Source organism: Macrobrachium rosenbergii, chromosome 8, assembly GCF_040412425.1.
Source record: "Macrobrachium rosenbergii isolate ZJJX-2024 chromosome 8, ASM4041242v1, whole genome shotgun sequence".
Classification (NCBI taxonomy): Eukaryota; Metazoa; Arthropoda; class Malacostraca; order Decapoda; family Palaemonidae; genus Macrobrachium; species Macrobrachium rosenbergii.
This window is the reverse complement of record NC_089748.1, coordinates 62581186-62648188: the sequence shown is the minus strand read 5'-3', so window position 1 is coordinate 62648188 and position 67003 is coordinate 62581186. Positions and strand designations below refer to the sequence as shown.

Below are 67003 nucleotides of genomic sequence, written 5' to 3'. Positions count from 1 at the left end.
GATGTGTTAGTACGAAAAGATTGAATAATATATTTGATATCCTAAGACAGCTGAAGTTGCATTCCACAGTGCCGGAAAAATGATTAGTGAAAATTGAAAAATCATGAAATTGGTGGATAGAAAACATGGATAGAAAAGGCGTTAGAAAACACTGAGTGCATGTGATGATTTTAGCAATGGATCAGTAGAATGAGTACCACCAAAGCATTGGTTGGAAGTGAAAGACAACAGCTGCATAGGAATAGGCTTGAATGAAAAATTTGGCAATTACAAAATATGCATTTGCCACTGCTGAGAAAAGATACTCACTGGCCCAAGTACTAAATGGAGATGAAACTAGATTTCTCTGGATAATGATGTCTAACGGAACATACCTCAACAAAAGTGCCAAGCAAGGTAAAGGGTTTAAGATGTGGCATCGCTGGGGGCCTTTGATCAAGCTAGACCATAAAGACACTCGAGCAAATGAATAACTGGATAAATTTGTTAAGTCATCAGCAGAGGAAGATGGAAGTGCCATGAGAAGGACCAACGTAAATGTATATAACAGAAACCTAACGAAGGGTTCAACATTGCACACAATGTATAGAGCAAAATTATGGAGCACGACTCTGAATGCAGTGGTACAAAGCTGTTACCTGTGATTATCGAGGGCTTAAAACAACTGTAATAACATTTTGATTGTGTAAAGCATGAGAGAGTAAACTAATATCACAGTGCTTTTAAGCAGTTATCAACTGCGTTTGGTATTTTGTGGTCGTCCAGAACAGAAGACTCTTCTGACGTATTCCCATAAGGTCCATAGGTTTTCACTGTCTGTCACGACTGCATTACACTTGCCGTAATCTCATGTTGCAAAAGTTTTTACTTCTGCATTCCACCATCATCACCACCGATTTTTATCACGAGCAAAACAGAAACATGGAAAGTAAGAAAAGTTAACTCAGGTTTCTCTTTTTGAGAGAGAGAGAGAGAGAGAGAGAGAGAGAGAGAGAGAGAGAGAGAGAGAGAGAGAGAGAGGTACGTTAAACCACTTACCCACATCTGTTCTGTGAAAACAATTAATCTTTGTACTTCACGTTCCAGCTAAGATATCTTCGTTTCCTATGGCTTTCCAAACCTCTCATTTATCGCCCCCACCTCACCATATACTCTTTTTCCTTTGCTCTTTATTTTCCCATTTGTTTCTGGCCGTAACTAGGTAAGGACACTAAGTTGCCATTCCTGTTGTCCTTGGAATTACGAAAAATGAATCATATAGCCGCCTGATGGCTACTTACGAAACACAGAGAGGTTTCCGAACTTCACCTCAACTGATCCATCAATTATTCTTAACATTTCATGATTCAGTTTACTCTTTTATCTGTCCAAACTGAGACGTCTCTGGTAGCTTTCGTTCCATTATTGAATGGATAACTTCCTGCAGATGAATTCATTCCACTTTTTTTTTCTTATTTGGGGGGAGGTGCTTAAAAAATCTGGCCTAGCTCACTGTAAATTTGGTCCTTTCGATACAAATTTTCACCATTTGACGCTTGGTCGTATTGTAAATTTCGTTTCCTATAGATTTCGAAAGGTTGATCTTTGATACATATTTATCACCTTTTAATTACTGTATTTCCTCTGTTTAGCAGTATTTTCAAGATGCAACTGGACGATAATTGATTAGCATGGTTGGGTTCCTGAAGCTGAGCATCATTTAAAAGGATCACATCATTTATTCTCACCATATTTTGTACCACCTTCATTCTTTCTGTAGGTCTGTGTTCCTTTACTTTGTTCTTTCACAACTGATTCGTTCCAAATTCCTTAAAAATTTGTACTTTACTCATATTATTTTAATGTAAAATTTTGTCCGCAATTTCAGGAATCTGAACTTCATTTTCAGTTTATTTAAAAATCAAACATTGTTTCATCTACCTAAACTTACCACCCAAGCCACCAATCTTGGCCCAACAACTTTTCCTTTCTTACGTAGCTTCAGGTCTGCCCCACGTCCCACTATAAACTCATGTCATTAATAACACTTTTCTTCCCAACAATTTTTACAGTTGTCATTTTTGCAGGTTCATTTATACTTCATCTCTGCTTTTACCTTGGCCAATAGTAAGCAGAAAGTAACATTAGGATTTATTTTAACACTGTCTCCCTTGAAATTAGTATCCAAGTATATTTGGAGGATATTGTTGTAGTTTTGGTTCAATGTGTTTCACGGAAACGTTATGAACCCTGCTCGAACCCAGTTAGAGAGAGAGATAGAGAAACAAATCTACGTCTGGGTGTGTCAAAGGATCATATAATCACTATTTTTGCCTTTCGTCCAATTTAGGAAAGATTTCAAGTTTTTATTATGGTATTAGTGGTTGCTTACACACTGAATGTAAATTTTGGCCTTATATTGTACCTTTGGGTCTGTAATATCCTCTAAACTCTCATTCATTTAATTTATAAGATGAAAATGCAGCAGACAACTATTACATTCTCTGTTAACTTGTGGACATCTTCGTTTTCACTTGTATAAAAGAAGCAAAATCATATACACAGTATATTACTGTAAGATGTCACGATGTCAATACTCTCCGTGTCAGCTTCTCATTATCACTGTGTACGCATTTATTTCGTATGTTCAATCATTTTTTTTTTTGTGTTGTTGTTTTCCAATGAGAATCAGGGTTGTTTTATTTCCTATCATTATTAGATGTGTTTCCACTTTAGTTCTTTTATGACACTGCTATTGATATAGGAGCTTCCTATACAATAATCAGATACAAGTATACAATATTGAATTTTCAGTGAATTTTCACAAGCAAGTAAGCCTAGACGAGGATTCAATGATTAGGAGCACTTACAACGTCACGGACAAATGGTATTGACACCTATTGAAAGGCGAATAATCACTCCATAAGGCGGAAAGATTGAGTTTTGTGTATGTGATTTCCTTAGTTGTATGTGCATCATAGACTTTTCAAACGGTAAGCGAGGGGAAGGTAAACCTTACAAGAAGATAAAACACATTTTCCAATAAACATATTTATTATTCTTAGAATTTCTATTCTACTTTTATTTCCATAATGTTTGCATCCGAGAAACATAATTAGATTATATTTCAAAATGAATTTATGTAGTCTCACCTGAAAAAGAAAAATACACTTCAAAATTATCCTATTCAGCCATCCTAGAGCCTGCTGATAAACTTTTTCTTATTAATTTAGAAGAGAGGAAATTAGACTGCCTCTGTGTGGGATTTTAATTGGAAACCTGATAAATCCAATTATTCTATAATTATTCCGTAGATTGTTATTATAATGGCTATTTATTATAATGGCTATCTGCTTGACGCAATGAATATTATAATGAGTTGATCAGTTAATAATTAAAATACAATCAGCTGTATTGGTAATGAAGCAGTCAGTCAGTTCCCATGCGATATAGTCGTAAATCATATTTTAAATTAGTTGATTATCAAGATAATGATTGTACTTTTTTAAATATGTTTAATATTTTATGGTATTAAACCCACCATTACTGTCCTTCCCCATTTGCATGTCACTAAATCTTTACTATTAGTACTGTCATTATTCGTGAAAAGAGAGTTAATAACAGGCTTTATTGTAATAATTTATTGTGAAGTTTCAAGAATTCTGCACATAAAGGTAGCACCCTGTACCGGAATAATGTACGTCTTCCTTTTGTAATAGAAGTTCAAAGCATTAACAAATGTATATTGACTACATGTTTCAGCTCTCATTATGTATATTTGAAGGAATTTGGCTAGAATATACCTTGCACGCTAATACGAACATTTAAAAAGTCTCAGAAAAAACATACTTTACTTATTCGGATAGAATCAAACTCTAGAAAACTTATAACAAAAGCGATTTGTTGTGATTTCACAATGCCATTCAATTATGAGAGAGAGAGAGAGAGAGAGAGAGAGAGAGAGAGAGAGAGAGAGAGAGAGAGAGAGAGAGAGAATCAACAACTCAGGGACAGATCCTTTTCTTTACTTCGGGCAGAATGTACTGTACATGCAGTTTTTCACAGCTTGGCCTTGGGAAAACGACAGTTTCCGTAATAGCGCCAACCTGTTAATCCACCCTTGGGCTATACACCTGCAAATGGCAACCCCGTTCGCCGTGCCAATAAGGGATACAGTTTTCGTCGAGAGCTATTACCGAGCTCCAAGTAACGAGTTGGGAGTGGGGTGCGGTTGGGATGGTCTTGGGAGGAGAGGGAGCCACTATTCAGAAAAAGTGTGCTCGTGAGTGAAAAATGAACTTGATAATTATAAGATCTCGTATACTGTCATTAGAGTGGCATCATTGGATGAGGAAGTAAAATATTTTTTTTTTTTTTTTTTTAGAAAATGAATGATTTTGAAGGTAGACAGACTTTAGAACACAGCGAAAAAGGGGAAAGTAGATTATTTATAAAGAAGTTAATTATTATTATTGTTCAGGAGGCTATCATAGATAATATTTGTTATTTAATAAAATCAGCTTGATATGAAGACTTTGGGAGGTTTTCGTAGATAATAAAAAATCAACTGCAAATGAGATGAATTAGGGAAAAAACCGATGACCACAAATATGTGAAATTAAATGATACGGGAAGAATCCAAAGAATGATCAAAAGGGTATATTAATCGAAAATAATTTTGAATGTTCAAGAGCAGAGTTTATGCCCTTCGGGAAAAATTTCGAATTGTGGTTGGTGCTTCTAAAATTGATTTATGGATATGTTGGAAATAAAGGAAACATAGATCTGGTGGAAGCTTACGGAAGGGAAGTTAGGATTTCATGATATGCTATGTAAATCATGCAAAAACATCATTAGGCTTTCACTCTTTGCGATGTAAAAATATATTGAAAACTGTTTTATCTGTTAATTAATTCTTGCTAAGACTCATTGAGGAGAGGATGGCGAGGATTCTAGTGCCATTTTTAAATTAGTTTCAGAGGTAAGCGTTTTGTATAAAATTTGTTTATATTTGTCCATCCTTAGGAATTTGTTATTATTCATCTTTAAACTTTCCTTAAGATACCTTTAATGTATTCTAGAAATGTGACTGTCGATATTGTAATGCAAGATAGCCCTAATCTAATTAAATTAATATTTCATTAATATTGCGTGTGATAACCAGTATACCAGGTCATATTTTATTAAGTCATCCACGATGTTTTAGTGGGAAATTTTGTGATATTGAAATATATAATATATCATGATTTCGAGAATTTGGTTTGATATTTGCACTATCTGCATTGCAAGAGATCTTGGTAGTAGTCTTGGCAGAGGTCTTTCTGAACTTCGCCTGCCACCTGCCTGATCACTCAAACAGCTCTGAAGTAAATAGGTTCTTGAACGAGCACCTAGGGGTTCAGGGCTCATTTCGAAATGAAATGACGCTTGATTCTTGGGTTTATTGCAGTTTAGTGTGAGGGGTAAATGATGTAGGACACTAAATACGATTGTTATTCCTTCAGGTTTTGTCTCTAAGTAATTTCACACAACAAATTCTCTTCCATTACATTTTCTTTAAATTTTCTTTAAACGGTTAAGAATGCATAATTTAACTTGTTCGCTACGGTTTATTTCTAAAAGAAAGAACGCAGTACACTTGTGTGAAATGGCCAATGAAAGTTAGACCGCCAGACTGACCTGAAAAACTTGAAATAAGGCATATAAGCGTTATTGAGGAGGGTCTCCAGTGGGACAAAGTTCCGTTATCTGTTTATGTTGGATCCTGTGCTTACGGTGGGTTTTATTAGGGAAGGTCAAGACATGTCATTTCTATTGCTGTCGTCGGTTACTGAGTATGTTGTCTGAAGATGATGTTGGGCATCAAGCTACTGCCTTCTTTATCGCACTCTCATGCACTTATACTTATTTATTATTTGAGATGGCAATCGAGCAACATTAATTTTGAACTTTTAAATATTGTGAATAAATTGCCGAAACTTCCATGTTGAAAAAAAAAAAACACTACTAAGCAATTTTGTGCCGAATATTAAGAATGCTGAAGACTGCAGGCTTTCAAACAGGATAACAAAATCCAAGCAAAGGGGAACCCAAAGTAACTAAACATATGTCCACTCTGTACATATTGTATATGTGGACTTGTGAAGAACACCATATTTTGTAGGTACGGTAGATTTTTTAACTGGCGAAATTTAAAGTTTAAGTCAGTGCATTGCAGATCATTGAATAGGAGCATAGTATGAGACTGGATGATTGTTAAGGCCCTAAATTTACTGAAGTTCTGACCTATCCATGCTGGGTCCACACTAAATTTCTTTTAAGGGTAGCATCTACTTCCGTTTGCATACGGAATGAGAGAATAACTACGACAGGAGTTGCGTCATCTTCATATTGTACGAATCTCATTTTCAAGATCAACCTCATGTCGCCAGCAAAGAATAGCATCCACGAAGTTCCCAGAACACTACCCAATGGAATACATGGCATGTCAGCTTTTGTTTCAGTATTGACAATTGGCAATAACTATGCTGCAGTTCTTTTGAAAATGTGATTTAAGTCATGTATATGGCCTTCGTGGCCTAAGTTACAATGTAATAGAAGGACATCACAGTCAACCAAGTCTATAAAACAAGTGAACATGTACGGAATTACATTCATTGTGATAAAAGTGGCTATACCACACGGCACAAGAGCCAAGGAAAAGCAAAGAAAAGATAGAAAATTACCATTATCAAAACGTGACAATAAGGAGACAAGCGAGCTGAAGCGGAAGTGGCACCTAGCGTCCTGGGAGAACTAGAGGTTATTCTAAAGGATCTCAGGAGAAACTTGGAGATAATTGGATGCACGAGCCTTGAAAAGTATACTGTTGGTCAATAAGAAAATCAGTAATAAGAGAAACCATCAGCGAATATGATGTTACTCCTGTGAATATGAAAGCCACGGGACTGAAAAGTAACTGAAAGAATGTGATGCTTCTACTCAACACACCTTGACTGAAAAGTAGTAATATCAGCTGGTAAGGAAGACATTACAAGAAATGCAATTAAATTTACATCAAAAGAAATGTGTCATAATGCTTCTCCCTTTATGAATTTGAAAAGAAACTTTATGAAAGTCAGTTAGTATGAATGCTGATTTTTTAAAGAAATAATCAAATTGTAAAATCCTTTATTAATAAGCAAGAAATTAAACGAGTAATTGAAGAGAAAACTTACTGAAACTCATTAGTAAGCAAAATCAGAAATACAGATGATGCTGTTGGAAGGGGCTGGTATAAGTTTCAAAGAAGTTTAGAGAGAGAGAGAGAGAGAGAGAGAGAGAGAGAGAGAGAGAGAGAGAGAGAGAGAGAGAGAGAGAGAGCGCTCTTACAAACATCTACTCCAACGCGTACCGTCTGGATGTGCTGATGTGCATAATTAGACCTTATCTACAAGTTTCTCATACAATTAATGCATATTTTTGTGATATTTGAAAGGAAGGGCCTTACTGCCCAGAATTTGAATGATGCAATATAAAAAGCATTTTTTATTATCAGTTGTATATATGAAATTTGTTTATACTTCAAAGTTAAAGGTTGATGCTGAAGCATTCATTAGATGCTTTGCATTACAGATGACAATCATTCAAGAAAAATAGTTAAATTGAAGTAATTTAAAAATTCAATATGATCGTAAATATCTAACAAGCAACTTCAGTTCCACTAACGTAAAACCCTAAAAATTTCATTATTGCCTTATTGTACTCCACATACCTCGCCTATTTCACATTTTGTTAGTGTTTAAAGAGAAATTCGAAGATAAGTTTGCCATTGGGACTTGGCTATCAGACAGAAATCGAATCAACCTCGGTGTCGATGCCAGTTCCATTTCAAGGCTGCGGCTCTGTATAGCGAGATATAATCGATGACTGATGATCGGGACTGGTTTTCAGTGCTAAGTTCGGTACTGAGTGAAATGAGGAAGCGGGAAATGTCTGTTTCACTCTTTTGGCTCTTTTGGTAGTTGTAATGTGAGTTCACCTTTTTCTGTCTGTCTGTCTGTCGTATATATATATATATATATATATATATATATATATATATATATATATATATATATATATATATATATATATATATATATATATATATATATGTGTGTGTGTGTGTGTGTGTGTGTATATATATATATATATATATACAGGCGGTCCCCGGCTTACGACGGTTCCGGCTTACGACGTTCCGAGTTTACGACGGTTTTTCAGATATATTCATTAAAAAATCCAGGCCGGCTTACGACGTTTGTTTCGAGTTTACGACGCAGCCCGTTTACGACGCAGCCTGTTTACGACGCTTTTCAATTACGTATATTTATAAAAAAATCCGTTTCTGGTTTAACAGTAATCATCAAAAATCAGTTTCTGGTTACAATTATTAAAATACATTGCAAGGTTATGACTTTTTTTCGGCGCTTTTTACGCCGCTTTGTAAGCAGAACTAGTTTCGTGAGCGTAGCTGCGCTCTGTATGTAACTGCATTGGTACTGTACAGTAGTTGACCGGACAACGACCTTCCTGGGTCGATCACGCAGGCGCGCGTAACAATACCAAACAACCCTTTCCTCACTCACGTGTTTGCCTCCGCAGAGTTAGGTACGTTGCCTCATTGTTGCTTTTCTTTAGCTGCAGTTTTTTCGTGAATTGTGCCTTCACTATGGCTCCAAAACGGCAGAATTTATCATCTGATGCTAGTGCATCCAAGAAGCCGAGGAAGAGCATCACCATGGAAGTCAAGTACGACGTAATTAAGCGTTCGGAGAAGGGTGAAAGTAACACCGAGATAGGCCGTGCCTTGGGCCTTAGCAGAACGACGGTTGTTACCATAGTGAAGGACAAGCAGCGTATTCTGAAACATGTGCAAGACGCTGCACCAATGAAGGCAACGGTGATTAACGTGAAGCAACGTAGCCAGAACGTAGTGGAGATGGAGAAGTTATTGTTGATCTGGCTGGAAGACCAGAACCAACGGCGTGTTCCAGTGAGCCTGAGTGTGATTCAAGAGAAGGCTAGGAGCTGCATGCGGCAGTGGTGAAGAAAAATGGGAAGGCAGTGCTAGTGAAGAATTTTCCGCCAGTAGGGGTTGGTTTAACCGCTTCAAGGCTCGTGCAAATTTGCACAATGTGAAGTTGCAGGTGAAGCTGCTAGCGCTGATGACGAGCAGCAGAAAGTTTCCCTAGTGGTTTGGCTGAGATAATTAGGAAGGTGGTTACACTGCTGACCAGGTATTTAATGTAGATGAGACAGGGTTATTTTGGAAAAGAATGCCAAATCGTACATACATTTCCAAGGAGGAGAGGTCAGCACCAGGCCATAAAGCTGGTAAGGAGAGGCTGACTTTACTCTTTGGGGCCAATGCTAGTGGCGATTTGAAGCTTAAGCCCTTGCTAGTGTACTTGGCAGAAAATCCCAGGGCTTTTAAGGGCATTTTCAAGAGTCAACTCCCCGTCATTTGGAAGTCCAATAAGAAAGCTTGGGTTACCTTGATGGTCTTTGAGGACTGGTTCAATGACCACTTTGTGCCCGCAGTGGAAAGGTATTGTGCCTCGAAGGGTCTGCCTTTTAAGGTCCTGCTTGTCTTAGACAATGCCCTGGTCACCCGGCTAATCTTAGTAATATGAACCCTAATGTGAAGGTGGTGTATCTACCACCAAATACTACATCCCTCATACAGCCGATGGACCAGGGAGTCATTGCTAACTTCAAGGCATACTACCTGAGGAGGACAATACGCGCTGCTTTACGGGCCGTTGAAGGTAACAAGGAGTTGACTCTGAAAGATTTTTGGAAGGGCTACAACATTGCAGATGCTGTGACGAACATCGCACGTGCTTGGGACGAAGTAAAGGTGTCGACTCTGAATGGTGCGTGGAAGAAACTGTGTCCGCAGTTTGTGAATAGTTTTAAGGGGTTTGAGCAGGCAGAAGATGTTGAGGCTGTGACAAGGAAAATTGTTGGGCTAAGCAAGAGGCTGAAACTGGACTTGGAAGCTGAGGATGTCACCGAGCTGCTGGCATCCCACGGAGAGGAATTGTCATCGGAGGACCTCATTGAGCTGGAGAAGCAGATGATCGAGGAGGAGGAAGAGGCACCACAACCAAAGGTCAAGGAATTAACAATCAAGGGCTTGACAGAGGGTTTTGCTCACCTGGAGAAATGTTTGGCAGCATTTGAGGGTGAGGACCCTAACATTGCCAGGTTTGAGAGGATTCGCAGAGGAATGCTGGATCTTACTACGTGCTACAGGGAGGCGCTGAAGGAGAAGCAGCTGAAGAAGAAAGTGCAGTCTAGGCTAGACTCTTTCTTCGTGAAGAAGTCTTCAGCACCACCTGCCACTCCTAGTCTAGGTAAGGATTTCTCAACTTTATTTTTATTAACTGCTGTAATATAAATTGTTATAACTTGTAATAATATTTATAAAAAATGTTACTGCAATTTATATTTACATACTGTAGATACACAGCATAACCCAATAAATTTTATCATTTGTATCATTGCAGAAGTGACTCCTAATCCAGATTCCCAGAACCTCTACCTGGCTATGAATCAGAACCTGAGCCTGAACCTGTACCTGCAGTAACCTCCCAGCAGCTTCTCCAGCTCTATCAGGTAAGGAATTCCTAAGTGTTTAATTTTTATAATTTTCATACATGAAATCATTTGTATATACAGTACTGTACATATGGTACAAATTTTATATTTACTATCGCATAACCTAATTTATTTCATTATGTGCCATTCCAGATCTCTTTGGTAGTGATGACAGTCCTGACCCCTGAAGAATTCCAGGGTTTTGAAGTTACTGGACCTCCTGTCTCCTCTCCAACTTCACCAGGTAAGGAATTCTTAATGTTTTTTTTAATGTTTTATAAATTTTTATAAATGTTACAAAAAGTGTACTGCACTTCACCCACTGTACAGTACACTATTGCTTTAGTATTTGCTGTAACTTTACATAATCATTATCATTCCAGATCCACATGTTACAGCCTCCTCCCGGCCCAACTCAGCTGACCTTATCCCCTCTCCAGCCCCATCAGGTAAGGATTTCATGACTTTTTTTTCTTTCAAATCACTTTATAAAACTGTATACAGTACAGTAGCTTATTGCATACATACCCCTGTGTGGTAATTTCTATCTTTTATCATTCCACAAATGACAGGTGTCCCCTGCTCAACTCCAAATTCACCTGCACCAGTAGCACCTGCACCCATTTCATGTCCACCAGGTAAGGAATTCTTCACTTTTTAGAAATTTCTATTAGCCTACATTGTTTTAAATTGTGTTATTATACTTATACAGTACAGTACAGTACTGCTGTGTACAGTATCATTTCTATCTTTTCATTGCAGACTCCCAAGCACCTGCAGATGCCACACCATAGCCCCCCTGTTCTCATCTACCATATGCCCATCCCAGTAAGCAAGCCAACCACTAGAATTTGGTAAGAACACTTTCTGTTTTATAAATTGTTATACATTTTATAAAATTAGTGTACTGTTTATGAAATCCACAGAAGTACTTTATTCTAATCTTTATCATGTACATTATCATTCCAGACTGACATGCACCTTTAACCTGACCTCTACTGGAACTGTACAAAACCTTCCTCATGTAGCCTACATCTTTCAAATCACTCAAGGTATTGAATTCTTCACTGTTTTTAATGTTATAAATGGTCATATGTACAGTACATTTGATAAATATAAAGTAACGTCTTCATTCTAATATTCCAGACTGCCCAGCACCTTTACTAGAGCTCCCTCATCCTCGCCTCCATCTTCTAAAATCACTGAAATTAGGTAAGGCATTCATATTTTTATTTTGTACTGTTGAACATAGGTTTGTGAAATACCTGAACTGATACAGAACAGTGTAACACATACAGTACAAACTCTGCAGCAATTTTATCCTTATCATTGCAGGCTCCCCACGCATACAATCTCCATCTCCCCCAACCTAGCCTGCGGTTGTAACAGCTTTGACAATCACTGAATGAGGTAAGGAATTCCTAACTCTTTATAATTTTTATATATTTATTATTCTACTGTAAAATACTGACTGTTCTGTATTTATACAGTACAGTACTGTACTTTGTTGCATGCAGGACTACTGTACAGTATTATACGTACACTAATACTAAATTTTTACATTCCAGAATCCCCCTGAATCATGAGGCCACACCATTTTTCCAGGGTTAAGAAGCACGGGGTTTCCAAAATAAAAGTAAGGAATTCACTTTTTTTTTCTTTTATAAACTCTTTGGTATAAATTACAGTACAGTACAGTGTACTGTACACCTGTGTTACTGTATAACATGTTGTATTTTACTTTTGTGCAGTATATGTACAGTACTCTATACTTTACTGCATACAGGATTTACTGTACAGTACTGTACTTTGTAGTAAATTGTAAATTTTACATTCCAGAACCACCAGTTTTGGATACACACCACATCAAAATGTAGGTAAAACATCAAGAAACAACATGCAGTATACCCAAAGGATTAAAAGTAAGGCTTTCATAACTTTTGTTTCAAATTTTTATACAATTTTCTGGCGTCGTATGCCATCGTTCCGCTTTTTGACGATTTTCGGGTTACTGACGCGGCGCAAGAACGGAACCACCGTCGTAAACCGGGACTGCCTGTATATATATATATATATATATATATATATATATATATATATATATATATATATATATATATATATATATATATATATATATATATATATATATATATATATATATAAAGTTAATTAAAAAGGCCCCTAAACATGTTTGCTTAGCAAAAACCAAACATTTCGAATAACACATATCTGTATTGCTGGTCACTGGTGAATGTGGACAGTTGGTACACGACATGATACTGTGGTACATAAAAGGTGGTTGACCTGGGATGAGTGTCTTGTGTTTGGGTCCCCGTTAGCTCCATCCTTTGTCGAGTCTGGTGGGCGTTTCTGCTGGAACACTTGCTCGAAAATAGGCCTTAAGATTAACTCGTCAGGAAATTCGATTTCCACTGCTCTCCTGACAGATTCATATTTTCAGTTTGACTGATGGTGGAGGATTACCGAAATTTCCTGTTGTAGTGGCACCTACTTGTGTAAAAGAACTCAACCCCACTCTAATTTATAGTATGACCTTTATCCCTAATATGTACGAAAATCCCTGAACTCTTTGAAGCGTTTCGCACAGATCTTTTGTGCTCTATTAAACTTTGTGGTATGGATATACCCATCTACCCTACGTAGACTTAATTATAGTTACTGCATGGAATCTTATAAACATTGGCGTCTACTTGTTTTTTAATTTAATTGTACATTAATTAGTGACCTTCTGGCCGATTTGGGAGATTGACAAAGATATTTGCGGTGTTAGACTACTTTTTTATTTTCGCAATGTGAGGAAGTTTATCGTTAAAATCTATTTTTTGCTATTTGTATGACCTCTAAAATATATTTCGTTTGTTTTCCTGGAAACCTTCTTGATAATGTAGGCTGGATAAAATAACTGGGCCAGTTGTTGACAAATCGTATCATATGTTTTTATGGCTATGCCCCCACAAAAAGAAATACTCGTCTTGTTTTTTTGTCTTGCCACTTCACTTTATACAGCATCATTATCATCGCCTTCATCGCCGAGTGACCCAAAGGCCTTCTGAAATTTCGCCAGTTATGTCTTTCCTGTGCTTTTATCTTCCATAAATCTTCACTCATCTCCAGCTTCCCGTTTCATAGTTTTCACTCAATTAGGCCTGAGTATACCAACTTTTCCTGTGCTCACTCGAACCTTGCTAATACTATCACGTACTGTTCTTCCTTTCATCATTATGTCATTTACATATGGAACTGCGGTAATTTTCCTTACGGTATCATTTCTATCTATTCTGTCATCTGACTCTGTGCTACTGCCTCTTTCATTAGTCCATCATACACGTATTGTATTTCTCTTTAGTGTGTGACTATAACGACATCCACTTCGCTTGAGCAGTGAACCTATAGCCTTGAATTTTACATCTTATTAACGTGTATCATAGTTCGTTATTTCCAACCACTGGTAATTTTTCTGCTAATTTCCCATGTAAACATTATATATATATATATATATATATATATATATATATATATATATATATATATATATATATATATATATATATATATATATATATATATATATATATATATGTGTGTGTGTGTGTGTGTGTGTGTGTATTTTAACTATTTTTTGCTGCTGGCGACTTCTTTGGAAACAAGAATTAGTTCCTGTTTGTTACAACAAACCAGGAGCAGTTTTTAAAAAATGAAATTACGGTCTAGTTCCTTGATATACGTTTCATTCAGCGAAGGTCTCCCTACCAAAGTTAGGTATTGTGAGAGGTGAAACATCATGCTAGAATAGATTTACGGATTTAGTTTTCCCCTTTTAGTCCTTCGTCCTCATTCACCGTCAGCAACCTTTGATTGGCTTTCAGAGGCTTAAAGAGAATCCGTCGACTGTTAACATTCCGGTCGAAAATCAGGAAACCAGGTGATAGGTTTGGAACGAATGAGAAAAGTACATTAATGCTGGGAATTGTCGTTTCCGTTTTTATTCGACTGCCGGAATAATTTTTAAGGCTCATGTTTTCCCCTGCGACGATCTCGTTTTACGCCACTTTGTATGTATGATTTCGTTGACACTGTGGGCGTTTGCTAACTTATAATTTTTTTTATATATATATTTACATTTGCTGGTATAATTTTTTTCGCTTCCCTGTTCGAGATCTTATGAAATGAATATATAAAACATTTGTAAATTGATCATATACAATCACAACGTTCTTATGATAGGATATGGGATTTTTATGTTTTATTTTTGTTTTTAATCGCAGAACTACAGTTGAATTATATGACGGTATACCCGATAATTCATAGATCATAGTTCCATAGAGTATAACTTTGAACTCTTTGGATAAGAACGACAAGAATACTTAGATAATGCTGGATAGATATGATAGAAAAAGTACTGAAACAGAAACTAAACAGTGTGCACAATTTGAAGTGAATAGCCCAGTGTGCGTAGTGAGCTTTGACGCTCTGCCGATTATTTTTTCTAGATTGGTATATCTAGTGGCTAACGGTGTGGAATTTTCTTCACAAGGGGTGCATCCATGGCTCAGTAATGAAAAGTGTAACTGTGGCAGGACAACTGCCTTCATTTTACCCGAGAACCATTCCATATTAGAGGAATGGTTCAACGATATTACTATTTTATTTCAGTATATGAAACCTATTCACATGGAACAAGCACACAGGGGCCATTGACTTGAAATTCATGCTTCCGAAGAATGTTGGTTTCAACCTCCCACCGCCGACCCCACCCTGCAGCTGTAACTGATCATGAAACAGAGCCAGTGATTTTTTCATCGTCCTGGGGAGACGCTAGCCCGCGACATCTGAGTGGCGTGCTGCGACACGAACCACTGTACCAGCGGACAAGATTTCAGGATACATTCATATAGATTCAAATGATTAACAACTTTGTAGATTCCAACCAGTAACAAGAAAGCACTAGATTCTAGATCATGCGGTGAGGTAATAAAGGTCAGATTATTTAGTTGCCATATTAACAAACTCTCTCTCTCTCTCTCTCTCTCTCTCTCTCTCTCTCTCTCTCTCTCTCGTTTGGTAATTGAGTTTTCTGATGAAAAGTCTTAACTGTCGAAGTTAGTTTTACGGAGACCGTTCACTAAATTTTAGATCTCGTATTCATTATAGTGATAATTCGTTTTGTCTCTATTTTTCTCATGCGCTGTTGCACTTCTTGTTCCTGATATAAATTTTGTGGACTGCCCATCCATAAAGGTATCCTGAATTTCGTTTCTTCTTACAGTCAGATAAAACTTCAAGCAGAAGTTCTCAGATATGCTTCCTGTTATTAATTTTCTGTTCTACTCTTTTAGCATATTTATCACGTTATTTCCAGATGTAAATTCTTCCGTAAGAGTTTCTCTTTATTGTATTTGTGTGTCTCTAACACACTCCGTATTTTGTAGAAGAATAAAAAAAGTTTATTCAAAATGATTTGCGATATTGGAAACGTATCTGTACATTACTTGTTTTATAAACACATTCACATTTCATGATGGTTACAAGCAAGCTATATGTTGTTTCATTTTTAAGGTAATAACACCTCACCTAAGCTGAAATCCGTAAAAAACATAATTCTCCCTGAAAGAACAACCCGAGGACTAGGACATGCCAAGGACATTCAGATAAAAGAACTGGTTCTTTTCGTTACGCATCTCTGTCATTTAAGAGAGGTTTGTCACTCATCTCTGTCATTTAAGAGAGGTTTGTCACTCATCTCTGTCATTTAAGAGAGGTTTGTCACTCATCTCTGTCATTTAAGAGAGCTTTGTCACTCATCTCTGTCATTTAAGAGAGGTTTGTCACTCATCTCTGTCATTTAAGAGAGCTTTGTCACTCATCTCTGTCATTTAAGAGAGGTTTGTCACTCATCTCTGTCATTTAAGAGAGGTTTGTCACTCATCTCTGTCATTTAAGAGAGGTTTGTCACTCATCTCTGTCATTTAAGAGAGTTTGTCACTCATCTCTGTCATTTAAGAGAGGTTTGTCACTCATCTCTGTCATTTAAGAGAGGTTTGTCACTCATCTCTGTCATTTAAGAGAGGTTTGTCACTCATCTCTGTCATTTAAGAGAGGTTTGTCACTCATCTCTGTCATTTAAGAGAGGTTTGTCACTCATCTCTGTCATTTAAGAGAGGTTTGTCACTCATCTCTGTCATTTAAGAGAGGTCTGTCACTCATCTCTGTCATTTAAGAGGTTTGTCACTCATCTCTGTCATTTAAGAGAGGTTTGTCACTCATCTCTGTCATTTAAGAGAGGTTTGTCACTTATCTCTGTCATTTAAGAGCGGTTTGTCACTCATCTCTGTCATTTAAGAGAGGTTTGTCACTCATCTCTGTCATTTAAGAGAGGTTTGTCACTCATCTCTGTCATTTAAGAGAGCTTTGTCACTCATCTCTGTCATTTAAGAGAGCTTTGTCACTCATCTCTGTCATTTAAGAGAGCTTTGTCACTCATGTCTGTCATTTAAGAGAGCTTTGTCACTCATCTCTGTCATTTAAGAGAGCTTTGTCACTCATCTATGTCATTTAAGAGAGGTTTGTCATTGTGTAAGTCAAAGTGTTCGTGAAAGCAATGGACTCTTTTTTTAGTTTTCTGTCAAAGAAAACTATTGAGATGGCTATTTGTCTGTCCGCACTTTTTCTGTCCTCCCTCAGACCTTAAAAACTACTGAGGCTGGAGGGCTGCAAATTGATATGCTGATCATCCACCCTTCAGTCATCAAACATACCAAATTGCAGCCCTCTAACCTCAATAGTTTTATTTTATTCAAGGTTAAAGCTGCCCATGATCGTGCGTCTGGCACCTCTGTAGGTGCCAACAATACAGGCCACCACCGGGCAGTGGCTGAAAGGTTCATGGGCCGCGGCTGAGAGTTTCATGGGCCGTGGCAGAGAATTTCATACTGCATTATACGCAGTACAGGAAACTCGATTGCGCCGAAGAAATTTCGGCGCATTTTTTGCCGTTTTTCTTTGGAAGCTCAAGCTATTGGCCTTGGTCGTTTTCGCATTTCTTGCTTTTTTTTGAAGATCAAGCTATTGGCTTTGGTCGTTTTCGCATTTTTTTTTTTAATCAAGCTGTTGGCTTCGGTCGTTTTCCGTGTGCCTGTAAATTAAACAGGATATTAAATAGGAAAAACATTATTCCTAAGTGATTCTAAGTGTCACTCTTAAGTCTTTAATTACACTATATGCCATTTAATTGCATTTTACTGAGAGCATGAGACCTACATATGAAAATGATAAAGATAGGTAAAACGTTAGGGTAAAGTAACATTACCCCTTGGGAACAGAGAGGTTACATAGCCCCAGTTTGGAAATTCGCACATGAGGCAGTAGGTTAATGGATGTAATAGCAAGCTGCGGTGGGTGGTGGGGGGGGGGGCGGGGGGGAGCCACAGGAAATATTTGGCCAGTCTCCATTATCGAAGAACTATATTCAAGCTGAGCCTCGGCTAACGAGTAGTGAATGTACCGACCCTTGTCAGTTTTGCGTCTCTATACTAAATCATGTCTATAGATCATCGATTGTCCTTGAAGAATTGCCAAGTTTTTCAATTTACGTGCTTTTATCGTCAGTAACACGGTTTATTTTTATTTTATGATGCTGAATCTCATACGATTCCATGAATGCATATCTGTATGACAGTCTGTCTGTTAGACGATCCCCATCACTATGAATCCATATTTATTTTAGATTGTATGACGACCCTCCGAGTCTTTTTCAAACCTTTAGAGTCCACTGGAAAATATACGATTCCATAGATACCTCCCTTTATCGAGAGATCGAGTGGCGAAATGGATTTATTCAGAATATCAAGCGGTAGGGCAATCCCTTCATCCGATCTTTCACTCTAATAGTGTTTTTATTCAAGTTAATAGGAAATGGCGACCAGTCTTGATGGCTGGGAGAGCCGGTGTTTATCTCTCCCTTATCGGTATCGAGGAGTGTGGATTCATTTCGCGCTTCACGTTTATTCTAATTCCACAATTATTCTTATGACCACCTCTCATGGACACATGATTTGTCAAAATCATAAAAGGTAGGTAGTTTCCATTTACAAGTTAGCCCCTCAACATGAAGTTTTCCATGAGGTTTATTTAATCTATTTGTTCCTTTATCATAATTGCAGTGCTTTGCGATGTTCATTGCATCAAAAGATATTGCGGCTATCCTCTCTTCTACAGTAAAAGTTTCAGCTGCGCTTTTTCATTAATGGCAAAACTGATGTCTATAAACATGGCTCACAAGGAAAACTTCTGGTGGGCTTTCGCTTGACGTCATTCCCCTTACTGCGGGCCAGGTAGCCTGCACGTTGTTAGACCCAAGGTTAGACCTATGTACCGAGACCCACAGCCTAGACCATGGTCGCTCCCAAATGACTTGCCTGAGCAGTGTTTCGTAAAGAAGTGGTTATTTGGAAAAATGCTACAACGGAAAAAATTTTACGGTTTATGTTTTATTTTCAGCGGGATGCTTTTCCAGTTGTTTTCGTGGATATGCTTCTCTGGGAAAATGTTTTTTATTGATTAAACGTAAAGGGAATTTTTTTGTGGTAATGCTTTTGAGGTGAACGTGCTCTTCTATATTAATATTTTCGGGAAAAGCTGTTTTATGTTCATTTACAAAAATGCCATTTTGCCGTGTAACATATTGCAAAGTGGAAAAGCATCTTTCTTGCGCATGTCGGAGCATCTGTTGTTTAATACTTAGATGTGTTCTGTTCCTTATCAAATGGTTTCTATTAATTTTATAGTAATGTGATTAGAATCAGTCTGTGCTTATTTGATAAATATAGCTTTCCAAATGTCTGTTCTCGATGAGTTTGTTAATTAAGCGAATATTTGTTCCTGACGCTTCCCAAAGTCTTGAACTTGCGTTGTTCTTACAAATATCGTTCAGGGACTATTATCCTTTTTTTTTTTTCTGTAAAAGAAAACTATTGAGATGGCTATGCCTGTCCGTCCGCAATTTTTCTGTCCGCCCTCAGATCTTAAAAACTACTGAGGCTAGAGGGCTGCAAATTGGAATGTTAATCATCCACCCTCCAATCATCAAACATGGCAAATTGCAGTCTTCTCCCCCCAGTAGCTTTTATTTTATTTAAGGTTAAAGTTAGCCACGGTCGTGCGTCCGGCACCGCTATTGGTGCCAACAACGCAAGCCACCACCGGGCTGTAACTGAAAGTTTCATGGGGCTCGGCTGAGAGTTTCATACGGCATTATACGCTGTACAGAAAACTCGATTGCGCAGAAGAAACTTCGGCGCAGTTTTTACTTGTTATCTTTTCCCAACAGTTAGTAGTTCCCCCGTGGAAAGTAGGGAGCTTAGGGTTTGAGAAGCGCAAAAACAATTTGTTTAACAGAGAAATAAAAGTCTGAAATCGTTCGAGACTCAATGAAAACGACTGGAGAAAATGTTTCTCCAATAATGTCTCGGATACCTTCTTCAAAACAAAATTATACCGACTTGAACCTAACCTAAGAAACCCGGCCTTACCTGGGACCCCTTTACAACACCCTAAATTCCTTCACTTGATAACTCAGTTCTGTTTAGCTTCAACGGCTCGATTTGCGTTTTAACTGTCGACCACCATCCAGTAATCTCCACTTTTTTTATACATTTTTGCCATTGCTCACTCATTACTGTCTCTTAAAAAAAAAAAAAACAATAAGGCGTACACTTTTGAACCATGGCTAATGATGTCCAGTAGGCTCTACTGTTAGACATCTTTTTCAAAGTTTTGGATGTAGAAGTTTAGGTCCTAATTATGGTTAAGTTGCTTAAGGCTGATCGGACTTAAAAGTACGTTTTACAAATATTGCTTATTTTCAAACCCTCCAGCCTGAAATGTATATAATTTAGTGTCAGGTTAAAGCTCTAAAACCCATAAAAATTATTATCAAAACCACTTTGCTATTTCAGCACACCTACGAATACTCGCATATAAAGTGCTTGATGCGAAAACATCGTTAGTAGCTCTTTCAGTCGCTTTTGAAAGTTCCATGACTGCCGCTGTTGGACACCACCTCAGGTATGTATTGTATATAAAATATATATATATATATATATATATATATATATATATATATATATATATATATATATATATATATATATATATATATATATATATATATATATATATATATATATATATATATATATATATATATATAATATATATATATATATATATATATATATATATATATATATATATATATATATATATATATATATATATATAAGTATTCCAAAACAACTTTATACTCCCTATCCATTCATCAAACCAGACAAACCGCGGTAACGCAAACGTTGCTTGACCATTGAAAGAAATTGAGCGAAATATAAATTCCCAACAGCGGGAAAGTTCTTCTGGCAAAAATATCCACTTTTGCTTTTCTTATCTCTTTACCATTTGAGTGACATCCATTCATGGAAAGTCAATCTCGGATGAGTGACACTGCGAGGGCAGAAGGGAAAAATCATCCATACGGATGAAATGTCCGAATTCTCCTCCAAATTATTATTTGAATGTCGAAAGTGACTGTGTAATAATTTACTTTGCTTACAAAATGCATGTAATTTAAGAATATGAGCTGTAGAGACGATAATTGCAAGATCGCTTAAGAAGACACGGCAATGCCAAAGTATGTATGATTAAAAAAAAAAAAAAAAAAGGGGGGAAATATTTCCTGACTTAAATGATCAGCAAGGAGCATGTCCTTGACAGAATTACAGTTGTGCCCTCAGTCATGCGGCGGTGCACTGTAGGCATTACTTAAGGTTCTTTGCAGCGTGCCTTAGGACCCTAGCTGCAACCGCTTTTGTTCCTTTTACTGTACCTCCTTTCATTTTCTCTTTCTTCCGTCTTACTTTCCACCCTCTCCTAACAATTGATTCATAGTGCAACTGTGAGGTTTTCCCCCTGTTACACCTGTCAGACCGTTTACTGTCAATTTCCGTTTCAGCGCTGAATGAGCTCATAGGTCCCAGTGCTTGGCCTTTGGCATAAACTCTATACTCATTTCAATTCAGTTGACAGAATTACATCCGGCGGAAAACTGTAATCTGTAGAGACGATTAAACTTGTTAAGGAAGATTCCTGGTTGAAGTCAAAAGACTCATGGAAAGACAGGACAAATTTTTTTTATCAGGTTTTAAGCTACGATTAAGGAGTACCTCATGAGAATGAGAATGTGCGTCAAAGAGATGGTTCCTCGCAAGTAATATCAAATATCAAAGAAATGGAAGAATGTAAGAAATGAAATATATATATATATATATATATATATATATATATATATATATATATATATATATATATATATATATATATATATTTATATATATATATATATATATATATATATTGTATATATATATATATATATATATATATATATATATATATATATATATATATATATATATATATATATATATAATATATATAAATATATTTTCTCGAATGATTTTTTCTAATATAGAATCATCGTTTGAATTCGAGAAATGAGTGTCTTATTTTAAGTGCAAGAAACATTTTATTCATTCACACACAAACACACACACACACACACACATATACATATACACACACACACACACATACATATATATATATATATATATATATATATATATATATATATATATATATATATATATATATATATATATATATATATACATACATATACATATACACTGTATACACGTGAGTGACTGTAATGCTTTTTGCACTTAAAATAAGAGTTTATTTTTCTCGAATTTAAATGATGATCCTGTATTAAAGAAAATTATTCGAGAATATACGAGTACGAAACGACAAGACATAACAAAAGAGAAACCCCTTCTTAATGAAATACCCGGAACACGTTGTCCACCGCTTGACGGAAAGGCACAGAGAACGTCGCGCAAAGTAAGTAATGTTTTTGCAGTCCCTGACGGATGTGTCAGGGTTGTCAGCCCACCAGTCGAGTTGTACACAGCGACTGAATGCCTGCCGAGTGGTCGGATCGTGTCCTGCATAGACCTTGTCAACCTTAGTTACTGCAATATAAGCATTGCTGCAGAACGTGTCGACAGCTGATACAGGCAATTTTTCTTTTGTATCGGGGAATTTTGTTGGTGAAATTCTCACGGTATTTGCAAATACATTGATATTATTGATCATGTCATCAAATTCTCTCTAATTAACGTATGGGTTTTTATCACGTTTCCCTTTTTTCAGAATATTTATTGCCACATTGTCAACACTTCGTTTCCAACTGAAATTTCTATTTTTACTTCTGTTTCAGTGATTTAGCCAGAGATATTGCCATCTGCTCTTTGCACCATTTTACCTATCTACTCTGTTATTACTGCACTTGGCACTTTCATCTACCCTGTTACTGCCTAATTTTAACACATTTTTCTTACTATTTTCTCCTCCCAAGGGTACTTACAAAGGTTCTTCTTTTAAAAATCTTGTATTTCCAACAATGTATCCTCTTGTATTTAAGTCACGTAGAACAACCACCCTCTCTCGCTCTCTAAATTCCGCCACCCCACAGAGTCAAATATCCCAAAAATTATACATTCCAGTTCTTTCTTCTCTATTACTTGGCTATACAATTTCCAATCATACACAAGTTGTTTTTGGAACAGTAAGTGCAGAGAAAATAGTAGGTTAATTGATGAAATTCAAAAGACACATTGCACTAAGATAATGTACTGCTGTACCAAGCGAGTGTTTTAAATTTTTTTGAATGTGTAGGATGGAACAGGCAAACCTAAACTATGGTGATGTCATTTTCAATTCTTGTTAGTAAATTAAGCCAACTAGTTGGGATTGGTTTTTGCTCCCAGAGGGGCTCTTAAATTTTCCGTCTAGTGACCGTCTTTGTATGTGTTTCCTAGAACCTCCGTGCGGTCGTCTCTAATTCTTTGCCTTGTTTCGATGTAAGGATTTGTAGTAGTCTCTGTCACTGTCATTAAGATATAATGCTAGGGCTTTAAAACAAATTTGCTGTTTTGTTATCTAGGCTGCTGAATGCTGTTTCCTATTGTTGAGTTCTGCATTTTTTCTGTATTTAAAAGAGGGAAAATGTCGTCTATGTATCTCTTCTGTCAGCCAGTTTTCCATCATTGCATGCTCATAGTAGGTAGTAACATTGCTTTGCATAATTCCGCACATATGTTTAAAGATAATGAATGACCCCATAGTTACCCGGAATGTCCGCTACATGTAACTTGGTTAACTTTATTATTATTATTATTATTATTATTATTATTATTATTATTATTATTATTATTATTATTATTATTATTATTATTACTTCTCTTATATGCATTCCTTCTCACCCTCTTCAACTTCCTCTTTCCCCAGAGATGGACGTTGCCTACAGCATCCTTTTTGCGAGGAACGGTTTGCAGTCCTAGGGATACTTGTAATGTACATCCTATTACCTACCTACTATGATTTCTTTCCTTTTATTTTCATCCGTTCCTTTTGCCTCTTTCCATCTAATGTCTAACTTCTTAAGCTCTTCCATGCTCCCATATTTACTTCCTATTTAGGTACATAATATATCCTTCGACCCATCTTTTAGGGACTCGAGAAATTTGACTGACATCATCAAATTATCAATTACTTTCTACTCTTCGGCAATCATATTATTATTATATTATTATTATTATTATTATTATTATTATTATTATTATTATTATTATTATTAGTCTTCAAAGTTTAATTTCATTCCAGTATGCAAAAGTGGGAGCACATTTTTTCGTTCTTTTTAAATTATCTGGCGCGAAATACTGATAATTATACTCATAAAATAGCACCAAGTTTCTTCTTGCATTTCAAATTCTAAAGGATTATACAAATACATATTCTTTTGAGAGTTCAGTACTATATCTGTCACTCGTCTTATTTTACTAATAATATTATATTGAGGGAAAAAACATACCGAGGGTCATGAACTCCTTGGAGTACTTATTATTACACTAAGATTTGCATATGCATGCTGTACTGAATATTAATATTGAACTACTGATACACGCGTAGAAGAGTCCTTTAACAAGTTCCTGTTATTCAGATGACGAAAAAAAAAATACTCCTGCTCGCTAATGCCAACAACTTTTGGATGCCTTCTTATGGATCCATTAATGCCCTAAAATTGGACCGTAGTAGTGAACATTATTAAGAGACTCTCGTCGGTTATCAGAGGTCACAAATTATCGGGTCATTTCCTGGGATGCGATAAGATGGTTCAAATATAGACTCTGAAATGTTTATAGTTTCCTTGTTGATGGCGACGTTTCATCTTGTATATACTTTCTCGTTGTCTGCTACAGTTGATTGTCCTTTGTCTCTCCGTCCACTTTTTCTCTCCGCCCTCAGATCTTACAAACTGCTGAGGCTAGAGGACTGCAAATTGGTGTGTTGATCATCCACCCTCTAATCATCAAACATACCAAATTGCAGCCCTCTAGCCTCAGTAGATTTTATTTTATCTAAGGATAAAGTTAGCCATAATCGTGCTTCTGGCAACGATATAGGATAGGCTATAACCGGGCCATGGTTAAAGTTTCAAGGGCCGCTGCTAATACAGCATTATACCGAGACCACCGAAAGATAGATCTATTTTCGGTGGCCTTGATTAAACGCTGTAGCGGCTGTACAGAAAACTCGATTGCGCCGAAGTTTCTTCGGCGGATTTTTTTTTATTCTTACCTCTTTCCTATCTTTTCTCCTCTGTGCGCCGACTCAAGATAGCTTCAAGTTAATCTTGTTTATGTAATCATTACAGTCCTGTGTTTATGTCTTTGACGAATTTCGAATGAAAATAATGCACTGCACGCTTCTTTTTTATAGTTCAGTGTCCATTTTAGCATCTAACTTTTACCCAATACCTGATGATAATTCCCTCTCGTTTTTCAACAGCTTGTTAGTTATTGTACTGTAACTCCCAGGTTTTTTTACTGCTTTAAATAATTTTTTCATCCCAGTTTTAACATCTTACTTTCTAATATTCTTATTCAATTCCTATTTTCCTCTTCTTCTCCCCCGTCTACCTTTTCCCTTATAACTTTCTAATTATTGTCTTTCCAATTTGAGTCTCCCCTCATAATCTTTTTCCCCTTCCCCTCGTCTCTCCTGTTCCCCTCGACTTTCCGATTCTGCGTCCTTCGTTTTTTCTTCTTTGAGTTTTTGTCTTTTTGTCCCCCCTCCTCTTCCTTTTATCTTTTCTTTGTCTTCTTTCTTTCCCGAAACAAAGGGGGGAGAGAGAGAGAGGATCATAGAAGGTCAAAGCGAGCCTCGGCAACTGAAAGGACGACCAAAGAGATCTTAATGGAGAGTGGAAGGGAATGGAAGGGCGGAGGGATGACTTCAACCCTCACTCAGGCAACAGAGGTTTCGTGTAAATCTCGACACCTTCACCTCCGCCACCACGGATTGGTACTTCCAGGTTTTTGTCAGTTATGGGGGACTGTAAACAATAGACTGCTTCTGTTGGAGAACCTAGCCCCATCATCTCTCTCTCTCTCTCTCTCTCTCTCTCTCTCTCTCTCTCTCTCTCTCTCTCTTTGGCATGGTTATGGTGATTTTATCTGAACTTAAAATCTCTCTCTCGCAGTATCTCATGATTCAGATGAATTAATCACAATGTAAAATAATTCTCTCTCTCTCTCTCTCTCTCTCTCTCTCTCTCTGGGGTAATTATGACAACTTTATAAATTCTCTCTCTCTCTCTCTCTCTCTCTCTCTCTCTCTCTCTCTCTCTCTCTCTCTCTGGCAAGGTTATGGTGATTTTAACTGAACTTAAAATCTCTCTCTCGCAGTATCTCATGGTTCAGATGTATTAATCATAATGTAAAATTCTCTCTCTCTCTCTCTCTCTCTCTCTCTCTCTCTCTCTCTCTCTCTCTCTCTCTCTCTCTCTCTCTCTCTGGGGTAATTATGACAACTTATAAATTTTCTCTCTCTCTCTCTCTCTCTCTCTCTCTCTCTCTCTCTCTCTCTGGCAAGGTGATGGTGATTTTATCTGAACTTAAAATCTCTCTCTCGCAGTATCTCATGATTCAGATGAATTAATCATAATGTAAAATTCTCTCTCTCTCTCTCTCTCTCTCTCTCTCTCTCTCTCTCTCTCTCTCTCTCTCTCTCTCTCTCTCTCTATGCAAGGTTATGGTGATTTTATCTGAACTTAAAATCTCTCTCTCTCTATCTCATGGTTCAGATGTATTAATCATAATGTAAAATTTTCTCTCTCTCTCTCTCTCTCTCTCTCTCTCTCTCTCTCTCTCTCTCTCTCTCTCTCTAGGGTAATTATGACAACTTTATAAATTTTCTCGCTCTCTCTCTGGGGTAATTATGACAACTTTAAAATTTTTTTCTTCTATGGCAACTCTCTCTCTCTCTCTCTCTCTCTCTCTCTCTCTCTCTCTCTCTCTCTCTCTCTCTCTCTCTCTCTCTCTGTAAATGATCTTCCTTAAACTTTACAAGTTGCCTAATATAGTAACGCCGATCTTAATTAGGAAGAAAAACGCTTGAATGAACCATTTTGTCAAATGACTGCGGGGAATGTTTTCGTGAAATCCTAATTAGGTAATATAATTAAATGCCGCTGTGGCGGAAATGGTAACATTAGTTGGAAAAGGAGTGGTGAAATCATGTAACGCTAAAACATATTAAGTAATTGTCGCGGAAAGTTTGGTGTATGAATGTCAACTGTAATTACTGAACGTTGCCGAAACACAAAGGCATTCGTTTAGATAAATCCCCCGTAGGGGGTTAGTGCCGTCATTGCACCTCACGGGGTGCACTGTAGGCATTACTAAAGGTTCTTTGCAGCGTCCCTTCGGCCCCTAGCTGCAACCGCTTTCATTCCTTTTTCTCTACCTCCATTCATATCATCTTTCTTCCATCTTGCTATCCACCTTCTCCTAACGGCTATGTCGTAGTGCAACTTTGAGGTTTTCCTCCTGTTACACCTTTCAAATCTTTTTACTCTCAATTTCCTTTCCCTCGCTGAATGACCTCATAGGTCCCAATGCTTGGCCTTTAGCCTAAACTCTGTATTTCATTCCATTCCGTTTTAGGTAAGTCATTTGTCAAACAGGCGGATATCTTTTTGTTTGCGGATTCAAGGTACACGTTCGAATGTTAGGTTCTGTTTGATGATAGAAAGATAGTTAATTTTAGTCCATTGATTTGGTAGTGCTTCTAAAACTTCTATTTCAAAATTTATCATGGAGGGTAACTCTCAGTCTTGTTATATATTCTCATTTTTGTGACGTTTCCTCAACTTGACGATCGTGTACTGGACCTTCCTCTTCTTGATTTACGGCCTAAACAAAACAGTATGTTTCTTGTTGCTAAATGTCCTTTAGAGAAATGACTGTATGTAGGCTTCTATGGAAAAATCATAAACTGGAGCCCTGGCCATTAGTGAACCATAAAGTTGGTCATGTGTTGTTTCATAAGCTGCTTGCATTTTGTGTTTGCAAATTGATGTGTCTTCTTATATTGTTTTGACTTGTTTCACTCTTTCTTTTAAAACGTTAGTTTCCTGTTTAATGGAAATTTTTTTAAAAATATGATGATCTAGCACACAGTCTATAGCACGTTGAAAATTCGGGGTTGAAGGTATACTTTTCTTTTTCTTCCATAGTTTTGTATTTTCTTTTACAATGCATTTACGTGTAGCTCAGAATCTGACTATATAACTACAGTAACGTCCTGAAACATTAAGGAAGGAAGTTTCACTTGTCAGTATTTTATCATAAGATGATAAACTTTGTGCAGAGTTAGAGTGACCTCGCATTTCATTCGCTGTTTTCGGTGTGTTTTTTCATATTATAATTCTCTAATGTGAATTTTACACTTTTATGAAGCACTTTTATTGTAGCCCTACCCAATCTAGTCTTAGCGTTCATTGCCTTTGTTGGAAATGAAATACAAAACGCCTGTGAAAATATGTTATGATCACTTCAATTTCAAGCTCTAAAATCTAAATGATTAAAGCTGACATTGGCTCATGGTAAAAATTTTTTTTTTTTTTTACTGCTGCAATTTAAGTGTTTTTTCTTTTATTAATTTATTTAGTTATCTTCTGAAGTTGCTGTGTAAATGCCTGGTTATATTGCTGTAATGTGAAACCATTCACTATAACAATATAACAACCTAGGTATTGTTGGCACAATAATGTGTATCTAGTATTTCAAGACTTAGCTTTATTGTGGGCATTCTTGCCATAAATTAGCAAATTGATGATTATTGCCACATGCACCAGATTTGCGAGCTACTAAGTCTGTGTTCATTAAATCTGAAAACTGTTTGTTCTCTACGCTCGAATGATTTATATTTTAAGCACAAACCCCACAATACACAAACAAACACACTGATTTTGAACGCAAAACAGCGACAGAATTTGCCACTTTAAGAATAAAATTTTCGATGGGAGTTTCAGCAGTGGGATCAGTGTTATATATATATATATATATATATATATATATATATATATATATATATATATATATATATATATATATATATATATATATATATATATAAATATATATATATATATATATATATATATATATATATATATATATATATATATATATATATATATATATATATATATATATATATATATATAAATATATATATATATATATATATATATATATATATATATATAATATAAGATGACGATGAAGGGAATACATGCTGGTTAGTGCGTGTATTTTATGATTTGGTGATCTTGGAAGATAGAGGAAAAGCCTCAGCTAAATGATGCGGGAGTGGAAGGGGTTAGTGTAAGTTTGAGAATGATTTTGGAACTTAATGTTTAGGATGTAAGGTATTCAAATAAGAGTATGTCAAATGAAGATACAGAGAGAGACTCACTCGGTGGTGCCGCAGTAAGGTGGTGAAAATGTGACCAGGGTGTGAAAGTTGTCTGAATGAGAGAAAAGTGCCTAAGGAATGAATAAGAAGAACAATGATCCTTTTTTTTTTTTTATCAAGGGAGGGTAGAGGACAGACCAGTTGATAAGGGAAGAACAGAATGGCTTTAGAGAAGGAAGAGGGTGTGCGGATCAAGTGGCTAGTATGGAAGCATTACGCAAGAGGTTAAAACTTATTGTAAAAATATGTAAGGGACACTCATTATCCTAGAGAGAGAATGGGAAAGGTATTGAGAATGTATACTGTAAATGCATATTTGCTGCTAGGAAAATGGAACACAATCTATTTATCTTGACCGGTTTATGGTGGAGGCAAAGCATAGGAAATTGTTTGCTTAAGGAAGGGTGACAGCTTTGCTTTGAAAATGGCCATTTGATAAGGATTGTCGGATAAGAGGGAGGGTCGGGAAGGGAAGGTGGATTTGCTGATTTTTGCATTTGGAGGAGGAAAGAGATGAAGACCGAGGAATGACTTGATACATGGTTAGGAAGAGGCATTGGAAAGCAAATGCCTCAGTGTCTAGAAAGTGCCGGTGTTTGCGCAAAAATGAAGAAACCGTGACGTCCGTGGCAGGATTCGAACCCGCATCCGATGTGTCGGAATGTCTAAGGCTAATAATTATTAGTGACGAGCGTTTGCAAAATGTGTGAAGAACCCAAGAACCTTAGAAGTTCAGAGGTTTTTGTTGTTATTACAAGTATATTTAAATATATATATATATATATATATATATATATATATATATATATATATATATATATATATATATATATATATATATATATATATATATATATATATATATATATATATATATAATCCTTGTGTGTATATGCATCCCCCCAAATCTTTCAGGTGATGAATCTCTAAGGTATTAATCTTGTTATAAATACTAACTTTTGGAATAAGGTTTTTTAACCCTAATTCTTTGTCTGACTGATAGAAATTTAGGTTTCTCAACATTCTTATTCGAAAAGGGTTTGTCAGGTCCTCCATCCCTTTTGGCATATCCTTTTATCCCTTCAGTAACATATATGCTTGCTTATGACTCACCCATTTGTATTCTATATAACGTAATTAACACATTTTCATCCGACGTTACTGCACAAAACCAAACAATATCATTTACTGTATACTGTGGTGTTTGTGCTAACATGTCGTTACTTAATGTGTAAATTCTTTGATGATACGCCTGGCAAAATCGATTGCTCATGTGCTCGGTTTGCTTATGACGATTTTGTTCCAAATAACTCGCAAATCCCGGTTTGTCTCGTACATTATATGCTTGATTCGATTACGTCGGCAGTATTTCTATATCATCCATGTTTTCAAAAAATGTTACCAAACAACTGTTGTTTTGAACCTGAAAGTGGAAATAAATATACAGCTACCAACAATTTAAAAAGCATTGCTACATGAAATATATATGAGGCGTCCACTGGAATAACCAGGTTTGGCCACATTTAAAAAAAGCGAGAAAATCGTGTTCAAAGTTTTAAAACTTAGAAATGCCATAGCAACATTATTATTTGTTTCTCAGAAAAATGTGTATATGAAAATTGTTGCAAATTTACATTACTTGAACGCTAGGGTAGTAAAAACAATTAGACTTTACAACTTTTGCTACTAGAAGCTAGAAAGTAGCAATAACTGAATGTGCTATGGCATTTTTAAGTATTTGAAACATTTTGAACATGGTTTTTCACCACTTATATACTCGACAGGTAACCTTTCGATTGAGAATTCTTTGGTTGGTAATAGTTAATTGGTTTAAGTAGCCAAGATACAATTTTCGGAATGTTCATTAGCTACTAGAAGTGTCTTAAATGACACCAACAAGTAGCAAATTCAGATATTAATTTACTTTTGTGAATTTGTGCATAAAAGGCAGAGCCCCAAACGCAAAAAATGTAATGTTATAACGTTTTAGACGCATTTCCCTTCCCAGAGAGTTTATGTAGTAAGAATTTCCACTACTTGCTACTAGTAGCAAGTAGTAAGAAATCGGCAAGATTGTTATTCCCCCAAAAAATTCAATTAAAACAATTTGTACAGGTACAAAAAACAACATAGTATAATAATACATGCTCAGTTTGGGTGTTTGTGTATGACTGCTACTTGCTACTTGTTCATACTAGTAGGCATTAATAGGAAAAATTAGTCCAAGTCGTCAAAACAACAAAACAAAGTCATAATGAATGAGTATCAGGTAAGTGCAACAATTTTCCTTAATACTAACAGTAAGTGTTTGTTAGTATTGTTTTTTGTTACTAGCAGCTCCTACTAGTGGCTAGCAGGTATCACTAATAATAATTCCAAGTTGGAGATAATTCAACACGTAAGTTAAAAATTGTCTTTTGGTACAAGTATGCAGCAGCAGTCCAATCTTGCAACAATAAGTAATAAAAGTATACAAGCAAAAAATAATATCAGTATTACAAAAAATTATTTATAAATGGCTCAATGACGCTTTTACAGTGTGCAAACAAGGTTTCGCGCCATTCCACACCATAGTTTATGTTGTGAAACCGACTCTGGGACGAAAAAAAGAAAATTGAGGGGATGTGCCCAAACTTGGTTATTCCAGTACACGCCTCATATGATTGCTGTCTCAGTGTCGTTAATTTTATTGTTAATCTTTAAAATTCAGTAGGTGATCTCTCTCTCAGAGGAACATACCTTTCTGCTATTCACTGTTACATATTCTTGTCGTAATAACGCATATTGGCGTTTGTTTTATTTATTTACACTTATTGTGCAAAGCAAAGAAATATCGATAATCCTCATCCATTTTACGAAAATTCTGCGATCGCTATCCTGGCTGAGCGCTACCTCCTATGTGCATGCAATGGGGTTATACCTATGTGGTGCATTAAGTAATAATTATGCACTTCCTAAATTAGGTCTTTGATACTGAAAGATCCATTACCCATTACCCTCAGCCTAATTTTTCTCCACGAAGATGCATAATTGCAACTTGATGATCTTCTCCAGGATTGATGACAAACTTCAGTGCCCATCTGTTCAGCTGCTGGTGACTGTCATGTGTCGGAGGTTTTGTCCGCGAGATATTTGTAGATTTGTTGGACTGCGATATGCCATATTTCAGAAATGTGTTATATTTCCTACAAGCAGCTCTTCTTTAGATTCTGGGTCGGGAAGTCTCTGAGACACTGTCCGGGATGTTGATAACCGGGACGAGGTTCTCTTGTGTGGTTTGCTGCCGCCGTTTTTCACGATATGTTCCCTAATGGCTCCCTCCTGAAAAGGTCGTCATATCCTCTTCATAGACGCATCACAGTCATTCCCACATTGGTGGCGGGGTCTTTCTTATTCCGATATTTTCACTATTACGTTTATTAGTTTGATAGTCTTATAAAATTTTCGAAGGAAACATTCTTTAGATCCCGTTAATTCATTTCATTTTCACATGTTTCAATATATGTATATATATATACAGTATATATATATATATATATATATATATATATATATATATATATATATATATATATATATATATATATATATATATATATATATATATATATATATATATATATATCTATGTGTGTGTTGTGTATCATATTAGTATATATATATATATAGAACTTCCGATCGTATATATATATATATATATATATATATATATATATATATATATATATATATATATATATATATAATAAATATAATGTGTGTGTGTGTGTTGATGTTAACGGGACCTAAGGAACGTTTCCTTCTACAATTTCATAATACTCTACTAAACAAATAAAGGTGATAAAGAAAATACCGGAATAAGAAAGATCCCGCCACCAGTGTGGGAAAGACTGTGATAAGTCTATGAAGAGGATATGACGACCTTTTCAGGAGGGAGCCATTAGGGAACATATCGTGAAAAACGGCGGCTGCAAACCACACAAGAGAATCTCGTCTCTGTTATCAACATCCTGACAGTGCCCCAGGGACTTGCCGACTCAGAACCTAAAGAAGAGCTACTTGTAGGAAATATAACACATTTCTGGAATGACACATATTGCAGTCCAACAAATCTACATATATCTCGCGGACAAAACCTCCGACACATGACATTCACCAACATCTGAATATTTTCTTTTCTTTTATCAAGTTTGTCATCAACCCTGGAGAAGATCTTTAAATAATAATATATATATATATATATATATATATATATATATATATATATATATATATATATATATATATATATATATATATATATATATATATATATATATATATATATATATATATATATATATATATATATATATATATATATATATATATATATATATATATATATATACTGTATATATAATGAACATGTACCAGAGGAAAACAAGAAACCCATGGCATGAATCCTGATCGGTTTCTTCATTAGTATTTTTATGACATCTTCAAGAGGACTGATACATAGTGAGAGACATTTACAATACAAATACTTTAGAGTAACGGTACAAACGAACATACAGCGGGCTGGGAAAAATAATCATGCCCAATGAATGTAAAAAAAAAAAAAAAAGAGGGAACAATACACTCATTAGCTTCTGAGGTCATTGCTCCATTTAAAAATATTGTTTATCCATTGCAGGTTGCTCACACCTTTGCTCTAAGCCCAGGCTCAACTACCTTCCTGAAAACCCATACATTTTACAAATTTTTTTTGAAGTACATTAATAGAGTTTGTACATTCCTCGACTGATATTCCTAATGTGTTCAATGTACAGATACAAGAACGAATTAATAATTGCGAATGAGTCAGTGTTAATATTCTCCTCAGTAAAATTTCTTAAGTTAGATTTAATATAACTTAATTATGATTAGAATTAATCACTTAGTGTTTTATAACGTTAACTTAGCATTCCGAACCTCTCTCTCTCTCTCTCTCTCTCTCTCTCTCTCTCTCTCTCTCTCTCTCTCTCTCTCTCTCTCTCTCTCCGTATACATTCATGTTGTCCGTTAAGTTTACAAGATTTCTGTTTGTCAGCCTGTCTCGTTCTCTGTCTGTTTGTACTGTATGTGTGTTCTCTTCGTTATATCTTTTCCCATTCCCTTCCATTCACGACACCATCATGTTTCCAAGGTATCCCCTGCTTCTCTCTACCCTTCAGCACATAACTAATAAAGGTCAGGCAATCAAAGGTCCGTTGATTATTCCAATACAGCCCTGAGGACTCTTTGTATGAATTAATTCTGGAGATGAGGCAATGAATAAGCGACCGGTTCATTGCCATCTGATTGAATAACTTTTCAGAGGTGACTGAAGATTATTAAATAAATACCCTTTTGGTATAATGGATTTCATTGCACGATTCACTTCACCAGTCTAACATCAGTCTTGTATTGTTGCTATGCAGAGTTTCTCCCTTTATATTTACTGTACAAGATATTATCATAAGTCTTCGGCTAATTCGTTGCCCTTTGGAAAAAAAAAGTTGGTGTATTTACTTGTTTTTTGTGTTGCACCTATTTTGACTTTCAGAATAAAAAAAGACGCAGTCATTTTCTGTAATGAAGCGGTAATAATTTTCCTGGAGAGTAATTTGTTATGAAAAACCCTTCAAAAGTTTGAAAGTACGTGTGAAACAATTTCGTGCTGGATAAAACTCACTTCACCTTTAATTAAAATTCCAGCTATTTCAAATTTTATTTCGAGTCTCTGCTGCATAATTAAAGAGCCAAAGATCAATAGTCTTCCCATTTAATTAGGCTTTATTAATAAGGGACCATACGCTTGATATGCATATGGAAATACTGTCATGTGAAATTATTTAGATTCTCTTTCTCTACATGCCTGTCTGGCTGTCTGTCTGTCTTCCATCTGCAACTATTGCTTTATCTTACCAAATTCATTGTTAATTTCCAAAATTCATTCTCTTTTCCGAAGCGTTGTATGTGCAAGCCCTGTTCATCACCCTTTTATCTTCTCTCTGTTCCCACATTATTTCTTGTCTCTATGATTTCCTTGTTTCAGGCGTTGCTTTCACCTATCATTCATTCCCACGCTTATCCGTGTTTGTCTGCCATGGTTTTGAGGAATACGCAAGGAAAATCTTTCTTTAAGGAAGATTTATAAAGCGATTACAAAGTGTGACTTCTGCATCCAGAAGCCCCAGGCAAAAACTTTTCATCGGTTAAAAATTCCACTGAAAGAAGGAACAAACTTTTTTCCTCACTTTTGATGAAGTTGAGCAAGAAGTTGTGAATGAGCCATTTTCTTACTGTGTAACGTTTTTTGTTTATCTTTCAGTATGATTGCATAGATAGCGTTTATTTTCCTCAGCTATGTATATGTAAATTTATTTTTAGGGAACCGTTTAAAAACTATCCATCTCACAGGATATAATAATGTCGTTTTGTAATTCTAAAATTCAAAAGTAAAATTATGATCGACATTAGAACAAAACATTGAACTTGATTGGTGATAGCATACCAGTATATCAAGTCTATTGTCAATATTGAAGCATGCCAAGCATGCAAACAGTACTTGCATTATTCTAGAAGACAATAGTTGTCTTCTGGAAGATGTCTTCCAATAGATATCTTATGGAAGATGTCTTCCAATAGATGTCTTCTGGAAGATGTCTTCCAATAGATGTCTTCTGGAAGATGTCTTCCATAGATTTCTTCAGGAAGATGTCTTCCTTCAAGATGTCTTTGTTAGATGTCTTCTGGAAGATATCTTCCAGTTGATGTCTTCTGGAAGATGTCTTCTGTCTTCAGAAGACATGTGTTGATTTGACACTAGAGCATATTTGACTTGTTGCAGGCAGCAGAGTGAATGAATAGTTTCATTCTTTTTGTGTCATGAATCTAAGCTGCCCAAGTCAGACAGCTGAAAGACTCCTCTCAGAAGATATCTTCCAGTTTCTCTCTTCTGAGATGATCTCTTCTCTCTTCTGTTGAAGAAGGCTGTCTTTTGAAGATTTTGTACAAATGTTGAATTAACAAATGTTGTTTATTTTTGCAATAACTAAAAATGATAATTTTTGATAACACGCTTAATTGTAATGACAGTAACAACATTTTCGACTTAGCATACGACTTTTGGCATATTTCCTGCACCAATGCTGATATTGTTGCAATTTCAGCTCGAGTTTTCAAACCTCAAATTCTTTAGCATTTATTTTTGTTTCTTTACGTGGTTTATTTTCATTCGCCTCAATTTTGTCCCCACTGGGTAAACACATAAAGTAATTTTTGCATAAAATGCTTAGCCATCAAAGAACAGCGAAACAAGGCCCCGAAAAATATACAAAGCCTGATTTGCATATAAATGAAGCTTTAGTTGACGTGAGTGGTGTCCATGGTTGATCGATTCTCAGGTATAATCTTCCTGTTTTTTTTTTTTCTAGATTTATTCTTCTCTTTTATTTATTTTTTGTCAAGGTGAAATGAAAAGAAATGAACAAGACCTTGTGGATGTTTGCCACAAAATTTCCAATGAAGTTAACTTCTTCGATACAGCGCTCTCGAATTTTAACGTTGATCTCTTGTTGAAGGATTAATAAAAGAGCAAGTGATCCAAGAAACCAATAAAAGAAGTTTTGGAAGATTTTGTACAAATGTTGAGATTAACAAATTTGCACAATAACTAAAAATTAATAATTTGAAAATCACGATTAAGAGTAATGACTGTAGCAACATTTTCGACTAGCATTGACTTACATGGATATTTCCTGTTTGTACCAATGCTGATATATGCATGAGCACTCGTGAGTAAATTATACTATAAAACGTATTTCAGGACTCGAGTTTTCAAACCTCAAATGCTTTAGCATTTATTTTTGTTTCTTTACGTGGTTTATTTTCTCCTTCGCCTCAGTTTGAATGTCCCTTGATAAACACGTAAAGTAATTTTTAGATAAAATGCTTAGCCATTAAAGAACAGTAAACAAGGCCCGAAAAATATACAAAGCCTGATTTGGATATAAATGATGCCGAGAGTTGACGTGAGTGGTGTCCAAGGTTGGTCGATTCTCGGGTATAATCTTCCTGTTTTTCTTTTTTCTCTACTTTATTCTTCCTCTTATTTATTTTTTTGTCAACAAAAGAAATGAACCGAGAGACCTTGTGGATGTTTGCCACAAAATTTCCAATGAAGTTTACTTCTTCGATGGAGCGCCCGAATTTTAACGTTGCGAAGTTAAGCAGCATTAATGCAACATCAAGAGGTAAAAAGAGAGAGAGAGAGAGGACAGAGAGAGAGAGAGAGAGAGAGAGAGAGAGAGAGAGAGGTTATAACATTATAGGGAAACTCATTAATATTTAAATAATCAACTGATTGGAGAGCATCTGTTTGCTTTCATGGTATCGAGGAATTGTTTGTACTATTAAACCGAATAAGTGGATGTTATGGATATGTTTTGTTTGTGAAATGGAAATATAAAAGTATAATAATATATATATATATATATATATATATATATATATATATATATATATATATATATATATATATATATATATATATATATATATATATATATATATATATATATATATTATAATTTCTATGCATTATTCTCTCTTGAAATCGTTTTAATCTTATTTTCATTATATATTTAGAGAGAAGTAATTACATGACATGTTTGATTTCCTAACGCCTATTGAAAAAAATACAGATTAATTGTGTTCAACTTGTTTTGGTTACTTATTAGCTTCGATTTAGCAAATCCATATCAAGTCAGATTGCTTAGTTCCCCCTTTTAACAAGGAATGCACAGCTGTGAACACACTAAAATTCCGTTTAGTCAAAACTCAATCAAAATGACTTACTGCTCACGGCAATAACTGGCTGAGCATTTGTTGGAAGTGTGGTTGAAGGAACACCCCCTTTTTTTTTGTAAATCACAATAACTGGAACCTTTACTTTTTACACTGAACTTCAGTTCACTTTTCTTGCATTACTTATATATATGAAGTAATTATTTATGTTGCAGTCCTGTGTTTGGTGTTTGTCCCGTGCTCAGCTGGCTGGATTTGAACGACTGGCATCCAGGGTAAGTAACACCAATAATATGATTTTACTTCTTTTGTATGTAAGAGTAACTTATAGTTTCTTTTTACATCCTCTTAGTTATCAGTTTCTCCTAGTATGAGCTGCAGGCGCGTGTTATCTATCTGTTGATATATCACAGAAATTAGATCTTGAGATACATATGGAAATTCATCTTTTCCTCAGATAACAATTTTTTTTTTTTGCCTCTTTGGAAACTAAGATGAAATGAGGCTTTTTGTATGTTTTATAAATCTGCGAGTATTTCGTGCAATAATTCATTAACATCATTCTTTTTACAACAAGTAGTAACGTTCTTATTCTTTTAATTTTTCTGTCGTCATTGCATAATATCCAAAAATTGTTTAAATCCTTTACAGGATAATTTTGCATTCGATAAAGTTTAACTGAATTGTCATCATAACGTATTGGTAATATTAGTCATGAAGGTATCATTTACAATGTTTGTCAGATTTTAGCCATTTCTTCATCGCAGTTTCACTAGTCGTGTAACCTTGTCATTAACCTAAACTAAAGTAGGATTACGATAGTAAACCTTCGTGGCCTTCTCATTGAGTTTTTGACTTATTAAAGAGTTGGGATATTAATACCGGGCCACCGCCTATAGCCCGTATGGAAACGGGACATCAGTGAAAGCTATTCGCGTACAAATGATACAGGAAAAATTTTATGTAACTTGACCTTGCCTAGAAATATAAGGGTAGAGAGATGCACACAATTATTTATAAGTAACTGATGAATTCTGAACAAATCGTGTTACAACTGACATCATGAATTTCGATACACATCCTAGCAAGTTGAGAGACGTCTGCCAGCTCTACAATATTGTCACTTAATTACCATTGCTTTGCATTTGGTATATGTATTTTATGTCATGTGTTTACATGCTTAGCGGCTGTTCTTAGGCAGCGTGTCCATCAGCTTGTCGCTTGCAGAAGATATTACTTTCTACCATACGGAGATGCCATAATCTCTTTAGCTTCCCGTGATGTGTACCGAAATTCCCGAAGCCAGCTGTTCAACTCGAGGTAAATACATATCACTTTTATGATCTTTAGGCAGATGCCTTTGCATAGTGCTCGTAAGCATCAATCGGATCTAAATGAAAAAGGGAGAAATCCTTCCACACCTCTCTCTTGAACTCACGCAAACATTCCCACCTGTCCATAAACGCATATTCATGAAATTTTGGCCTAGCCATGGGATATAACGTTGGTGTGGATATTTATTTTTCAAGGTCGTGAAGGGGCTTGGTAAAAAAAGTTCTTTGAGCTTAGAGATTCAAGTGTTCTCACTAATACCATGTGCATATGCACCAGTGTTTTTTTCTTAATGACTCCTCTCATTTTTTTTTCGGGAAACTGATTGTTTCATCACTTCAGGGTAGAAGTTGATGGCTAGTAGTTGAGTTCTGGACTGCAGTGAGACCCTTTAGAAAAAATCAAGCCTAGCGTGTTGCATACTTTTAAGTGAAAGACAAAAGAGAGAGAGAGAGAGAGAGAGAGAGAGAGAGAGAGAGAGAGAGAGAGAGAGAGAGAGAGAGAGAGAGAGAGTCAGGATAGAGACACATTAAGTAGACTTTTCGATTACTAGAAACCTGCCTAATTAAAATAATGTAGTGTAAAGAATGTGATCATTTAAACAAAAGCGGAGTTACTTTTTTTTTAGGGAGGGGACGGCGAAGGTTAACTGCGTGTGTGCTATCCATAACTGCCCTTTTGATTTTTAACCAGATTTGGTCCATAAACCCTTGCAAAAATTTTCTGATAGGAAACGATAATTTTCCTATTAATTTCCACCGTAATGAATTTTACAAATTAATCTCATTTTTGAAGACGGAGTTTGTATTATAGGTATTATGAATACAATTTTCATCAATTTCTTTGTGAAGATATTGTTGTGTTTATGAGAGGTGGCATTAATAAATCGAACGAATCATGTACAGTGTGCTAAAATAATGGAAAAGTGACGGTGAACAGTTTAGTAAATTCTCCCAATGCTTTTCATGACAAAAAAAAAAAAATATCCTTTTGAAATTTTTCCTGACAAAAGACGTACTTCATTTGACATGTCCTACCCTATTTAGTGATATAGTGCGGCTTATTATCATTAAATTCTCTAGAGGAACGACTCCTGAAAATCATTGTTTTTCTTTATGGACTAGCCCCTTGACAGTAAACGTATATTGCAACTGATATCTAGGAAAACAAACGAAGTTTTATTCCGTCATAAAATAAGTATAGTCTCGTGTGCATCGTTGTCACCGCAAGCCTTGTCATATCATATCGTATTGATTTGCATTCCATGTAAAATTTAATTTTCGTGGATGGGGATAACATTTCATTTCTTCTTTATTTTTTGTGTCAAAAACGTTCTGTTGTTAGGCATTTTCTTGAGGCTTTTAGCCCTCATACACAACATAATCTATTCTGTGCGTCGGTTTTATGACAGCTTCCCACACTCCCTCGAATTATTTCTTTTGCAAAGCGTTTTACTGTACCAGTTTTATCTTTATGGAATGAACATTTGTAATGGGCCTCAATTAAACTGCTATATTTTACTTTCAAACTAAAAATTTGTTGGCGATATGAGATAATAATATTGTTGAGAAATATTCTCAACAATATTATTCATTATTCTCAACAACATTATTTATTATTATATAGAAGTCCACCTTTGTAGCTTCGGTCTGACTTGGAGACTACAATTTCTTAACGACTACCAAACATTTTCCTTGGTTTTCCTGATCCTAGACCATATTAAAGGCAAGTAATTTACTCTTATGAAATTGTGGAACTTTTTCCCTTGCGTTTTTAAGACAAGGCTTTGATTTAAGATAATTGAAATCAAACATTCCCTCAGACGCAAAAGTACAGTATGTTACCGTAAGTGTCATGTTTATTTTATGTATACACTTTCTTCACGCGTTCACTCCGTCGTTATCTATCAGTATTCAGTTTTGCCTGGAGATCTATTTCCCAGATAAGGCACCTTTCTATCTGTCAGTGAACAACACTAATGTTGCCGTCAGCTCTGTCTCCTCGATAAAACCTTCCCACTTCCTTTCAGCTGTATCACCACCTTCATTCCAAAAGGTAGGTCTTGCTCGGTGCGATTATCGCTCAACGATGATCGTTCATGGATAGTTGTTCAAAGCAAAACACCCCAATTAAAAATAAAAAAGAACAAGCTAATTAGTGCTCTTAAAATCGTTTGACGGTCATCGATAATCCATGAACCATCATCGTTGAGCGATCGGTAATCGCACCAGCAAAACCTACCTTAAGGATGGCGCATCGCGTCTAGCTTATTCCAGACGTTACTAGAGATTTAATGAAGCTCAAATGGTGATATCATGGCTAGACCAACAATAACGTTGCCCAGAAAATGAAAGTCATAATTGTTCTCGAAGATTTATGCTTTTAGCTAGAGAAAAATGTGAGTTGTGTAGAGACGCTGGAATAGGGAAGATTAAGGTTATATTCCTGAAGGTAGGAAAAGGAAGCTAATGATTGTAGTAGAGGTCACTTGGTAAGATTTCAATCTCTGGATGTTCAAGCGTTATTGCCTAAATATTGCTTGATCGATAACTGAACTCAATTATATGAATATCAATGGTCAATTATATGAATATCAATGATATATATATATATATATATATATATATATATATATATATATATATATATATATATATATATATATATATATATATATATATATATATATATATATATATATATATATATATATATATATATATATATATATATATATATATATATATATATATTTATATATATATATATATATATATATATATATATTGTCATATTGTCATGTGTACCAAATACCTGGTTATTACACAACTAATCACAGAATTCAAAAATTTACCTCACTTTAACCAGACACTTGAACTCTCATACCAATAAAAATTACCACTGAGTACTCTAAAGGTGATAGTGATCCCTTAAAAAGCTTATTAAACACGTGAGAAATCAGGCTAAGTTTATCAAAACAAGTGTGAGGTATCAACATTTAAACAAAAAATATACTAGAGTAAAAGGGCATCATTCCATCAAACAACTTTAACCGTTTCCCTGGTCTTAACTCACTTCAGCAAAACGAAAGGAGCAAAACATGTTTATCACTTTGCCTTATGCACACAATTAATGCTTTTCACTGGTGGTCAATAAATAAAACACTTTTTTTTTAATTTCAAATACAAACAATTATATTTTTAATTCAAAATTTATAATTAGAATTCACAATCTGAAAAAATTTACTATTACTTGAAAACAGCACAAAAATTTTATTAATTATTGAATTAAATTATTAAACAAAACTAAATTACAAAAACTTCAATTTAACAAAAAATTAAGTTAATCAAAATTTAAACTATTGAGAATTACTCAAGATTTGAAAGAAAATTTTAATAAATGAAAATTAAATCAAGTATGTAATGTTAAATCATCAAGAAATATTTAAAATGCTAAGTAAATGAATGTTAAATCACCAATATATAAAATGTGAAAAATCAAGAGATTGCAAACACAATAACACACAAAAATACACAAAAGATTTACCAATAATAATGTCACTAGGGCAAAATTTCCCTGATATACCTTACCTTATTATACCATGGTAACATTAAGTAAAAAACATTTTACCTTACACAAGCTTGTGAAAACTTTGGCAAAATCTACTCGAAATGCAGCTGCTTGAGGTTCACAAAACACACTTCTGTTAGGCGCTGTGACACACTTTGCCTACACAGCTCAAAAACTAAAACCAATTCCAGTGACCACACAAATATTTTACATTAATAATTTCTCTCTTTTGAAGAAAGAGAGAGAGAGAGAGAGAGAGAGAGAGAGAGAGAGAGAGAGAGAGAGAGAGAGAGAGAACATGAATGGTCTCTGAAATCAGAATGAACAAATTTTTGGATTCCAGTTAGAAAAGAAACAATCAGACGATGTCAGAACAATACTATACGTGATCAGAGCCATGTACTCTTACAAAACATGATGTAATCGACATGTGCTTCAGTGCAACACTTGCTAGCATTTCTCAAAAGGTACATGTCTTTACCAGAAAGTCTTATGGGACAAAGTTTATAACAAAACCCTAACACAATCAAAACAGACGGCAGTGGTTAGTCACAAACGGCACGCTTTCAAAACAAGATGAAGAACCAAAGTTGGTTTTCAGAACAGTACATGAAACATTGCAAAATCATGTGTCTTTTTCTCGTATGAGACAAAACCTTACACAACTCAATTGCCATTCCCTTGCTTGTTAACATGTTATCTTTCGTGATGACAACTAAACCAAAACATAACATACGAAATCATGAGTACAGAACACTTGTTGCTGGGGGACAAAATGCACATTATTACTAAAATGTATTGTTAATTCTAAATTACGCTGTTAAGTTATCTAAATAACTAACTCTTTTGAGATCTGACACCACACTACATATGACACTTCAACGATCACTATCATTACACAGAACACATTATAACTAGAATAGTAAACATATCAAAGTCCTGGAATGCTATACATATTACAAGGCAATATCATGAAAATATATATTTTATATAATTTTACACCCTCCATCTTCTTCCCATTTAGATGGGTTCGGGCCAGAAAAATAGTAATAATAATAAAAGTAGTCATAATCTCATATTATATCATGGAACTGATCCCTTCTCTTCTAAGTATACGAAGAATGAAAAAAAGAATTCCAGACAGGAAATGTACCAGACCTGAACAATGGGACAGAACATGAATGCAGAATGGAAAAATCTCCCCAGAATAATGAATTGTGGAAGCTCCATTTCCCATTTTACGATGTCTGGTTTGGGTGGCGCTGCAGCTGGAAAATGGTGTATTTTGGTCCAGTTTTCATATGGAATCATATCTGTATTCTGCCATTCTTTTCCAGATATATGGTTGTTACCTTTCTTGGTATTCTACAGATAAGAATTCCTTTGTCGCCTTATTTAACATATATATATATATATATATATATATATATATATATATATATATATATATATATATATATATATATATATATATATATATATATATATATATATATATATATATATGAGGCTTAGTGCTTGTTTTGTCAATGGAACTCTTGTTCCCTATTTGAAAGTGCACTCCTTTTCCCGGTGGAGCTTATTTTTTTGTATACAGAGTTTACGTCTGTTTTCTTCGCTTTGGTAGCGACAGTCAAGTTTGGGTAATCATTGAGTCAGGGTCCAGACAGCATAGCAGCATGGACGTGTTTAACAGCAGGTAGTTGTTACCTGTTGGCCCATACAGTATTTGAGGATGTGAACTTCGTTCAAGTTCAAGGATGAGTTGATGGCTAACCCTAGTCATCAGTGGAGAGGAGGCATTCCTCTGGGACAGCAGTTTGGCTGTCGCATCGACTCTGCTGTGAACGTCTGTGTTTCGTGGAGATGTTCCTGTTTGCTGTCATGGGGCAGTTTTGATGATTTCACGGCAGTTGTTTGATGGTCATCCTCGATGACCTTTGATGGTCATCTTCGATGACCTTTGATGGTCATTCTTTGTGACTTGTTAGTGGTCTTGACATCTCTGGGGAGATGTTCAGTTTTGCACTGTAGGAGGATTGTGAATTATTATTACAGATATTTATGAATCGATTGTTATAAGTGAATTGATATTTAAGATACTTTGGATTATTTATGCTGCTTTATTGAATTCCTAGATATTTGGGTATTTTTGGTTATACCATTATTTGCTAATTGATATTACTTGTAATATTTATGCTGTCTGTAATGTTTGTTTTCTTGATGGAGCATGAGTGTTTACTTTGATTTGCTGTTTTGATAGTTTTGCTTGGGCAGTAATGTTTTATTTTCAAGTAACTAAGTTTGCTACATCTTTATTTATGACTGACTCTTTGATTGTGTGATGATGTATATTTATTGATTTACGCCAGACTTGACTCACTTGTAAATAGGTATATAACTTATTGTAATAAACTAGTATTAAGGTTATTTTGCTGGTTTTGTTGTTCCCCTTTACCCGTTGTTGTATCGGCTTCTGCCAGTCTTTCCAGTCCATTTCTCCGTAATTGATGGTAGAACCCGATGAACCGAGATTTGTTCATATATATATATATATATATATATATATATATATATATATATATATATATATATATATATATATATATATATATATATATATATATATATATATATATATACTAGGTCCATAATGATATATATAGCTCTCTCTCAGGAATTGGAGACTATTATTCATGTATATATATATATATATATACATATACTACTACTAAGGTCCATAATGATCAGAGAGACTATTATTCAGGGATCAGATCCTGCCCCACTTGCGTTAACTGAAAGGCTTCTTCTCTCACTGAACACATTCTATCTATCTAATAACTATCTGTCTATCTACCTAGAATAATCTAGAAGCCCGGCTCTGCAGAAAGAAGGGACTCAGTTCCTTCAAGTATGCTATGTCCCTTGATGAAGACTCTTCTAATAGAAGATCTCTGTCAAAGCGGGCAAATAGTCGGATATCTAGATCTATTCTTGCAGATGTCTTCCTTCTGGTAATTCTGCTGGAATAATCTAGAATACGATCGTGTTTTTATGTGTGGGTGGAGGTGTATGTGTGTATGTATGTATGTGACTATGTGAAATGACATTACAGAGCTTAAACAAACAGTAAGGACGAAGGCCTAGAGGCTCAAATGCCCAAATGCCCACTCACATACACATCCACTTATGCCCACATCCTTAATAAGGAAACCAACAGTCTTTTGTGGAGAGGGTGAAAATATGGAGGTTTGGAATTGTGAAACCTCAGGTTTATTGATAGCTTTCCATCTAAATCAGTCTCTCTGTGGCTGTACGGGCATGACAACATCATATTGGGCAGGCTGATTCAGGCGACAAAATGCCCAAGCCTTGTGCCCAGGAGAGAAAATCATAAAATATATAATATTGACGACTCAAGAACAGCATCAACGTGAAGATAAAAACGAGGCAAAAATGAAGGAACTTTGAATAACGAGAAAATTATTGAAGATTTCTATGTATATTAAGAAAAATAAATGTAAGACTGACGCGTGCTGTAGATTAATGTAAGACAGAATATCGTAAAAGTATTGTAAAATATCTTAATAGAGAAATTGGGCTCTATTTCCCTTGCTTTAAGGCCGATAGTTGCGACTCTCAGTTTTAATACGTTGGCCTTTTTAAGTCATAGGATTTTCCCTCGATTTTCAATTCAAATCGAAATTTTTTATATATATATATATATATATTCAAATCATATATATATATATATATATATATATATATATATATATATATATATAATCATAAATCATATATATATATATATATATATATATATATATATATATATATATATATATATATATATATATATATATATATATATATATATATATATATATATATATATATATATATATATATATATATATATATATATATATATATAAAATGATGAATATAAATACCTGTAAGACATTCTAAAAAAGTGATGAATATAAATACCTGTAAGACATTCTAGAAAAGTGAGAAGTCACAGAATCTCTCTCTCTCTCTCTCTCTCTCTCTCTCTCTCTCTCTCTCTCTCTCTCAATAAAAACAAAACAATTCTACCAAACGCAGACAACAGCAATTTCTAATGATAATATGGACAAAAACGATACCGATTATTGTAGATGACAAAGAAAAAAAGAACTGGCCATTCTGCTGGTATCTGAACACCGGAAGCCATAAGGTGGTGAGAGAGAGAGAGAGAGAGAGAGAGAGAGAGAGAGAGAGAGAGTGGTTATAGAGAACTTGAACTTGGGACCGTCTAAAGATAGATATTTATTATTTATATCAAAATATTTAAGCTCAGACAATAGTGATATGGCGTCAAAAGCCGTAAGTGCAACAGTTGCTTCATAATGTTTTGTAAATCGATTCATATTTTCAATTTTATCGAAAACCAGGAATGATTTCTATGACATGAGAAAACGAAAATGTATTTTTAATCTATATATTGTATTAAATCGTTGAAATCAGTTGTTATTTAAGTAAAATCGAAGTTTGAATGTGTACGCAAACAAACCTTTCATTCCCACGAGGCGTCCGGAGAAGTTAATGCAAAGGAACTTTCCTGTACAGGAGGCAATATTCCAGACTTCGCAGCCATCAGACGATGAAAGAGGCAGTGAAAGTGGTGTTTTCATATTTCTTAGAAATAAAATAATAAGATTGGAACAAACTTAATCCATGAATAATATGTAACTCAGCTAATCTAGTTTGATAGTAATGTAAACAAGGCGCGTCTTCATGTTAAGATCGTGAACTTGGCAGCAATGCTAATTTTCTTTAACATTCCCTACAACGTGCTAAAGTGGAAAGTGTGTGATGAAATATACTTCCCGTTTCCAGCTTGAAAAAGAATACTCAGAGTTTTAATGGAAACTTCTAATGTCGCTTCATCGTTGAGGGAAATTGAATTTTAACCTTTCCAGTCACAAGTTTTAATGTCGCAGTGGAAAGTAGGTGACGAAAACTGTTTTGGCTAATTGATAATTCTCTCTCTCTCTCTCTCTCTCTCTGAATGCGTTTGGAAAACGTAGTTACAGAGCAAATGATTTCAAGGTCCAGACTTTAATGAAGTCATAAATGAGTTTCCGTATGTAATAGCTTACATAATGTATTTATTCCAATATCGTGCCTGAATCGTTAACGGTATATGGACGCGTTTATCACGAAATTAATCAATGTTACTGCGTCATTTAATTATCTTTTGACCACACTAAATGCTGAGAATTCCCCACCATTATGAAATATAATGGCTATGATTAAATTATTCCGGATGGTCAGGTTGTTGATATGATTAAAAGAGTAACAAATATTATTATTATTATTATTATTATTATTATTATTATTATTATTATTATTATTATTATTAGTGTTCTGAATGAACTGGGTTCCCATTTTTGAAAACATGAGAAATTAGAGCGATGGGAATATCAAATGGTCACGATTTCCATGATACATGAATCAAAGTTATGGATGTAATAGTGTTGAATTTTTCCAGTTTCAGAAATTGAGTAAAACCTATAGTTTCCATGTTAATTTAGACAGTAAATTAGGTTAGCTTTTCTTTTTTGTAGTTACGGTCTTTTAGTTTTCTGTCCGCACTTTTTCTGTCCGCCCTCAGATCTTAAAAACTACTGAGGCTAGGGGGCCGCAAACTGGTATGTTGATCATCCACCCTCCAAGTATGAAACATACCAAATTGCAGCCCTCTAGTCTCAGTAGCTCTTATTTGATTGAAAGTTAAAGTTAGCCATGATCGTGCGCATGGCACCGCTATAGGTGCTAACAACACAGGCCACCACCGGACAGTGGCTGAAAGTTTCAGGGGGGCCGCTGGCTGAGAGTTTCATGGGCCGTGGCTGGGAGTTTCATACAGCATTATACGCTGTACAGAAAACTCGATTGCGCCGAAGAAACTTGTGCGCATTTTTGCATGTTTTCTATTATATTCAGTGATTTCTGCCTCTCTTGATTTTATTGTACGCAGCTGAAGCAACGTTTTCTTTAATACTACGCATAAAGTGATGAAGTAAAAGAAAGGAAATGTGATATTTGGGTCGTTGTAATTGTTTAGAATATAACGATAACAATGATGATAATAACGATTACTGATCGACTGATTATATTATTCAGCTCGAAGTTCCCTGTGTTGACGATAAATGTGAAAGGAATGCTTTCAGTGGGTTTTGCTACGTTGAACTCTGTTCAGTTTCTGTGGAAATTTCATCATAAACTGGCGTTTCAAATCAGTTTTTAGTGTTTGTACTGTTTCATATCCTATAGTGTTTGGTTTCTGGTAAGAAACAGATACGTTGCCGTATATTCAAACAGTGCATAGTTCTATTTACAATTGTCATCATCATTATGATTATTATGTCTTTCATATATATATAAATATTTATTTATTACATATGCAGCCCTATTAATGGTTCTTCCGGTTTCTGATTTTTATTTCTTGAAAATAAAGTCACCCTTATCACTGATTGCTGTCCTAGCTCCTTGATCGTAAGTTACTCATTGTTTACCCCTTTTCTAGCAATTAAAAAAAAGTTATTTAATTTCGCCTTACTTTGTGATATGCGTGAAGCTGAGAATAAGGAAGTCGTTTTTTGATACATTAAATACACACACTCGAGAATTAGAGTATAAATCACAATGTCTCTTTCTATTACTTCACAAAAGGCTGTGGAGATTCACTGAAGAAGAGACTGATAGGACGTGACGAAAGGGGCGGAGGAGGAAGTAAGACAGTCACAAAAAGAATGAAAAGGGAAGACTGATAAAGTCTTAGTGATATCAGCATGAAATCTGTGACACTGTTCGTGTCTAACTATTCCGTGTATGTTTTTTTTTTTTTTTTCAAGTGAGATTTGCATCCTTCATCATCAAGAGTTCTCCTTCCTTTCCGTTTTGTCTTTTCCCCCCTTCCCGTTTTTCCTTTCCATCCCATTGCGCTCTCTAACTTTTGCGAGAGCCACAACTTCAAGACACAACCGAGTGTTAAGGTAACTTCTGCTTCAAAGGAGAAACTTGACGGTAAAGTTTTCTTTTCCAATGGGTTTCTTAACTCAGGGTATTTGCGTCAGAGGGGATGAACAACTAGAGAGAGAGAGAGAGAGAGAGAGAGAGAGAGAGAGAGAGAGAGAGAGAGAGAGAGGGGGTGGGTACACACAAACATAGAGGTTAATGTGAAGCACTCGTGAGAGAGAAAGCAGTAGTACTGCGACATTCATTCGGCATAAAACATAACTAAACAGAGGGCGGGATCAGTGGGTAGTGTACATTGACTCGTTCTGTAAATTTCAGTTCAGGCCACGTATCATCAGAACAAAGAAACACTGGTTCTTAGTACATTTTCATACGGAAAGACGTTTACTTAATCTGCTATCATTAATCAAAGAAGCATGAATCAGCTTTTTAGTGGTCATCTGAACAAAAGAAAATAAGTTTTTAACACGTTTTCATGTGAAGAGAAGATTCCTGAATCTTTCATCTTCAACGGAACAAAGATGAACCACCCTTTGAAGACTGGAAGCTTGATATTATTGATAACATTATCAATTCTGCAGACCAGACAACCTTATTACATCCCCGATTCTCGCTAATAAAGGTTAGATACATCGTCTTTAAAAAGCCTGTATCTGAAAGATTATTTACTTTATCTTGTATTTTTAAAGCAAACCGACAGTACCATTATTTTCATTACCACGCATAATTAACACAAATCACCTCAATGAATTATGTTCATTGCTTTTTCAGACTGAAGTTCAACATTTTATCAGAGCTCAGTGAGGATGCCTCTGTTATAGGTTATGTTTTTTACAGGTCTATGTGTGTTTATTAAAGAGAATAAAGCTGCCATACTATAATTTCTGCCAGAATTACTTGCAATCGCTATTCAAAGGAACAGATCCTATAACCTGTACTTATTGGAGTTTCACATCTTCTATCATTAAAGGAAGATGTGACCTGTGTATGGCATACAGTGATAAATGCCTCAGATCACATGCTGATTTTTTGCAGGCAATTGCATTAAATATTTCAAAAGCAAGGATCTAAGATCAGTGACTTTTGAGACGAAATTGGCATTCGCTGTCACAGTGAAATTTACTGGTCATCATCAACAGTTAAATAGATATGTGCTTCATTCCACTTTTCATCCTCCTTCCTGCCTTCATATTTCTACACGTTAACTTGACCCAAATGCCATTATTCCCCGATTTCATAGAATGGAATTCTTCACGAACATGTGAAATTAAATGCACAATGTTCATGTTCCAGAACATTATTGATAGAATAAGAAAAAGAGAAACAACAGAAATTCTGATTGGCTTCTAGATATTATTCTTGGATAATCCTTCCAAGTGGAGCTGAATGCCGTCGCTATTCTGCATGAGAACGAGCTACCAGATCAATTAGCCGAAGAGGTAACGACCAGAGATTGTGTACGTATTGAAGGGTTCTCCTCGACTGGAGGACGATATCAGAGTCTGCTCTGGGTAAGATCTCCTCTGACTCTCTTCTCTTCAGTTACCCTCTAGGTTTGAGATAAAATGTACAGCGTGCATACCACAGAAAGTAAGGGATGTTGTACACTGATGAGGGAGCTGAATTGGATGTTTGCATAGTTATATCTTACACACTATATTTCCCGTGGGATGTTTAATGCTTCAGGTATTCAAGGAATGAGGAATTCCATTTTATTTCTTCTTGTCTCCAATCGCAAAAGTAAACCTCTTTCTCTTCTGAGCACGAATGCTTTCCCTTGCCAGTCATCTTGCCGGAACAATCCTCTCTCTCTCTCTCTCTCTCTCTCTCTCTCTCTCTCTCTCTCTCTCTCTCTCTGTTCAAGTGCTGTTTTATATATTTCGCTTAGAAAGGAGCTTCCTCTGGCCTAGCAAAACCATACAATAGCGTATTCAGAAAACCGATAGTTTTCTGTAGACCGCCGAATTAACGAAGTTTTGTAATTGTAAGACCAGTTTTTATTGAAATCCTGTAAGTTTATAAAGACGATTTCTGAAGTTGATTTTCTCCGGGCGCTTTTTATCACAATTCTCTCGTCGGTGTAGTAGAATTTGTCTGGGTTGTTTCTCATTCCTTCCTCCCTCAAGTTACTTTGATAACAACCATATACAGATTATCTTAAATGTTTCTTATTATCCTCTCTCTCTCTCTCTCTCTCGCTCTCGCTCTCGCTCTCGCTCTCGCTCTCTCTCTCTCTCTCTCTCTCTCGTCGAGATTTCTCGGGATGCGGGTTCGATTCCCGCTACCGGACATCAGAATTGCTTCATATATCTTGCATTTGGATCTAAGGCTTTGCAGTAACAAGCTCATACAAAAAGTGTGAAGAATACGAGAAGTTAAGAGGGCATTATGGCTACTATAATACATACGTGTCTGGTAAAATGTGACCATTACATTATGTATATAATGTAATATGTATATATATATGGTAAATATATATATATATATATATATATATATATATATATATATATATATATATATATATATATATATATATACATACATACATACATATACATACAAATATATATATATATATATAATATATATATATATATATATATATATATATATATATATATATATATATATATATATATATATATATATATATATATATATATATATATATATATATATATATATATATATATATATATAGTTCGACGGACGGTACATACATTCATATATACATACATACATACAGTCGGCCACTTTACATACATACATACATACATACATACATACATACATACATACATACATATATATATATATATATATATATATATATATATATATATATATATATATATATATATATATATATATATATATATGTATATATATATATATAATATATATATATATACATACATATATATATATATATATATATATATATATATATATATATATATATATATATATATATATATATATATATGTGGTTTTGTGTGTGTGTGTGTGGTGTGTCATGGTGATATACATAGATATATGTATATTTATATTTTACGCTCTACTGGATCGCTGACTCATAGAGATAGGGGTGTACCTGACAGTAGGGGTGTAGGTAGGCCCACAAGGGTTTGAGTGACAGGGTAGGATTTAGGAGTGGCCAAGCAGCCCTCTAGGCCAGGCCCTCTTCTCCAGGAAAACACCTGGAGAAGGTCGCTGTTTCTTCTGTCTAGATCCTAAAATTTAATTATACCCCTGCTGCTTTTTCCTCAGTTTATTGGCCCAAGACCATTTCTCTAATCTGCAGGTCATAGCTGGTGACATCACCTGAAGCCAGGCCCCAAGCAGCATATGAGCCCTTTATAAAATCAACACCCTGCATCGCCAGTTTTAGTCCGCATGGCACCATGAGCCCCGTCTGAGTATCAACCACTGGCAGGCAACTCATTTTCACTCACACTGGATCTATTGTCCTATTACTGGACACCACCCAAGTTGATCTCGTCAACTTAGAGTTGTGTGTGCAAGCAGTATGAGGAAGCAAAACCATGTCCCCGAAGGGACATGGTTATCCAGTGTACTTTTTCTTTGACTTGTTTTTTATCATCTCTCTCTCTCGCATTTCACCAGTCAAGTAAATTCTCTGTCCCTTCGACTTGTGCTGCAAACTTATTATATCCAGTGTGCAATTCTTTGAACGGTGCATAAAGTAATTTGCCAGGAAGTGAGTAGTAAGGCAATGCCCTCCAATTTGTGCATTAACTCATGTCCCTCGGAAATAGTACCTCGTTAGCAGTCTTATCTGGAATTATTTCACTTCCAGGAGTGTTATCAGTGCAAGTCACCTTTTCCTCTGTGTTCCTTTCTGATTGCCCTGAAGAACCTTTTACCGAGGCTGATATCATTGCATTGCTGATTGGCTTATGGACCACTTGCAAGTGGCCATTTGCAGACACCGTGTTGGGTGAATTATGCGTTAATTATTAACTCAGTGAATTGCTATTTCACCTTTTTCCCACCTGTTTTTAGTGAGATTTGTCCATCAATCCCGCTGTTAAATTTACCATGTTGGTGTGTAAAATAAACCTGTGTTAAGAAACATTTCTCACTTGGCTAAACTTTCAGTTATTCTGTTTGTAATTCTTACAAGGGATTGTAACAGATTAGTAGAATAAAGTAAAAATGCAGTCCCTTGCCATAATCTATAACAATATATCTATATATATATATATATATATATATGACTCATATTGAGTATATATAATGCCCTATATATGCATTAACTCATATCTATATATATATATATATATTATATCTTATCTGGAATTATTTCACTTAGGAGTGTTATATATATATATAGTACCTATATATATTCCTCTGTGTTCCCGATTGCCCTATAGAACCCACCCATACTATAGGCTGATATCATTGCATTGCTGATTGGCTTATGGACCATTGCAAGTGGCCATTTGCAGACACCGTGATGGGTGAATTATGCATTAATTATTAACTCCGTGAATTGCTGTTGCACCTTTTTCCACCTGTTTATTTAGTGAGATTTGTCCATCATTCCCAAGTGTTAAATTTACCATGTTGGTGTGTAAAATAAACCTGTGTTAAGAAACACAATTATTAATCCCTCTGTGATTTGCCGGTTGTGGAATAAAAACCTTAGTAGACACCTTAATCACAAGGAGGTCACGTTAAAATCAAAAAGTCTCCTTTCAGTTTTCTTGTGTTTGGATTGTCTTCCGCTTGAATTACAAGCATATAAAATAAAAAAAAAAGAAGAAAGACCTTCCAATTATGTAAAATTTCAGTTAAGATTAAGAGGGAATTGTATTTTATTCGTCAAATTTATCTATATATATTATATATATATATATGCCTATATATATTTGATGTATATATATATATATATATATATATATATTATATATATATATATATATATATACATATATATATATATATATATATATATATATATATATATATATATATATATATATATATATATATATATATATATATATATATATATATATATATATATATATATATATATATATATATATATATATATATATATATATATATATATATATATATATATATATATATATATATATATATATATATATATATATATATATATATATATATATATATATATATATATATATATATATATATATATATATATATATATATGTATATATATATATATATATATATATATATATATATATATATATATATATATATATATATATATATATATATATATATATATATATATATATATATATATATATATATATATATATATATATATATGCAGAAATTCATGTTGGTTCCAAAGCGAGAAAAGGAGCGGAGAGAAGATGCGAGTCAAAATAAGAAAAGAAAAACAAAAAGTGTTACATCCCTCTCCCACTGAAAAGAGATTGCGGAATAAAAATCACCAGATACAGTTTATCTCGTAAGACGAATATGAAAAATGTCTCCTTTCAGACTGGAAGGATAACGTCCAGAATAAAATAGTGAAAATAAATCCGAAGAGAAGAAAGAAAGTAAATGAGATTTCTGAGATTTTTACTCGCCAAATTTATCTCTTGTTTCTTTCTTTTATGCCTCGGTTGTCTGATGTAAAGATGTTCCCCCTATTCATTTGCATTTAGGTAGGAGGTTTGTATGTCTTTACATTTATCACCATCGCCATTGATGTGTGACGAAATATTTCGGCGAGTGTAGATCTGGAAAGTTGATCGAGAGAGAGAGAGAGAGAGAGAGAGAATTATGAAAAAAATATTGGTTGTTAGTAAGATGTGTCTAGCAACACGATTTTTTCACCAGAGATGATCGTTCAGAACCATAATATAAATATTGATTTAGATTTGTGCATTTTCTCTCTCTCTCTTCTCTCTCTCTCTCTCTCTCTCTCTCTCTCTCTCTCTCTCTCTCTCTCTCTCTCTCTCTAAGAATTATCTCTTAATGTTTAAAGGCTAACGTAACCTGTTTCACAAGAGATTGATGCAGTAAGTAAGAAATAAGAATTAGGTATATTCTCAAAAAAACACAATAAAGTATGAGTGAAAGGAAGAATAAAGAAAGAAATTGTAGGTTGCACAAATTCTACACATCCTTCCTAATAAAAGATACCGAACCTCACAAGCAGAAACAAATACATGTATTGAAAAAACCCGATTCAAACAAACTGAGACATGAGGCTCCCAACGTTCTATGAGACAAATAAAAACATACATTGAAGGAATGCTGCTCGCATTCACATAACATCTCCAGTATGGATATCTTCCACTCAGAAAATAATTTTTAAAAATATTTCTTCTATTCCGAGAATCTCAGTAATGAAAACTCTTTTCGTTCAGTCATCCTGTTTAGATAATGTTATTTTCATAATGAGAAACTTCCAAAATATTTCGGTTGTGGGCGGGGGACAGAAAATATGAAGTTGTGTCTAGCATCATCCGTCATAGTCAAGAAAACTTCATAAGAAATATGAGACTTGAGAGAGAGAGAGAGAGAGAGAGAGAGAGAGAGAGAGAGAGAGAGAGAGAGAGAGAGATGTTTTTTTTTTTTTATATATAACGTGAAGCATCAGAGAGGAAATGTAAATGAGATCTTGGCTGCTCTCCTGAAGCATCCCTTGGTGAGAAAACTCTCTTCTTTAGTTCGGTGGCTCTTTTCATCCCTGACCTGCTCTCTAGAGAGGGTGTACGTAGGTGAAGGCCTAAGGCAGCTTTCAGGTCACCCGGAATTATCTCGCAAACAAGCAGCTAGAAACATGCCCTGGAACTGATCCTCATTCTGTTATCTTTAATTACAATCCTCTACTTTTTTGTGAAATAAAATTTTTTTAATATGTTTTAATTCAGAAAATGCGAAGTTCTGCATCCTTCGGTTGTTCTTACTTGTATTATCGATACCTTATAGTACTTATTATCTCTGACTATAAAACTTGTAGTTGTATTTCGGGGAAATTTATTAGATTTTTTTAGATGAACATAGTTTTCATCATTAAACTAAAGAGTCCGTCTTCTAACCGATGGAATTGACACTGCCCTCAACCAGGCTTTTCCTTCATTAGGAAAGTTTTTGAAGTATGCAATGCTACTATTGATATAAAATAATGCTGATAAAGTAATTGTGAAATACCTGCATATTCTCGTTCTCATCCAAGACGAAGAAGTAAATCATTACATAAATTTTACGTGTACAAAAGCATATCGACATAAAGACCGCAACAGATAATTCTTGTAAGTAAACATCAGTAAAATTGGTCTCATTTCTTTAGGCAATGAGAAAATGGGCAGGAAACCTTGCTTATATCAACTTCCTCCTATTGACTTACTGAATGAAATATTCAGACATCCGTAAGTGGAAATGCGTGGATTTCCATGCAATCCTTAATTAGGGTTACTCCTGAAAGTAAAATATCTAGAATAGGTAAGCAAAAACTACACACACTAGAAACAATGTAGGCAACGCAACCTTCAAAGATGTCATTGAGAAAAGCAGCAGCATATATTGGATCCTTGTATAAGACAAAAAGCTACTATCTGTTTACTCCTTATGCAAAATAAACCCAAGACAAATGACCATCAAAATAAAGTTAAATCAAATTTAAGGTATATTGTAATAATCATTCAAAATGTTTGCCCTTACAAAGGATTAAAACACATGAATATGTAAAAGAAGCGCAGCCGGGTTGCAATAATGAAATACATGTAGGAAACCACAAATGAGAATGAAAGGAAATGAGAAGAAGCCTTTTATGTGCCAATGGAGCAAAGAGCCGGCGTAAAAATATGCGCATTCATAACACGCGCCTCAACCGCAAAGCTCCATAATAAGACGTTTGTTCGCTGGAAGACGTTGAGATATTGCGGATCTTTACATTCAAACGCAATATTGACTCGGTGGGTTTAATCTCATAAGCACTTTGGCAGCTGGGTACGTTGTGCAACACCTCTCTCTCTCTCTCTTTCTCTCTCAGAATAAAAATGCATCTTCTTTTGTAAAACGGTAATAAAACATAACTCCATTTGTTGTAAGTACTACTAACTCCGATACCATCCTGAATGATTTAAGAGTATATTTCAGCAATCCATTCGTAAGGATTATCCTCATGGCCCAAGTCAATCATAAAGAGTCGAATGTCATATAACATTTATTATGTTTTATCTATTTTCTCGGTATTATCTAAAATAAACTCGGAAGTTCGTATAACGATTGGTTTCGAAGAAATATTGTTATTTTTAAGAAGGCTATTATTTCCAAGTGCTAGTTATTATATTATACTTTTAAAATACAGAAAATTAACATTTTTTACAAAACCTTTTCTTCTGCTTATTTTAAGTATTATTTTCATTGCAATTTCGTTGGCTGATTTAACAGCCATTGAAATTTTCTATTTAACTTTTGTGATACTAAATGGTTTCCTTATTTAGGTAAATTCAAATGCACCTTATATACATATTACGATTAAATTATGACCATGTAAATTCGCATGAATGCCGTTACTTCAGAACAGATTATAAGCGAGTGGTGTTTTTGTTCATTTTTAAGATACATGGTATACGTAGATAATTCGCTTATGCCACGGAAAGGGACCATAAATCTGGAGTTTGACCTTCAATTCGGACTACCCGCTAATATCAAAGATGAAGTTTTGCCAGCCATGCTTCATACTAATTAAATGACACAACAGAGACCTTAAATAACCCCAAGAGACGTGAAATTAAAAGGTATAATGATTAGTGAAAGGAAAAAAAAAAAAAAGATGACACAGATCTTACAGAGGAAAAGTAAACAGCACCGAAATATTAAATCTTAAAAATAACAGGTCATTCAAAGATACCAGTGAAATATCAGAAGTACCGTATATCGAGATAAAAGGGAAATAAGAGATAGCAGAAATAATGAATAAACAAAAATCGAAGCATCGGAAAAACAAAAGATGATATCAGAGATAGAGTGGAAGGGAGAACGAAGAAATGGAGGCTAAAACAAAACAAGTAAAAAATGCTCCAAAGTTTCTTCGGCGCAATCGAGTTTTCTGTACAGCCGATACAGTGTATAATCAAGGCCACCGAAAACAGATCTATCTTTCGGTGGTCTAGGTATAATGCTGTATGAGACGCGGCCCATGAAACTTTAACCAAGGCCTGGCGGTGCCCTATCCTATATCGTTGCCAGAAGCAAGATTGTGGCTAACTTTAACCTTAAATCAAATAACACATACTGAGGCTAGAGGGCTGCAATTTGGTATGTTCGATGATTGGAGGGTAGATGATCAACATACCCTCTAGCCTCAGTAGTTTTCAAGATCTAAGGGCGGACAGAAAAAGTGCGGACAGGAAAAAATGCGAACAGAATAAAGTGTAGACGGATAAACAAAGCCCGCCCAAAACATGACACCAAAAAACAGTTAGAGTAGGATAAGAGATGATGTAAAGTAGGAAAAATAGACTCATTCTCTCTTCTGAATTTTCCTGGATGCCAGTGAAGCTATATTTGAGGCTCGTCAATGATCGTAGACGCAAAATAAGAACAAGAACCAAGCAAGAAAACTGCCTTCTGTATTTTTTCCCAAAGCAATACATTTTTTATCAAGACCAGGGTTCAAGATAACTGAGACAAATAGGTAAGAAGCACACAGTTTTCATTTGACACTGACCTTAATTGCATGCCAACATTGCTGAAAGCAATTCTCAAGTGCTGGTATATCTCCTCTATTTTCCCTTTCCTGTACCAAGACAGGAGATTGCTGCAATGCACTGCTAAGGGATTGTTTGTATATATTCCTCAGCGTGAAGATAACGTCCAGCGCGGAACATTTTAATGCGATCACGGTGCAGCCATAAATATCGTTTCGATTCGCCATAGCAAAGGTGGTCTTTACTGCATGAGTTGGATGCAAGAGGGTTTATATTTCTCTCGCTGAATCAGCTGATACGGAGAAAGTATGAGAGAAGAAATTAAATCCCAGTATCACAGTATCAAACAAAATTAAGATACAAGATTGGATTTTGAAGATTGCTGACTTGCAACCAGGCGCCCCCTTTCTATTAAGTGGATGCACGTAGGTGTATTCCACGTTGGAAGTCAGAACATTATGTATTATTACCTGAAATATTATTCAGTCATCTTGTTTATTGTACGGCTGCAAGGTATATTTCGTTTGAACTCTTTGCGAGGAAGAAAATGCAGGCAAGTGTTTTTCCCTGCAAACTGTGAAAGTTAATTTGAATATAGAAAAACATGTTTTACTGATATTTTTATGAAAGAGATTAAATGAGAATTAGCATTATCGATTATTTAGTTTTCGTCTCGCTTTTCCTAATTATTTTTTTAGACAAAGTAAAATTAACAATTCATATAAAATAAATAAAAGCCCAAACGAATACCTCAGTTGGTACTAAACAAGGGTTAGAATATTTTCGAACTTTAAACAAGTTTCAGATGCAGAATCCTTGATATATCATATATATATATATATATATATATATATATATATATATATATATATATATATATATATATATATATATATATATATATATATATATATATATAATATATTTATTCATAATTATTTATCACATAAAATGTATATATATATATTATATATATATATAAATGAACACATGAGAATATGCTTTATATATATATATATATATATATATATATATATATATATATATATATATATATATATATATATATATATATATATATATATATATATATATATATATATATATATATAATAGGTTATCAGTTACAATCAAAGACAATTATATTCTTTTTGTGAATTTTTCTTTGGTAGGTGCAGCAAATTTTGGAAAGGAAAAATTTCATAACAAAACTAATTGATCTTAGAACATATTGGCTTCAGGTCTAGTGAATTTAGTACCTTTATTAAAGCTTCTCATACTTTGTTAACAATGAAACCACTTTCGATGAGGAAGAAGTGTGAGGCAATAGCAGTAATTTAATTTAATTTGATTTTTTTTGCGTAATTTACATAAATAAAAGCTGCATAAAATTTTCATATGTAAAAGTATCCTCAAAGGGCGATTAACCCGGATGAATGTCCGTTTTTACGCCTTCCGCTAAACGGTGTCCGTATAGCGAGATGGTTGGCAACAGTTAGTTTTAAATAAGAGATGTCACATTGGTACGATTTTACGACTGCTGAAACGGGGGTTTGTCCTGTTTTCCATTGTTTAATTTTATTGTTGATTGACATATGGCTGGAGAAATTGTTTTCTCTCTCTCTCTCTCATGATGCTGTGTCAGCTTTTGCCGTAGAATGTGAATTGTCAATCATTATTTCTAGTAGACATCATACATTGTGATCTTCAATTACAGGCGTCATTAGTTTGAAGTTCATTTTGTCTGATGGAGTATTCGCTACAGTTAAGTGCAAAATTCATTTCTTGTCAAATACTTCGCTCAGGCCACTTTCATTACGGTATTAAATTATGAGGCGATTACCAGATTCTAATTGGCATATTCACACGCTTATTTTGAGCTATTCAACTCTCGCACACAGTACCGTATATTGAGTGCGAGAATTGATTATTAAAGTCTTGTCCCGGGATTATCTGTCTATCTCTATATTTATCTATCTATCTGTCTATATATATATATATATATATATATATATTATATAACGTATTTATATATATATATATATATATATATATATATATATATATATATATATATATGTGTGTGTGTGTGTGTGTGTGTGTATATAAAATATATATATATATATATATATATATATATATATATATATATATATATATATATATATATATATATATATATATATATATATATATATATATATATATATATATATATATATATATATATATATATATATATATTATTATTTTATTATTTATTATTATTATTATTATTATTATATTTTCCAAGAATCCCAGCCACCAAATGCTGGAAAATACAACAGTGCATTTTGGGCACTGCCTGACAAGGAGGGGCAAAAGGAATATAGGGCCCTCCCGTAATCTGTTAATCTCTTAATATCCCTTTCAACTTTCTCTTCTCGAACATGTGGCTGTGGGAGACTTTGCTTTCAGAATCCTAAGCACTGGGGAGGCAGATTAAGAGAAAAGGACAGCTGGCATGCACAACTGAAACTTGAGTCATAAATGACCCAGCTACCTGTGGATAACCTCCTGACCACTGATCAAATTCATATAAGGGTCTCACCGAAGGAACAAGAGAGAAACACACTGCTGGATGCGAGCGAGACACATCTCCCCCTTACATTCACGCCTCCTTCAGAGAGCCATGCCCTACCACGTGGTCCTATCTTGTAGGAACCTTTAGTCTTCTTACCAGTGAAACCCTTAGCCCTTCCTCCGCTGCCATTACCCTCGCTGGAGCCACCTCTTCTGCAAGGTAAAGTGATCTGTTGCAAAGGTTCTTCCAGTCAGTCACACTGTTTTAATTTTCGTACTAAACTTCCTATTTCCATTTCTAAGTGCCAGTATTTCCATATCAATCTTGCCTTGTTAGGGCAGTGTTACGTAAATGCCTGTGTTTAAATAATTACATTAAACTGTGTGTTCAAGGCTTCTTGGCACCCTCTGTGCTCACCTTGTCCTATGTATATTTTACTGCATCCTTACTGGCTTTTAATTCGTGAATCTCTCCGCTTACAGAGGTTTTGTTAGCAGTGGAAATCTCTCTTGACTGTGCCGTGTGTCAGCATCGTCACACCGAGGGATGTACTTTCAAGTTTTCCCAGTTATAATTAGCCTGTCAGGCCTTGCATGCCTGATTAGTCCATTTCATCTTCTGATATTTCATTTCATGTAAATACACGTAATTTTAAACTTACACCAATGTGTTTACTTACAAATACCTTGTGAGTAGAGCCCTCAGCTCAGATAAGTTCCCCCTTTTTCCTTGTTTTACGATTTCCGAATCAACAGTAGTCAGATTTTATACAAAACAATAAATCATTCATTTAGTAAGTATAACTGGCCCAATCATTCATTTAGGGTCTATAACTATATATATATATGATAATATATATATTTATATATATAGGTAAAATTTAATATATATATATATATATATATATATATATATATATATATATATATATATATATATATATATATATATATATATATATATATATATATATATATATATATATATATATATATATGTGTGTTTATAAGTGTGTGTGTGTGTAAGTTTGTATTTCCCGTTCATCCATACACATATCTGTCGAAATCAGGTACCTTTACATTTGTATTCTTTTTCATAGTCAAGTGGTTAACGTTATCTCATTCTGATATACTTAGTACGGTTTCGAATCCTAGCACAGGTGCCAGAATTTCTTCGTTTGGTCCTTCATTTGTAACTTAGAGTTTGCAGTGACAGGCGTATCCAGAAAGTCTGAAGAAATCGAAAAGTTCAGAGGTCGCTGTGGTTTTTAGCAATCTGGTAAAAGAAGTGACCAGTAGAGTCTTTATACATATTTTTTCCTAAAAGCAATATATGTCAACGATTAATCACTTGGTTACGATGTTAAGGATGGGTCTATTCCAAGTCTAGTAACTGTATCTGAATTCAACAGATATATGTACTATATATGAACGGGAATAGGCTTATTTCCTTCTTCACGGTCAAATAGTTCATTTTACCTCTCTCTGATAAACGGGTGCGAGTTCGAATCCTGCCACGTGTGTCAGAATTTATTCATTTGGTTCTTCATTTGGGTCTTAGGCTTTGTAGTGACAAGCGTATCCTAAAAAATGTGAAGAAATCGAGGGTTTAAGAAATCATTGTGGTTATTGCAAATATATTTATCAGAATACTTATTTTTCTTATTCATATCTACTTTTGTAATCATAAGAAGATTTGATTATTATAACTATTTCGTATTTCAACAATGTTAAGGGAAAGGAAGTGAGCACTTTTATTTCCTATGGAAAAGACGAGACCTTGCGTCGGTCATTCAGACAATGCTCTTTAATATTAAAGGAACACCTTTGGCACATAACTTACAAAAAAAAAGGAAATATTGTAAAGGTTCAACAAATTCCCCATTGCAGCTTTCATAAGCTTAGGTCACATAGACGTACATGGTCACCTAGAGCCATAATCACACACATCACTTATCACAAGCGTCGCAATATTCTTTGTTACAAGTGGCATTTAAAGGCCTTTTAATCCTTACAGTTTTACGTCTCTGAAAGTAATTTGTCAGTCTAGACAACATGAGCCCTTTTATGCATGTTATTATCGCCATATCAAGAAGAAGTCGCCCAGCGCTGTTTTTGTATCTTTTCTTTTTTCTTACTTTCGAGAATGAGACCTGAAAGAAGATGTGTTAGTTGCAGTTCGGTTTTGTTCTTGCTATTGCAAACTCCACTCTCTCTCTCTCTCTCTCTTAATCACGACGCCAGTCAGCCTGCAATTCTCTCTCTCTCTCTCTCTCTCTCTCTCTCTCTCTCTATAAATCACGACACCAGTCAGCCTGCAATTCTCTCTCTCTCTCTCTCTCTCTCTCTCTCTCTCTCTAAATCACGACGCCAGGCAGCCTGCAATTCTCTGTCTCTCACTCTTGCTGAATATTACCGATACGTCTATTTAAATTTGGTTTTTGAAGCCCACCTTCCTTTCGCTTTTCTGTTCATTTCTTATCTGTTGTCAGTCTTATGATGGAAGAGCTCCCTGGTACGGCGACGAGGTAAACGTTACCATGAGGAAGTGTGACCACTGTATATGTGATTGATGTTCTTACGGTTTCTTTCTGAACAGGCAAATTTTATCAAATATTCAAGGTCTCTTCATTTTTTTTCCGAGTGAAATCGTATTGATTTTATTACCAGGGAGGACATGGCTTTTGACTTGCAATAGAACCTTCGGATTACCTTTCGTTGGGATCACACGGGGTAACTCCTTCCACAGTTTTTTTTTTTTTCTTCTTCTTCTAAGGCATTTTCCCCTGACTTGGAAGCCATGATGCATCCATTCCGGTGGTGTATTGCGAGAACGTTTTTGCTGTCGTTGCTTCTTTTCCGTATTCTTATTACTGAATTCCTTTTTTGGAGTCCATACGTCTCTCACACGGTATCCATCTTTGGTAAGGAGCTGACGACTGTTATCTAAACCCCTTTGACTGTATTCAAAGTGTTGCAGTACGTCAAGGTTCGAAGGCCATAGCAAGAAAGGACTTTGGCATCAAAACATATTTCCACATTTGTGTGTTTGGTGTAAATAGAAATACGGAAATAAGGACTGCTTATTTTCGTTGAAATTTAGATACAAGACTGTGGTTCCTGCTGATTCATACTGTTAATAGAAGCTTCACCTATGTGTTGGCATAAGTGATGAGTTGGTGTGTTCGGAAAATATTAACTCCTCGAAACTCCCGAGTACATATTAGCAAATCGCTCTTCCAAGGAAGAAACTAAGCTAAGCCATCTGCCTATGGAACCGTAGATATATTTTCATAGCCCTTCTGTAGCACATCATAAACAAACTTTTATATCCGTAGGTGCTATGTCTATTTGGCACACCTCAATTTTAAGTTGTTCAATGAATTCCTTTGATGATTTTAGAAAGTGACGTTAAGGAACGTAAAAGAAACTTTTTGTCTGTCTCTTGTAGTGGTCTGACCTCATGTAGCAACTCTAGTCATCAATGGTGTTGCATTATTATTTATAATTAGTTTCTTCCTTTGCCTGTTCTAGCGTGTCGAGTTTTGCATTTGAGTTCACCAGTAAAGCATCAGTAAACACATTCCCTCGTACTCGGGGAATTTCGAATGTCTAGCCAGTAGCAATTATCGCACGTTTCCAGTACTATCCCGTTATATAAGGTCTCACGATACAGCAGCACTCAAGCTGGTCACTTAAAAGCAGGAATTCAGAGAGAGAGAGGGAGCAGGAAATACGTTACAGCTGTGACCAGAAAAAGAGTATAAGCAATGAGGCTGCTAAGAAAATTGCATTTGTACACTTTTCAACAATTACAAAAAAAAAAAAAAAAAAAAAAAAAACACGGGAAAAAATATTTTAGAAGCCGTCATACATCCGTACTAGTGAAACTGTACGAGAATAACGATAATTTAATGATACATGAAGATGTTCATATTCAGTAAGCCTAGCCTCAAGAAAATACCTGAGAAAATGTTGGAATCCGAGAGCCGAAGAGCCCCTTCTTCCCAAAGTAAAGGTAATTAATTAGGAGTGGTTTTGCTGAGACGATTTATCTTGAGAATCTTTTGTAAGAAGTGATTCACTGAAAAAGAACGTTTCTTGTAAGAAATGTTAAACTTGATTCGGCAGATGTAAAAGAAGACGAATGGATCTGGTGCAAAATAAGCATCATTAGATAACTGTCTTCCATTAATCACGATTTGGTGATCAACACGAAATGGGACGGAACGCCGTTAATCAAATTTGATGAAGGCATTTTCTTTTGTCGGTTTCCGATCTAAGTAATAAATTTATTTCCCAAAAATGACAACGAAAATTCTTCATTATCAGAGAAGGGAATGACAAGGATTTGAATGGGAAGCTTGGTTCTTTCTAAGAAAGTGGAGTATTTCTTGTAAAAAAGAAAATATTACCGATAAAGAAAGTGAACTCTGTCATTGAATGAAATTATT

The 67003-nt window shown here is 35.0% G+C and overlaps 1 protein-coding gene and 1 long non-coding RNA gene across 2 annotated transcripts; both read left to right on the top strand.

Annotated features, from left to right (window-relative positions):
- The first annotated feature begins 10641 nt into the window (after positions 1–10641).
- Positions 10642–11817, top strand: LOC136840918 (uncharacterized). Its single transcript, XM_067107878.1, has 6 exons — positions 10642–10849; positions 10989–11054; positions 11178–11243; positions 11368–11459; positions 11575–11657; positions 11752–11817. The coding sequence occupies exons 1-4, from the start codon at positions 10774–10776 to the stop codon at positions 11397–11399; spliced, it is 240 nt and encodes a 79-aa protein (XP_066963979.1). The 5' UTR covers positions 10642–10773; the 3' UTR covers positions 11400–11459; positions 11575–11657; positions 11752–11817.
- A 121-nt stretch (positions 11818–11938) lies between these two features.
- Positions 11939–12582, top strand: LOC136840919 (uncharacterized). The gene is made up of 3 exons (XR_010853783.1): positions 11939–12015; positions 12174–12241; positions 12445–12582. It is a non-coding gene; the product is annotated as an uncharacterized lncRNA (long non-coding RNA).
- The last annotated feature ends 54421 nt before the right edge of the window (positions 12583–67003 follow it).

Coding starts and splice junctions, on each gene's coding strand:
- LOC136840918 (XM_067107878.1), top strand. CDS start 10,774: ATGACAGTCCTGACCCCTGAAGAATTCCAGGGTTTTGAAGTTACTGGA. Junction 10,850..10,988: donor CTCCTCTCCAACTTCACCAG/GTAAGGAATTCT, acceptor TTATCATTCCAG/ATCCACATGTTACAGCCTCC. Junction 11,244..11,367: donor ACCCATTTCATGTCCACCAG/GTAAGGAATTCT, acceptor TTTTCATTGCAG/ACTCCCAAGCACCTGCAGAT.